The following is a 72,089-nucleotide window of genomic DNA, read 5'->3' as shown; positions in this document are numbered from 1 at the left end:
CCAGGAAAGCAAAAGTGAGTCATGTAAATAGTAAACAGAGAACTAGCATTTTGGAATTTTGGAATGCTAAATATCTTAAAATAAAGATATTGTATTCAATAATTACTAGAGAGGAGGAAATTAGAGAATAGAGTTTAAGTCATTTATACAAGTTCCCCAGCTAACTAATAGCATATCCATGACCCAGTTTATTACCTTTTCCACTCTACTATACTTTCACGGCCTTTATGAACTTAGCAACTTTTCATTTAGTTTTGCACATGCACACCTACACACAGTACTAAGAAGAAAGTAAAGATAGTACTGCTTCTGAATTGCAATGATATTTATTGGGATCCTATATCTTCTATGACTAAACTCTGGATTTTGCATTAGCTTGGATTCAATGAGAACATAGAAGAGTCTGGAAAATAAAAATTGAAATATCATCTGTATGACAGATAATGCTGATTGGGGAATGTGACTTATTTCTGAGAACAAACAAGCTTTCTAAAGTTTTCTCCTCCCCTGACTTAGATCATTAGCCTCACCCATCCAGCAGTGTGGCTTTGGGACAGCCCACATAAGGAAAGATGTGAGTTCTGTAGAGAGGTTCTGAATCATTAAACTTAAACGGTCAAGGGAGGAGAGTGAAGAAAAGAGACTGAATCTTCAGTGCTCACTGCCTTGTAAGAAATTAGCTCTTCCTAACTGAGAAAAGTGTCCACTCACAGTGGGTAGTTATATGTGGAGAAGTAAGATAGAAGTGTGGTGCTAAGCCATGTGTGTTGCTCTTGGGAATTTCCTGCACATGGAAACATTAGTTTGAAGAATACGAATACCATTCCAATGCTAGTTGATAATTATCCCTTCCACTAATTTCTAGCCTTGAAGCACATGTTTGGCTGTCAATGTTGAGAGTACAATAAAAGCCACTTGCTCTCACTTATGTGATTGTAGCACTATGATTCTCAGGCCATTTTGATTAGTAATGGGTATTGATCTCTGGGACTAGGCTGAACCTGGATCGCGTGACGTATGCACAATAGCACGTGTCTGTACTCATTCAGCAGCAAATGGCCCTTGGAAACTCCCTTTAGGTTTATTCTCATCATTTGGGTTCCATTTGATGTTTCCTTTCTTTGCCTGTCTTTTCATCGTTGTAGGCAATGAAACCCCAAGGGAGAATTCTAAAGAGCTTCATAAGGAAAGGAAGGTTTTCTCAGAGTATAGAAATTGGAGCTATACATCAGAAGTTGCGAGTTCTCTGGATTGCCCTGCCAGTAAATGGAGGTATTCCATGTGTCATCAATGTGCATTTCATGCAGATACAGCATTCAAGGGGAAACAGGATCATTTGGCAGAGCCTCATGGATTTGTTTACTGACTTTATGTCTTTATTTTCTCTCTCTCCTACCCCTTCTGGGGAAATCTACTTACAAGCTCTCTTCTTCCAAGCACTAAAATGAGGTCCAAGTGTATAAACTTACAAGTGCTAAAATCTTTTCACTTTTGTTTATTTTTACTCAAATAAGTATACAAACCAAGTAATGGTGGTGTTTGCTATTCTAAGACAGCTATTTCGGTCTACTGGCCAGGGCCAGTTATTTATTTATTTTTCCCAGTGTCAAAGATGATATTGGTCAGCGGGGTAGTTTAGTGTTCAAAAGTCTAATCCGACCCCAGTGAATTTTCTCTTTTCTTCCCAAGAGTGAAATCTAGAGATTTTGTAATTTATTCCTGAATTTTAAGAAGACCAAGGGCTGTGGCTAAAAAAAGGCTTTACTGGCTACAGGAGGAAAACATCTAATTCTAGAGACATCTTGGCAGCTTAGCAGATAAAGTGTTTTTGGTAATATCTGGCAGATCATGAAAAACTCCAAATTTCTTGGCAAGGAATCAGTGCCCTTTATAACTAGGCTTATTCCTTCTTTTCATCCTCACTCATTTTTTTCTCCATCTTTTCTTAGTGGGTATACTTGCCATTCCCCAAACACAGCAGGTCATTTGACTTCCCAGTATATTTATGTATATACTGGTCTATCTCAAAAAAATCTGAATCCCTTCTGTCTCATGTCCACTTGGCAAACTTCAACATAATCTTTAATACCCAGTTCAGTGTTAATTCCTGTTTTCTTCCTGTATAAAATTCCCCATTCTCTCTCATCTTCAGGCAAGCTTGATTTTTACTTTAGTTAGCTTTCCTGGAATTTATCATTTATCTCTATTATCACTTTGCTTGTATTATAGGAATTTGGATATCTCTGATTCTTTCATTAGATTGTGAGCTCTGCAAAGACAGGTAGAGTGTCTTAATCTCTTTTTTCCCCAGCAAAATACAGTTCCTGATGCATAGCATATATTCAGTATAGGTTTGTTGAATTAAATCAAACACAAAACAATGTCGTACAAAAGGGTGCATGGACAGATGAATAATCACTGCTGAGATGCAGAAATTTTTGAGTCACAAGAGGGTCAATCACTTCACAGAGGCTACTCGGCAAAGTACTATATCAATCAGGGACCTATTTTCAGTTGTATGGTGACAGGTTTACTTTCTGGCTGTAAGGATATGAAATATGTTGTATGTATAATTTATTGTGTTGCATAAAAACTGAAGCCCAAATTCCCTGACAACAAAAGATACATTTGCAGAGCATCAAATGAACTAATATGAAGGATGCTTACAATGAAATACTTTAATGCAGATAATGTTATTGGGAAACTTCTGTCAGTTGAAGAATTGCAAAACTAACATAAATGTACTTTTAGATTTGTCCCAACTTTTAGAGAGAAAATGTGTTGCAATTTAGGCTGAGACAGAGAGCTATAATTGTACTGTACACGAAGGAAATAAAACCCAGGTTTTCCTATGGGGCCTGCCAAATATCAAAATTCCCACATTATCCAGAGGGGGAAAACAGTAATTATTTTTGTCTCAAAGGATATAATGGAGGAACTTAGTATATAACTTTATATACATCCTCCATGACTTTCCATCTTCCCAGTGAAACTTCTGTCCCTTGCTCTCAATCCTCCCTCCTCTAAGAGGGAGGGAAAAATACTTACATGCACAACTTGGCCTCAGGATCTGCTTTGGAGGAACCCAGGCTAAGACACCTATGCAACAGTTGATATTTTTGAAAATGAAGTATTTCTTCTCTTAAATTTTTGTTTGTTTGTGTTTATATCTTGTCAGATCCTTCACTTGAATCTATTCTCAACCTGTTCATGGAGATGTTTTCAATTTCTTTTTTTTTAAACCAGAACTTCCACAAAGGTCTTTCATAGGGGTGCACTTGTTCAGGGCTGTGTTCATCACTGAGATAACACTGACAGTTATCTCCTTTCTTCCTGGAGATTGGACCCTATTCATGTTGCCCTACAGTGCTGAGTTAACTCTTGTACTGAGATTAGATTCTACCCCAGGATGAGTTATAGGAAACTTCAATTTGGATTGGAAATTGTTATCCTCATCAAGGTCTTCCTAGTTACCGTGACATCAAAAATATTTTGCACTGGATGATCCTTAGAACAGTTTGTTAGAATCTGTATCTTAGGGATCTTCTAGTTGAAAGAAATACATAAAGCACCTACTGTATTTCCTTTATTCTTGGTGGGACTGTATTAAAGCACTCTAGATAGCTTAAGTTCAAGGTGAAATAGATCTCCAAAGGTGACAGTCTTCACCTTTCTTGTTAAATTGTGCTGAAGGAAACTCATATTTATTTGAAATGTATTTGTATAGAAAAATATAAATATTCAATTTGATGTTAATGTAGCAGCCCTTTGACACTCTTTTATTGTTGATGATGATGCCTGTATTAGGAAAAATTCATCCTAAGGGTGGGGAAATGGCAGGTACTCCCCTCTCCACAGCGAAGACCCATTTCCTTTCCTTCAAAGGGACTGAGATAAGGCATTATGCTTTAAAGACTGAGCTCCTCCTAATCCTAAAAAGAAAGAAAAAAAAATATTCAATCACTAATGATTCAGGTTTTGGTTCAAATGGGAAAATTTTAAGAGAATAGAAAAAAATGGGTCTTTTTTGACAAGGGATAAATTTGTGTAACAGGGAACACTTAAGTGGATTGGAGAAAAATTTTTTCAGCAAGTGACTTTTTAATTGGGAGTGGGAGGTATATTGGACTGAACTAGGTTGACTGGGGCCTTTCAAGGGTGAGGTTACAGAGTGTTACTCCATTTTAAATTCCTAGCAGCAGTGTATGAGATTTTCTATTAGCACACATCCTAGCCAATGCTTGGTATTTGTACTCTTTTTAATTTTAGGCAGTATAATTGACTTGCAATTGTATCTCATGGTTGCAGTTTATATTTCTCTAATGACTACTGATGCTGAATATCTTTTCATGTGCTTATTTGGCGCCCATATATCTTATTTGGTGAAGTAGCTATTCAGATCATTTGCACAGATTTTCATTGGTCGTCGTCTTATTGTCCAGTCTAAGATTTCTTTGTATATAATAGAAATAACTCCTTAGTCAGATATATGTTTTACAATTTTTTCAATTCTTTAACAGTGTTTTTATTATTATATTTGTGAAGAAAAACATGTAAAGTATGGTTAGGAACTGTGAAATGTGATGTTTAAAGCAGGATAATATTAACTCTAAGTAGACTTTAATAAGTTAAAGTTGCATATTGCTAGCCCTGGGGCAATCACAAAAAAATAAGAAAGAAAGGAGTTATAGCTAAAAATCCAATAAAGAAAATAAAATGAAACATTCTAAAATTTTTGATTATCCCCTCAAAATCAGAAAATGAGAAACAGAGAAACAAATAAGAGATGGCACAGAAGAAAAAGAAAATAATAAAATGTATACGTAAACCCAACCATGTCAGTAATTATATTAAATGTTAATGGAAGAAAAATTATAATTTCAAGGTGAAGATTATTGAACTGGGTAGAAGTAAAAAAGCAAGACAAAAAACAGATGTGTCTATAAGAGACCACTTTAGATAGAAAGATACAGACAGGTTGTAAAAATGAAACATATGTACCTGCTATCAGTAAGTACACAGATTTGGCATGAGTATATCAATATCAGACAAGTAGACTTCAGGATAAAAATATTACTAATCATAAGAAGTATTTCATAATGATAAAGAGTAAGAAATCTGCATGATATAAGGTCTTAATCATATTTACATCTAATAACAGATCCTCAAAGTAGTTAAGAGAAAACTGACAGAAACTAAATGGAGAAAATAATTAAAAATCACAATGAGAGATTTTAACCCTTCTCCCTCAATAATTAATAGAATAACTTGAAAAATATCAGTAGTAAATAGAGGAGGTCTGAACAATATTATCAACCAATTTGACCCAATTATTGACATTTACAGAATAATATACCCAACAAATGTAGAATACATAGTTTATTTAAGTGTACCTGGAACATTCACCAAGATAGTCTGTATAATGAATCATAAAACAAACCTCAAAAGTTGAAATAGTACAAGGTATTTTTTCCAACTAATATTATTTTAAGTGCTATGAGTATTGTGTGCCAATCATAAGTCCTATTTCATCCTCAGTCCCCTTTGCTAGGAGTCTGTGAGGATGCAATTTTGACCATCATACCATCCTCTATAAATGTAGTCAAATCAAATGCATTAGGATTTATGTTAGTTTGGGCAAGAAAGACCAGAAAGCTGGATCAAACTAGGTTTAATAAGAGATCCAAAAGAAATGAGGCTCACTGGTAAACTTTTGTATCACAGAATTGCACACCAGCTTATACACACACAATTCCAACGGGCTCCTTTTTCATCTGCGGAGAAGCTGTTGTCTTGTAAACTGCTGGGTTTCAACAGTTGCCTTTTCCTCTACATTTGAGTCAATTTTCATAATGCTTTTGAATCTATATAGGAAAATCTGATCAAGCGCTCAGATTTCTGTGCTGGTCTGTGTTCATAGGTACATTGAAGCTTCCATGAATACTCAGTTTATTCCTGACAGATTTATTCAGTGTCATCAACTAAAATCGAACATATCTTGCCAGGCTTACCCAATTACATCAGTAATGCTCCGCTCCATGCACTGAACAAATCTATTTTCTGATTTTGCAGAAAGGCATATGTCACTTAGAGACAAAAATTCATAAAACACTCAAGTTTCTGAATTCATTTCAGTGTCTCTCAATTGCATTTGGGCAGTCTCATGGGGAATGCTTTAGTGTAAAAACAGACTTTGGAAATAGGCAGGGATTTTTATGAGGACTTTCTATCATATGTTCTGCCTGTAATTATTTTCTTGGATTATTTTTCCATTTCTAGTCACCAAATAAAGTCCCCCAATTTGGAATTCCATGTGAATATGTGTATATAGTTGGTGACTCTCAGAAGTGCAGTCTATAAAAGTAGACCAAGTCATAGATTGTTAACGTTAGATGAGTCCCTGGAGACTAGTTGACCAATCTTTGCCATTTCTGAGTTGAGAAACGAAGGTCTGGAGAATTATGGAGACTCATCTAACCAGTACTGCAAAGATAAAAGCAGAGCTGATATAAAAATCAGAGTAGCACCCTAATAAAGGTAATGATGTTGAAGATCATAATATTTGCCAGGGACTATGTAACCATATTAAGTGTATAATTATGAAGTACTGTAATGTAGTTTTATTATTACTACTGTTATTTCATTGTAAATCTCACAATAATGCTATGAAAAAGATACTGTAAATGTGTGAAGCGTATAGATAGAAAATAAAATCCTGGAACTTAAAAGCATTATGGGATGTGCCGAAACCAATTCGATAGAGTGGTGAAGCAAGCAATGAAGCTGAGGCAGCATTCTTCCAAAGTCTAAGCTCTTAATCACTCTACCTGTTTCCTCCTTCTCTGCTCTAATTTTTCTTCCTTGCGTTTCCCCACCTAAGCCCTCTAAAAATCATTCCTGAGCAGTACCAAGCCAAGACTCATTGCCCTCCCTACTTTGATTCCTTCTCCCACTTTGCTCTCTGCTTGGGTTAAGTGAAGCTTCAAAGTGCAGTACATTTTCTGAATGAACAACATAGTTAGCCAACAGTATACTGTGGGGGTCAGGAATGTCCTGCCTTCCTCTAGTGGCTCACAATGTGCCTTATTTCCTTATGAGCTAATACAGGCTAGGTTCAAGGACCCCCAGAAATCCCTTATAGCTCAGATCATAAAGTCACAAAAAACATTTTGGGATGAACCAAGACAAGGAGCTTGGTACTATCATGGCAGACTTTCCCTCATGCCTGGAAAATAACCAATACTGTGGAAGGAGTTAGTATGAGAATAAATTTGCTTGACTGGAATTGAGCTGAACATTTTATTTCTTATGTTGTTCACGTCCCCATTTTGGATTCATAGTCCCTGTGGACATACAGGGCACCAAGATGCTGAGATGAATGGAACCTGGTTCTATTGTTCCAAAAATTTGTCAGAGTGAGACTTCATCTGATTTACATTTTGAGGTAGTTGGCAGTGTGGAAGGTAGTTAAAGAGAAGCTAGTAGTCATTGAATTTACATATTTTATGAATAAAACCTGAATTGGTTAAATTTCTCATATATTAATTTAAAGAACACGTGTGGAAATAAAAAGACATATCTGTATCTATTTTTCCAAAAGATAAATATCTTTAAAAATTTATGTATAAAATGGGATGATAACTTTATTTTTCAAGATTTTTCTCCTGACTATAGGTAAGAAATATCTTTTTTTCCCCCCTTTCAAATTAGAGGGGATATTCTCTCTGTCAGTGTGAATCATGCAAAAGCTCTGTGCTGTTCTCATAGAAATAATTAATCTTTGACATTCTCTTTTCAAAAGGCACAATATTTCAGATTTATGGTTCCTCATGGGTCTCTACAGTAGGTTAAAGGGGAAAAAAATATCCTATTTTTACGTTTGACACAAAAATTCATCTGCCTAACAAATGTTAACTTCTATATTACTGCGATGTTGCTGATTGTGCTAATTCCTGTTCCTGTGAGACTTTCAACCCCATAATGCTGAATCAAATAGTTCACATTAGCCTCAGATAAAATATTCAAACGTGTGCCAACCTCCCCAAATTCCCAAGTTCTGCCCATCACTAGTTGTAAAGCACCCTTCACTTCTGATGAGTTCATTTAAAGGCTAAATGCATTTGTTATCTTGCATACTTTACCCAGTGAAGTCAGAGGGGAGTTTTACTTCAAATATGCATGAAGGCACTATGTTTTTAATGAACGTTATATGAACTATGAAGGAAATAATATATGTAGGTCCCACAGACACACTGTATTAATATTCCCTGTTTTTTTATTCATGTTAAGTGTTTCCTTGAGGGATTTTAGTTTTCTCTGCCTAATGTAGGAGATCCATCAGCTTCATCGTAAGTCATTTAAAACTACTGTGAAAAACTTTATTTTTATGTCTCTTTAAGTGAGGCTTGATCCAAATGCTAATACTAAAGTCATTTTGATACTTACAAATCTCTTATCGACTAAAAGGCACTGATTTTTCTCAACTTTCATGTGGTTGATCTAGACTGTAAGAGAAATGTGATTCTGTCACTATTGTCCTAATCATGAATCAACCCTTAGGTGTCTATAAGGGTTCTTTTAGTACTTTTAAAAGTAAACAAAATAGTTCTGAAATATAAATTATGGTTACTATAAAATTATTACTTGATATGAAACAGCTCTCCTTTTTCTCTACCTACTAAAAGAGAACATAAAATGAAAAATCATAATTTAAATATGAATCTATAGGGGAGAAAATGGAGATAAACTACCTGAATATGTTGTTTATATCTTTTCTTATAAAAGCCATTCAGAAGCAGCGAGTCTTTGCTCTCCTGATTTTCTAGAGATGCTCAGCCCCTTGTGCATACCCTTTTCAGCCATCATGGTATCACACTGTAATAGTTCATGCACTTGTCTGTCATCCAAATAGTCCTCTTGAGAAACCAGAGTTTATTCAACTCTGGATCTCCAGAGCCCAGTGTAGTATTTGGCAGAGTATAAAATTGGTAAATATTAGAAGGAAGAATTGGGGGGGGGGGGAAGAAACGAGGGGGGAAAAGGGAGGAAGGGAGGGAAAAAAAGGGAAGGGGATAAAGGCAGAGAGAATATCAGTTGGCAATTTATGTAGAAAATGGGAATTCCAATTTTTAAGAAAATAATAAATACTAAAGCACACCACTGTAGTAAACTGATTTGCAAAGGATTATTTAATATATAAGTACATAGTGTCATGATTACAAAATAAAACATTCAGGCTGATTCTAACATTTGCTAGTTCCCAGTGAGTACTGCCAGATTTGCTGACTTTAGTTCCAAACATTAACTTTTAATAGTGAATGAGGTCACTGGGTTCACATAAATTAGCAATAAAAACAAATTTCTTGATTTTGGTTAGTCTCAAATCAAGACAAAAATATTACAAATGTGAACTGACATCAGCATAATATTTTTGCTTAACTTGCTTTTCTTTATTTCACCTTATTCTATATTTAGTTTTAAAATTATACAATATTACATGATCAGTGTAAGAAAACATAGAAAATGTGATGAGAAAATAGAAAAAAAACCCACAAGCTCACCACTGTAACACAACCACTCAATATTTTGCTGAAAGTCCCTCCAGATCTTTGTTTCTATACGTATATAAATGTTTATTTAGAAATTTAAAAAGGCATTATATATGGAACACACTTCTGAAACATGATTTCTTTTGTTAATAATATATTGCCATCAAGAAATAGGTCTGATTTCTGGTAATAGTGGAATAGCTTAATCAGACTAATCATCCCACAGAGAATTATATATTTTAGCAAAAGCATGCACAGCACACTATTTGAAGGCTGAAACTGTAGTGGAGACTACATGTCTTAGTCTGCTCAGGCTGCCATTGCAAAATACCATAGACCAGATGGCTTAAACAGTAGAAATTTAAGGTGGCACGTGCATAGGATGGACATCCCCATTCCAAAAAAAGAGAAATGAGAAAGAAGAGTGACAGATATCAAGAAGTCCAAACATGGCAAGACAAATTCCATTAGATCTTAAGGCTCAAGAATCATCCTCTTTGGTTCATTGCTCTGCCCTGCAGGCCTGCTGGGGTGTCAATGTCACCCCTGTGGCTTGGCATGGCAGACCTATCCCTTTGGCTCCATGGGGCACCACCTTATGGCTCTCTGCTAGAGCTCTACCTAGGCTATACCTAGGGTTCTACCTACCCATGTGACTCTGTCTCCTTTAGTACAACCTGGCAGTGTTTCTGCTGACATAATCCCTTCTCTATTCCTTGCTTCTGTTGTGATGGCTGTTAAGTTCATGTATTATACCTACAGTCTCTTTATCGAGTGATATTCCAGCCACACCTTTGATGTTCTTTTGCAAACATCCTTTCTCACTTTTTTACAATATGGACAGGTTGAGAATTTTCTGAATCTTTAAGTTATGGTTCCTTTTTGCTTAAGAATTTTTTCTATTCATCTCTCTCTTCTTGTGTTTTACCATAAGCAGTCAGGAGGAACCAAGCCTCTCCAACTACTTTGCTCACAATCCTCCTCAGCTAAATGCCCATTTTCATCACTCATAAGTTCTACTTTTAACACACTAGAACACAGTTTAGCCAAGTTCTTTGCCACTTTGTAATAAGGGTTGTATTTTTGCCTGTTTCCAATAACATGTTCCTCGTTTCCGAGATCTCACCAGAATTGCCTTTAATGTCCATATTTCTAGCATTCACCTCAAGACTCTTCTAGACTCTACCCATTACTGGGTTCCAAAGTTGCTTCCACATTTTCAGGTATTTGTTACAAAACATACCGCATCTTGGTACCAACATCTGTCTTAGTCTGCTTGGGGCTCCATAACAAAATACCATTGACTGAGTGGCTAAAACAATAAAAATTTCTCACACTTCTTGAGGCTGGGAAGTCTAAGATCAAGGTGCCAACAAATTAGGTTTCATTCCAAGGCCTCTTTTCTTGGCTTCTAAGTGGCTGCTATCTTGCTGTGTGCTCACATGACCTCTTTTTTGTGTGTGCTCAGAAAGTTCAAGCTCTGGTCTCCCTCATCCTCTTCTTATAGGGACACTAATCTCATCATGAGGTCCCCACCCTCATGATGTCATCTAAACCTTATTAACTCCCAAGGACCCCACCTCTAACTACCATCACATTGAGGGTTAAGTCTTCAACATATGAATTTGGGGGAACATAAATGTTCAGTCCATAATGCTACCCCTGGAAGAAAGGAATTATACACAATGAATAGCCTGTTGGTGCTTTTTGGTTTTTTTTCCTTTGAGGAAATTCTCAAATTGTATATGGCTTGAGGCAGCAGAAAACTACACCTTATTTATTGGCCTGAGATGTCAGAGGACAGAGTTTGGTGCTGGTATGGCAAACTAAGATTTAGGTGGGGAAATCCCAGAAAGAAGGGAGACACAGAAGGAATACATATGAAATCTTCCTAAATCTTACTGCTGAACAACCCAGGCATCAGCATGACCCCAGGAAGTTGAAGAAAATGAATGAAGATTTCCACTGCAGCCCAAGCCCAGGAGACAGAGTATGCAGTTTAAGTCTAGTCATATTAATGCTTGAACAAAAATCACTCTTCAGGGGAATATAACATTATCTAGAATCTCTACAACTATGGTGACTTTGAACATGTCAATTCAGCTAAACCAGCATTACTTTGCCAGAATTCCCTTCTCTATCTGGTTCTGAGTAAGTGTTGGCCACAAGAGAAATTTGCATGAGATTTACAAGGCATAGGTAAAGGCATGAGTGCTGCTGCAACTCGTACTTGTCACTGATCTGCTGGCTCACCTGTAGAGTGAGGCAGTACATGGGCTCACAGCTCCTCCAGTTTCTACAAGACTTCTTCCTTACCTCTTCTGAATCCTGGGACAGCTGTATGCGCAACTTTGTGGGAAAGGTGCAAGTTTATCCTAGAGCTCATCACCATCAGTGAGATTGGGAGAGGTGAGAAACAAGACACAGTCCTCCTAGATCCAGATTTGTCCCCTGGCCTTTCCCACTCCATGTCCATCTCCCCTTCTTGACTGCTAGCCTTGCTGACTTCAGCCCCAGAGAAGACAGACTTATATAGATTGTTCAATCAACTCTCACAATAGAGTTAGGTCTAAACTTTTTATATTCCTTTTCCTCATTGATAAAATAGGGATAATGATGTCTGTGCTGATTCATAAGGTGGTTTTAGAAATTAAATACATCTTTAATCACCCAGACTCCTTTTTCAAGCACATTTCAAATTACACTTCGCTACACACCTTCCAATTGCAGCGGACTACTCATCCCCATTCCCTACATATAGATTGGACTCTGCTTCTTCTATGCCTTTGACATGCCAAGATATGAGATATGGCATTCTGTTGAGGTTGTGAGACTTAAGCAGTGATCTATCCATTGTTTAAGGTCAAGCTCAAATACCAAAACTTTCAGAGACATTTCCTTAAATGCTTCTTGGCCATACTCAATCTTTCTTTTCCTATAACTCCCTCACACTTTTGCAGAAATTAATGATTTCACATAATACTAATCACCATAAGGAGCCTGAATTGTACCTAATTTTGCTATTGGACTGTGTGCTTAATGAAGATAAGAAATTGCTTTAATTCCTACTGTTCAGTACACAGCCTAGACTGTATCTTTACAATCACTGGCATTCCAGAAGTGTTTCTTGATTTGAACTGGGTGTAATAGACCCACATAATTATTTTGAATACATGAAACAAACACCGAAGAGCAAGGATTCTATTTTGATTTCTTTCACCTTATTTTTAGTTTGTCAATTATGCAGGAGTTATTAATGTAGTGATGTTTTAAAAGATTCTCCATGTAATTACTAGTTTAAATAGAAATGGGGGCACCCAAATACCAATTTTTTCACCTCAAGATTGCAAAACATAGATATTTACATTACAATGCAGAAATTCTATGGAAATGTTTAGGCAAAGCACCACCTTTTGAGTTACTTTAATTCTGTTGGACAACTTTCATTGTGGGAACATAAACTATTAAAACTGAATTCTTGACAACCTGATAAACTTCTGTTTATTAAGAAATGAACATGTAGTCTCACCTTGCTCGGGTTTTATTATCACTGCCATCTGTGCGAGCCCCAGAAACAATCATTCTATATTCCATCTCATTCATCGCAGTAGAGTCAGGACTTAAGATGTATGTGTGTGTGTATGTATGTGTGTCTGTGTGTGTATAATAGTAAGCACATACTACCTCAGTCAGTTTCTCTCTTAGGACTGTGATGTTGACAGGACTGTTCTATATTCCTTGGGTATAAAAATAGTACAGTAAAACTCCTATTATTGTCTCCTTCTTGTAAGGAGGTATGTTTCATACTGTAATTTAGAAAACAATGATAGTGGTAAAACTTGAAGTAAAGACCTGGCTCCTCTCACTGTGTTTTGCTCAAGCTATGGTTGTCCGTAATGCACTCAACAAAAATTTGAGGATACGTAAACTTGGGATCACAGCCTCTCCTGAAAGCCTGAACAAGTGCCCCCCCATCCTCTCTCTCTCTCTCTCCCCCTCTCCTTAATATGCCATCCCAGTACTGAAATAATTCATTTATTATACTTTTTAATGTACAATGCACCAACATGAAATGGAAGAAAGACGATTTATCTTCCTGAAAATCTAGAAGCCAATCCTCTTCCACGCCCTTATGCTTTGGAGGAGTATAACTAACTGCAAGTTTAAGATAAGATTTAGCCTTTTTTTCCCCCCATTACTTGCCTAGGCTGAGTTCACTCCACCAGTGAGTTTAAATATTTTCAGTTTCTACTTAGAGTAAATTCACCATGATACCACTGTAACTGGAAATAATTACTTTGCTTTCAGCAAATCTTACAAAAGAGTAGTTAATCCTAGCATGCAAGTACCCTTTTGACACAACCTTAACCGTACCATTAAGAGAGGCATGATAATAACCCTCCCAGGAGAGGATTCTTTTAGTGAGAATGTGCGTAATGGGTAGAGAAATGAGAGATCTGAAAGGAAAAACAAAGTTTTGATTCAAATAGAACTGAGTAAACAATCTGGGGCCATGTATACTAAAAGCAATTTAAAACAAGAGCTTTAACTGATTTTACAAAAGCAAATTGAATAAAGTAGTTAGAAAAATGGATATGGTGTTCAGGAAAAAAACATGTATGTTGGCTCACATAAATCAGGCTTCTCACATGTGGTTTCAATTTTTGATCTCTTGCCTAAAGAGATGAACCACGGCTTTTTCTTTTATCTCCTAGCTCTGCAAGGGAAGCAGGCCAGTGCCTTGATTTTATTTGCCTAAATAGTGTGGTCATTAAAGGAAGCGGGTATCTTTTAAATCCATCTGTATTGTAATATTAGAAGGGGTATAAAATGTTGGAGAAGGATCCTCAGCATATTATATGACCTCAAAATTTTAGTCCAAGTAGAGACTCTAGCCCTCAGTTCCAGCCCAGTCATCAAATCAGTCTTCTTCCCAATCAGCAGTACCAGAGCTGTCACTGCTTGAACTTTAATGATGAGTCAAACCAACAAGAGACTAACTTTGACTAGATGGTTTATCTTTGACTCAGATTGGAATGTGGAATTGGTAGGTTTCCTCACAAGTGGCCAAGAAACTTCATCCATAAAGGATGTGCTCATTTTATGTATGTTTTATTCCTTTTAATTTTCTTCTTCTAGTTTTAGAAATTTACTTGCTTAGGAGTTAGGTATATAATCAGGTCTTCTAAAGCCAGCTACCTCACATGTGTGATTTCGTTTATGAGAGGGAGGGAGGGAGAGAGATTTTTTGAATAATTTTGGAGAGACTTTCTCCTGTTTCACCCAGTAAGTGTATGAGTTGGAGTAGTGGTTATTTAAGTGCTAATGATGCACTTAGCATCCACCTTCGCCTAGGACGTGTTAGAAATCCAATTCTCAAGACCCACCCTACACCCACGGAATCAGACACGCTAGGGGTGGGGCCCAGAAATCTGGCTTTTAACTAGCCCTCCGGATGATACTGATGCACAAAGGGTTTAAGAGCCACTGACTTGGAGTAAGCAGGTGATTGAAGATGTTGGTCTACTGTTGCCTCCGTCTTGGTTGCCTTGTTCTCTCACTGTGTGAGCTGAATGTGAGTTTTCATTTGAAAATCAAGTTTATATTTTCCAGGCAACATGGTTGTTACACATAAGCCAAACTGTTTTGAGTACTATTTAAACAACGTGGCAACAATGTGTTAAAATTTGGGTAAGAAAATAACTGTATACTTCCTGAGAAAAGGTATTACAAAATTAAAATGTTATCCAAGGGAACTTCTGACTATATGCAATTTTTACCTTAGAAACTGACTTTAACACTTACTACCATCATGCACAAAAATGGTAATTTCAAGTAACTCCCTATGTTTTCCTGGATAAAATTCATGACAGGTTAGAAAGAGGGAAAAAAATGGAGATCAGTGAAAATATTTTTGACATTTTCATTCATGTGATGAACTATATAGTAATGACTTCATTTTTAAAGGTTTTTTTTGAGAATCTATTTTTTATTAAGTTTTATTGGAGTACAGTTTCTTTACAATGTTGTGTTAGTTTCTGCTGTATGGCAAAGTGAATCAGTTATACATATACATGTATCCACTCTTTTTTAGATTCCTTTCCCAATTAGGTCACCACAGAGCACTGAGTAGAGTTCCCTGTGCTATACAGTAGGTTCTCATTTCATTTAGTAGAACTCACTTAAGACTCCCAACAAGCATGCAAAGTTGTTACAGAAGAGAAAGCTGAGTTTTCAGAGAGCTTAAATACAGGTTTTAGAGATTTTTTTTTTTTTGGTATTCTTTCATTATTGCTAAAAATCACATATCATAAAATTTACCATCTTAACCATTTTAAATCTACAGTTCAATAGTGTTATGTATATTCACATTGTTGTGAAACAGAACTTTTTCATCTTACAAACCTGAAGCTCTATACTCATTAAACAACAGCTCCCCTCAGCTCCTGATAACAATTAGGTTTCTGAGAATTTGACTATTTTAGAGATGAAGATTTTTAAATTAGCATATGAATCTAAATCTTTCTGGTCCCAAAGTCTGTATTCTTTTTCCTTTATAACATATTACTTGTTAGACCAAGTTAAAACAATATTCTTGATATTTAAATCTTATTAACAATCTGAATATGTACTATATTCAACTCTATCAAGGCTGAGATCTTTTGACAATTTCTCATAAGCACAGGCTACTTTTTTTCCCGTTTATCTCTTGCTGATTTTTAAAATGGACTCAATGTTCCTTTCTATCTATGGAAACTCTAACTTCCATTTAAGTTCCAGTCCTTGCAGTCTCTCCACAGTGGTTTCTCCATTTCTTTGTCCTGAATTCCCTATAGAAATTACTGCTTCACTACACATCTTGTCAGTAAGAATAATGGACTCTCTGTGCTTGTAAGGACCTTAAATTCCAATTAAATCAACAATTCTCATCCAGTGCTTGAGTCCCCTCAGTGTTAATGCATAGGCTTGTTCACCCACAGAAATGTCTGGAGCCCATTCTATTTTTGCACATCTCTGTTAGAAATCTCATCTTCATTTGGAGTTAAACTTTGCACCATTGTAACTTCCACCCATTCTTTTTTTGATTCTCTCCATTAGTGCCATATGGGGTGAACCTAATGCCCTTTCCAAACAACATCTCATAAAATATTAATATTATCGTGAATCTTTTCTTCTCCAATTTAAATATTTTCCACCTTTAATCAATAATTTTCAAAGGTCTTCTTTGCTCTGGCTACAGGCTTAAAAATATGACCAGTTGCTTTTCTCTAACTAAACCAGTTCTGTGTGTTCTACCCAGTAGAGTTGGAAAAAAACAAAAACATTTCCTCATACTTGCATTTTAATAAAAGCTAGGTGGTATTATTATCATTATCATTATCATTATTATTGGCAGCCACTCTTCTCTGATGTTTATAAGCTCACTGTTTCTATAAACTCATCAATGATAGAAACTCTTAACTCTGTTTCAAATATGCCACTAAGACAGATGAGGACAATCCTGATTCTATTCCCTTTTGTACCAGTTTTTCTCCATCTTACATGTGTATGTCTTTCATATGTGTGTTCCCAATGAAATCAGTGTGGTCTTGCCTGATATAGAAGTTATAAACACAACTGTTGTTACTCACACAGGACAACAAGGTTGAGCATATTTAGTAAGCACATGTGGAGGAAAATATACACAAATTTTATTATTCTATTCTTTCTAAGTTGCCTTAAGTACATCACAAAGTTCCCAAGTCTCACAAAATTGACACAAAGCTCCAAAACATTTCATCCAAACATGCTTAACTTTGGAAATTTCCATCTCTGGAACCAGGTGGGTTTTAAAAACTACCCTAATTAACAGTTACAGGAACCACATCATTAAATGTATTTATAAGCAGAAAGCTCTTTCTCATGATGTGAACCAGGATGAGAAGAGATGAAGCCTTGGTGTCTATTTCTGGCTCTGTCACTGACTCACCCTTCATTTCAGTGAAAAGCCGATTAACCTCCAGTTTCCCCATTCGTGATATTAAATAAATAAATAAATAAACAACAACAACAAAAAACTTTAGGTTGAGAAAATGGAGGTTGTGGAAGCTTTCAATATGTGTAAAGCGCTGTATAAATGAAATATCTATTTTTTTAAATGATGGAAGTAGACTCAATTTGAGCAGGAATTATTGATAACCATCTAAGGCACTTTTTAGCAGGCAGCACTTAATACTTGTTTGTACTTCTATTGAACATTTATACTGAAAATCCAAACTTTTTGTATTTACATACTATCATGCTTCTTAACTCTCTTATGAAATGATGAAATAGGTAAAGTTTGTTATTTAGCATGCCCAGTAGATACTTTAACAGCATAATGCTTGAAACCTGGTGAAATTCATTTTGAGGAATGGCAAGTAAAGTATTCCAATCTCCTAAATCCAGAATCTTGGGAGTTCTGACAATGAAATGGCAATTCTAATCTAGCAGCCTAAATGAGGAGAATATTATGACCAAAATGTCATTAGGAGGCATGGATAGAGCTGTTTGTATAGCAGAACTTGGAAAATTTTCAGTCTTTTATTTTGTTCTTACTAAAGAGTCACATTTTCAAGTTGTCTGAACAACCTTGGGCCAACTCATGTAGGTTCTTTGATACCACTCCATTTCATTATTTTAGTTATTTGCATGATCTGTAAGATTTAATATCTAGATTTAACAATATGGAACAACTACTGATCATGGGTCCTCATCAAAATAATTTCACTTCTGAATGTGTCTTCATCCTTTCAAAAATAAGCCAAACAAACTCTTGTATCAGTGTATTCTAGGTTAAAATGATTTTTCATATGAATGTATCTCTTTAAAATACAACTTTAATATACCAAACAGGTAAAATGTTCATTTACCTCTAAGCTGAAAATTTTATGAAATTAAATTCTATGAATAGATAAAATGAAGAATGATAAAACTAGAAGATTCATCCAAGACCATTAAGATGGTATTTTTAAAAAACTTGATTCAGTTCTAGGGTATTTGTATGATATCACATAAGTTCTAATAAATTGACTGTTATAATTAGCCAATGTCTAAAGGGGAACTACTGGAAAATTATGAGAGCTCCCTCTCTTATTGAAAACAAGTTTCTTTAAAAAAACAAACAGATGCAACCAACAGCATATGATTAAATAAATTTATCTTGGGTCAGGACCTCTCCCTCTCCTTCCCCTTCTCTCTCTCTCTCTCCCTCTCCCCGCCACCCCTCTGTCCCTCTTCCCCTCTCTCTCTCTCTCTTTCACACACAAACACACACACACACACACACACACACACACACACACACGGCTCTAAGTGGAAAAGTCTGACAACCCCTGTATGTAAGATCACAGCACACATTAAATCCGAGGCAATAGCTAATTAGAAATACAAACTATTTAATCCTTTGTCCTGATAAACTGAATTAAGAATAGTTCAGGTGTATAGATCCAAATGGTCTAGAAAAGTTTCCAATTCAGGAAACCCTACTTCAGCCTCATCTCTCTGAATGTTTACATGAAAACATACCAATTCCTGAAAAATTTTCTTGATGTGAACATCAAGTAGTTATGGTTTCTGAACACCTACACAATTTTATTTATATATCTTTCAGGAAGAGTATAGAATGTTGCCTTATTTATTATAGAAACTTTATACATGTTTTTTATCATACTGACGTAAACTTCATTTTTAATTTTTGTGGGAGTCATTGGAATCCTACTCTCATCCTAATTAAGCTATGCATAGGTGACTACAGTTAAGTCAGATGTATGTCAGTGAGTATCTTTTGGGGGGCTTTGGGGTGAACAGGAGTGACAAAGATAAGGTGAAAAGGGAGTTGAAAGTAAGAGAACAGTTGGAGTCATCATTAGTCAGGGTCTATTTTGAGTATAGAATTAATTGAAGGTAGGATTGAGATATTGGAATGAAATATTGAGAAAAATGGAAGGTTAAGAGAAGAACGGTCTAAATTAAGGGGGAAAAGGGAGGGATAAGGTTTTGAAGGCTGGGAGAGAGTTAAAGATCCTAATTTTTGGCTGAGCCTGGTATAAACTCAGAACCCTTCTCCAAAGTGTACTCCAGGCAGCCACTGCTGATTGATACAAGCTTGCATTTGAAATGAAAAACTATTTGGTTTCTGTTTTTGGATTTAGATACTTGGGTGGCTAAGTCCTCTGCTTTTGATGGCAATATCTTGAATGAATCATTTCTCAGCAGCGATGTCAAGTAATGGCATTTAAGAACTTGAGTGATTATATCTGCATCAAGTGCCTCATATGAGAGAAAACAATACCACTGTGAGATCAGTGAAATCAAGACTGTGGCATTTAGGGAGAGGCAGGAACATACTGCTTTGTGACGACATTTCACTTCACTGAAAAGAACATGCTGAATTTTGTGTCTTAGGCACTGATACACCATCCTCTCTAGCTTCTTGAAGAAAAAATTCCTTTGGGATGATGATTGAGGGTGACATCTACATTATAGGATCCCACCTCAGTTGTGTCAGCTAATGAGACATGATTTGCTAGAACACAGGGTGGGTCACCATCAACCCCACCAACTACAAAGAATATGCCAACGTTAATTAGAAACAGGCGCTCTTGTCATAGTAGGCAGAGCCTCTTATTTGCATGGGCTGGCAAGCATACTCATTTGGGGCCAACCCTCATAGTGCACCTCCAAAATTATAGTCTTTAGAGTGATAGGATTGCCCGCACGCTCTGGAGCCCGTGTGCTGCAAATAAGACCCGACACAGCCAAAAGTAAATAAATAAATAGAGTGATAGGATAGGTACTGGGGCAATATTTAGATGTATTCCTTCAACAAATATTTCTTATTTACCAAGTGAAAAGCAGAGTTGATAGGTATAGGAGATAAAAATACAAAGCATATAAAGTCCTTGCCTGATAAATTCCAAGTTTATCAAGGAAAATACTTGTATTCATTAATTCTTCTTATCTTAACACAAATGTGATATCTTTGAGATCAGTTTTTTTTTCATGTTATCAATACTTTTGTAAATTTTATTTTTTTTTACATCTTTGTTGGTGTATAATTGCTTTACAATGTTGTGTAAGTTTCTGCTATATAACAAAGTGAATCAGCTATATCTATGCATATATCCCCATATCCCCTCCCTCCTGAGCGTCCCTCCCAGCCTCCCTAGCCCACCCCTCTATGTGGTCACAAAGCACCAAGCTGATCTCACTGTGCTATGCAGCTGCTTCCCATTAGCTATCTATTTTACATTTGGTAGTGTATATATATATATATATATATATATATATATATATATATATATATATGTCAATACTACTCTCTCACTTCATCCCAGCTTCCTCTTCCCCCCCACCCCGTGTCATCAAGTCCATTCTCTATGTCTGCATCTTTATTCCTGTCCAGCCCCTAGGTTCATCAGAACAATTTTTTTTTGTTTTTTTAGATTCCATATATACGTGTTAGCATATGGTATTTGTTTTTCTCTTTCTGACTTCACTCTGTATGACAGACTCTAGGTCCAGCCAGAATGGCCATCATCAAAAAAATCTACAAACAATAAATTCTGGAGAGGGTGTGGAGAAAATGGAACCCTCTTGCACTGTTGGTGGGAATGTAAATTGATACAGCCACTATGGAAAACAATATGGAGGTTCTTGAAACAACTAAAAATAGAACTACTATATGACCCAGCAATCCCACTACTGGGCATATACCCTGAGAAAACCGTAATTCAAAAAGAGACATGTACAATAATGTTCATTGCAGCACTATCTACAATAGCCAGGACATGGAAGCACCCTAAATGTCCATTGACGGATGAATGGATAAAGAAGATGTGGCACATATATACAATGGAATATTACTCAGCCATAAAAAGAAACAAAATTGAGATCAGTTTTTTCATTAGTTATTATGCATTTATTTTTCACAGGACTCTTGACAATTGTAATGTCTTTCTCCCATTGGCTTATGAACTTTAAGTGGCCATACTCTGAGTCAGTTTTGCCACTTGGAAACCTAGTATTGCCTGACACAGCAGGTGCTCAATAAATGATGTTTCAATAAACAGATAAAATCAATATTGAAAGGATAAGCAATAATACGTGTTATGTTGGCACAAATTCAATGTGCTATTGAATATTGGGGGAGAAAGGAGTTGCCTCTGACTAGATAAATCAGGAAAATGTTCATGAAGCATTTCATTCATTTATTTATTTATTTTAAATGTTTATGTTATGTTGTGTATAGTTGATTTACAAAGTTGTTTTGGTTTCAGGTGTACAGCAAAGTGATTTAGTTATACATATACATATATTTATTCTTTTTCAGATCATTTTCCCATATAGGTTATTACAGAGTATGAGTACAATTCCCTGTGCTATACAGTAAGTTCTTTTTGAATATCTATTCTATATATAGTAGAGTGTATATATTGATCCCAACCTCCTAATTTATCCTGCCCACCACCACATTTCTGCTTTGGTAACCATAAGTTTGTTTTCTAAGTCTGTGAGTCTGTTTCTGTTTTGTGAATAACTTCATTTGTATTTTTTTAGATTGCACATATAAGTGATATCATAAGATATTTGTCTTTCTCTGTCTGACTTCACGTAGTATGATAATCTCTAGTGCCATCCATGTTGCTGCAAATGGCATTATTTCATTCTTTTTTATGGCTGAATAATATTCCACTGTATATATGTACCATATCTTCTTTATCCATTCCTCTGTCAATGGACTTTTAGATTGATTCCATGTCTCAGCAATTGTAAATAGCACTGCAATGAACATTGGAGTTCATGTATCTCTTCAAATTATGGCTTTCTCGAGATATATGTCCAGAAGTGGGATGGCTGGGTCATATGGTAGTTCTATTTTTAGTTTTTTAAGGAACATCTATACTGTTCTCCATGGTGGCTGCAACAACTTACATTCCCACTGACAATGTAGGAAGCTTCCTTTTTATCCACACCCTCTCCAGCATTTATTGTTTGTAGACTTTATGATGGCCATTATGACTGGTGTGAGGTGATAGCTCATTGTAGTTTTGATTTGCATTTCTCTAATAATTAGCAATGTTGAGCACCTTTTCATGTGCCTGTTGGACATCTGTATGTCTTCTTGGGAGAAATGTCTATTTAGATCGTCTGCCTATTTTTTTTATTGCATTATTTGTTTTTTTTGACATAGAGATGCATGAGCTGTTGGTATATACTGGAGATTAATCCCTTGTAGGTCACATCATTTGCAAATATTTTCTCCCATTCTGTGAGTTGTCTTTTCATTTTGTTTATGGTTTCCTTTTCTGTGCAAAAGCTTTTAAGTTTAGTTCAATCCCATTTGTTTATTTTTGTTTTATTTTCATTACTCTAGGAGGTGGATCCAAAAAGATATGTCAGAGAGTTCTGGCTATGTATTCCTGTAAGAGTGTTATAGTATCCTGTTTTACATTTAAGTCTTTTATCTATTTTGAGTTTATTTTTGTGTACAGTGTTAGAGAATATTCTAGTTTCATTCTTTTACATGTAGCTGACCAGTTTTCCCAACAGCACTTATTGAAGAGACTGTCTTTTCTCCATTGTATATTCTTGCCTCCAATAGGTGCATGGGTTTATTTCTGGGCTGTCTGTCCTGTTCCATTGAGCTATAAGTCTATCTTTGTGCCAGTACTATACTGTTTAGATTATTGTAACTTCATAGTATAGTCTGAAGTCTTGAAGACTGATTCCTTGAGCTCCGTTTTTCTTTCTCAAGATTGCTTTGACTATTTGGGGTCTTTTGTGTTTTCATACAAAATTAAGATTTTTTTGTTCTAGATCTGCAAAAAATGTCACAGGTAATTTGAGAGGGATTGCATTGAATCTGTAGATTACCTTGGGTAATACAGTCATTTTGACAATATTGATTCTTCCAATCCAAGAACAGTATATCTTTCCATCTGTTTGTGTCATCTTTGATTTCTTTCATCAATGTCTTATAGTTTTCCGAGTGCCAGTCTTTTGCCTCCTTAGGTAGGTTAATTCCTAGGTATTTTATTCTTTTTGATGTGATGGTAAATGGGATTGTTTCCTTAATTTCTCTTTCTGATCTTTCATTGTTAGAGTATAGAAATGCAAAAAGATTTCTGGGTATTAATTTTGTATCCTGCAACTTTACTGAATTCATTGATGAGCTCTAGTAGTTTTCTGATAGCATCTTTAGGATTTTCTATGTATAGTATCATGTCATCTGCAAACAGTGACAGTTTTACTTCTTCTTTTCCAATTTGGGTTCGTTTTATTTATGTTTCTTCTCTTATTGTCATGGATAGGACTTCCAAAACTATGTTGAATAACAGTGGTGGGAGTGGACATCCTTGTCTTGTTCCTGATCTTAGAGGAAATGCTTTCAGCTTTTCACCACTGAATATGATATTAGCTGTGGGTTTGCCATATATGGCCTTTATTATGTTGAGGTATGTTCCCTCTATGTCCACTTTAAGAGAGTTTTTATCATCAATGGGTGTTGAATTTTGTCAAAAAATTTTCTACATCTATTGAGATGATCATATGGTTTTTATTCTTCAATTGGTTAATGTGGTATATCACACTGATTGATTTGTAGATGTTGAAAATTCCTTGCATCTTTGGGATAAATCCCACTTGCTCATGGTGTATGATCCTTTTAATGTACTGTTGGAGTTGGTTTGCTAGTATTTTGTTGAGGATTTTTGAGTCTATGTTCATTAATGATATTGGCCTGTAATTTTCTTTTGTGTGATCTTTGCCTGGTTTTGGTATCAGGGTGATGGTGGCCTCATAGAATGAGTTTGGGAGTGTTCCTTTTTCTGCAATTTTTTGAAATAGTTTCAGAAGGAAAGGTGTTAACTCTTCTCTAAATGTTTGATAGAATTTGCCTGTGAAGCCATCTGGTCCTTGACTTCTTTTTTGTTGGGAGTTTTAAATCACAGTTTCAATTTCAGTGCTTGTGATTGGTCTCTTCATATTTTCTATTTCTTTCTGGATCAGTTTTGGGAGATTGTCCCTTTCTAAGAATTTGTCCATTTCTTCCAGGTTGTCCATTTTATTGGCATAGAGTTGCTTATAATAGTCTCTTATGATTCTTTGTATTTCTCTGGTGTCAGTTTAACTTCTTTTTCATTTCTAATTTAATTGATTTGAGCCTTCTCCCTTTTTTTCCTTGATGAGTCTGGTTAAAAGTTTATCAGTTTTGTTTATCTTTTCAAAGAGCCAGCTTTTAGTTTTATTGATCTTTCTATTGTTTTCTTCGTCTCTATTTCATTTATTTCTGTTCTGATCATAATGATTTCTTTCATTCTGCTAACTTTGGATTTTCTTTTTTTTTTCTCTCTCCAGTTGTTTTAGGTGTAAGTTTAGGTTGCTTTTTTGAGATTTTTCTTGTTTCCTGAGGTAAGATTCTATTGCTATAAACTTCCCTCTTAGAACTGTTTTTGCTGTGTCCCATAGGTTTTGGATTGTCATGTTTTTGTTGTCATTTGTCTCTAGGTATTTTTTTTATCTCCTCTGATTTCTTCAGTGATCCATTGTTTAATAGCATACTGTTTAGGCTCCACATGTTTGTGTCTCTTACAGTTTTTTTCTTGTAGTCGATTTCTAATCACATAGTGTGTGGTCGTAAAAGATGCATGATATGATTTCAATGTTCTTAAATTTACCAAGGCTTGCTTTATGGCCCAGCATGTGAACTATCCTGGAGAATGTTCCATATGCACTTGAAAAGAATGTGTATTCTGCTGCTTTCAGATGGAATGTTCTATAAATATCAGTTAAGTCCATCTGATCTAATGTGTCATTTAAGGCCTGTGTTTACTTACTGATTTTCTGTCTAGATGATTTGTCAAGTGATGTAAGTGGGGTGTTAAAGTCCCCCACTATTGTTGTGTTACTGTCAATTTCTCCTTTGCCTTATATATTGAGGTCCTCCCATGTTGAGGACGTATATATATATATACAACTGTTATAACTTCTTCTTGGATTGATCCCTTGATCATTATGCCATGTCCTTCCTTGTCCCTTTTAATTTTACATACACATTTTTTTGGGTACCTACTTTGTGTTGGGTCAGAAACTAACACAACATTGTAAAGCAATTATACTCCAATAAAATGTTAAAAAAAAAAAAAAAGAATGTGAGCAAAGTATCCAGTTCAAATGCAATAAGACAATAGCATCACATTCCTTGAGCCGGCTACTCTTCCCCTGGCTTGGATTAAAGAGAAAATAGGAAAGGAGAGACTCATTATCCTTGTTATCTGGACCTTGTATATTCAGCAGGTCCTTTGGTAAAAAACTAGATAACTAGATTAGACAATTTTTTTTTTAAACCCACTAGAGAGAGACTCACTGCAAAGACTGAGCTTCTTAAGGGTGCAAGGTGTGTTTCTTACTCATTTTTGCATCCTCAGCACCTAGGATAGTACCATGAGGTTTTGATGTAGCAGTCTACATGTAAAGAAGATTGTTTTAAATTGCTGGTCTCTTAATTTCAAATGCATTTCCAATATCCTGCATTTGTACTCTCCTCATGATTGCTGGTTTTGATATCATATTTGTGTATTGAATGATTTCCTACTTTTACTGTATGTTTGCCTTTATCAGTGAGCTTTCCCATTCATGATTTCCTTGTTTCTAGTTGTGGCCTATTCTTTTCCACCTAGAGAAGTTTCTTTAGCATTTGTTGTAAAGCTGGTTTGGTGGTGCTCAATTCCCTTAGCTTTTGCCTGTCTATAAAGCTTTTGATTTCTTCATCAAATCTGAATGAGAGCTTTGCTGGGTAGAGTACTCTTGGTTGTAGGTTTTCCCCTTTCATCACTTTAAATATATTGTGCCACTCCCTTCTGACCTGCAGAGTTTCTGCTGAAAAATCTGCTGATAACTTCATAGGAATTCCCTTGTATGTTATCTGTTGCTTTTCTCTTGTTGCTTTTAATATTTTCTCTTTATCTTTAATTTTTGTCAGTTTGATTAATATAAGTCTCAGCGTGTTCCTCCTTGGGTTTATCCTGTAATGGACTCTCTGCACTTCCTTGAGTTGGGTAATTGTTTCCTTTCCCATGTTGGGGAAGTTTTCAGCTATTATCTCTTCAAATATTTTCTCAGGTCCTTTCTCTCTTTCTTTTCCATCTGGGACCCTGATCACGTGAATGTTTTGTGTTTAATGTTACCCAGAGGTCTCTTAAACGGTCCTCATTTCTTTTCATTCTTTTTCTTTTTTCTGTTCCACAGCAGTGATTTCCACTCTTCTCTCTTCCAGCTCACTTATTTGTTCTTCTGCCTCATTTATTCTTCTATTGATTCCTTCCAGTGTATTTTTCATTTCAGTTATTGTATTGTTCAACTCTGTTTGTTCTTTATATCTTCTAGCTCTTTGTTGAACAGTTTTTGTATCCTCTCCTTTTTTGCCTTTATTCTTTTTCCAAGATCTTGTATCATCTTTACTATCATTACTATGGATTCTTTTTCAGGTAGATTGTCTATCTCCACTTCAATTAGTTGTTCTTCTGGGGTTTTAGCTTGTTCCTTTATCTCTAACATATTCCTCTGCCATCTCATTTTGTCTAACTTTCTGTGTTTGCAGTACAAAGGCTGCACATCATTTATTGAGGAGACTGTCATTTCTCCATTGAGTATTCTTGGTTCTCTTGTCAAATATTAGTTGACCTTATATTCTTGGGTTTATTTCTGGGCTCTTGATTGTGTTCCATTGGTCTATTTGTCTGTTTTTATGCCAGAATCATACTGTTTGATTAGTATAGCTTTATAATAAAGCTAGAAATCAGGAAGCATGATAACTCTCACTTGGTTGTTCTTTCTCAAATTTCTTTAGCTGTTCAGGGTCTTTTGTGGTTCCATATAAACTTTAGGATTGTTTTTCTATTTCTATAAACATGCCCTTGAAATCTTGATAGGGATTGCATTAAATCCATATATGGCTTTTGGTAGAATGGACATTTTCACAATCTTGATTCTTCCAATCCAAGAACACAGAACACCTTCTTCAATTTCTTTTGGCAGTGTCTTGTATTTTTCACTGTAGAGATCTTTCACCTTAGCTAAATTTATTCCAAAGTATTTTATTGTTTTAGATGTTATAGTAAATGGAATCATTGTCTTTGTTTTCTCAGGCAATTTATTATTAATATATAGGAACACTACAAATTTTTGCATGTTGACTTTGTATCCTGCAACTTTACTGATTTCATTGATTAGATACAACAGTTTTTTTTTTGGTGGGAGACTTTGAGATTTTTTTATATATAAAAATCATGTAATCTACAAATAGAGACATTTTCTCTTTTCTTTTTCAATTTTGATGCAGTTTCTTTCTTTTTCTTGCTTAATTGCTCTAAGATTTCAAGTACTGTGTTGAATAGGCATGATGAGAGTGGGCACCTTTGTCTTGGCCCTGATCTTAGAGGAAAAGCATTATACCCTGGCACCATTGAGTATGATGTTAGCTGTGGGCTTGTCATATATAGCCTTTATAGTGTTGAGGTATGTTCCCTCTATACCTAATTTGTTAAGCGTTTTATTATGAATGGATGTTAAATTTTCTCAAATGATGTTTCTGCATGTATTGAGATGTATTGAGATAATCATACTTTTTTTATGCTATTAATATGATTTATCAATTGATTGATTTGCATATGTTGAACCACCCTCAGTTCCCAGGGGTTAATCTCACTTGGTCATGGTGAATAATATTTTTTATGTGATGCTGAATTCAGTTCACTAGTATTTTATTGAGAATTTTTGCATCTATATTCATCAGGGATATTGGTCTGTAGTCTCGGGGGGAGGGGTTGTTTGTTTTTTTCTGGTAGTGTCCTTTTTTGGCTGTGGTATCAGGGTAATACTGATCTTGTAAAATGAGTTTGAAAGTGTTCCCTCCTCTTCAAGTTTTTTAAAAGAGTTTGAGAAGATTGGCATTATTTCTTTAAATATTTGGCATAATTCACCTGTGAAGCCACCTGGTCATGGGCTTTTCTTTGTTGGCAACTTTTTGATAGTTGGTCTGTTCAGATTTTTTTATTTCTTCCTGATTCAGTCTTGTTACATTGTTTGTTTCCAATAATTTTTCCATTTCTTCTAGTTTGTCCAGTTTGTTGGAATATAGTTATTCATAGTAACCTCTTAAGTTCCTTTGTATTTCTGTGGTATCAGATGTAATGTCTCCTTTTCATTTATAGCTTTGTTAATTTAGGTCCTCTCTCTTTTTTCCTTGATTTGTCTAGGTAAAAATCTCTGAATTTTGTTTATCTTTTCAAAGAACCAACTCTTAGTTTTGTTAATCTTTTAAAAATTGTTTTCCTAGTCTCTATTTCTGCTCTGTTATTTATTATTCCTTTTATTTTGCTAACTTTGTACTCAGTTTGTTCTTTCTCTAGTTCTTTAAGGCATAGAGTTAGGTTGTTTGAGATCTTTCTTGGTAATGTAAGCATTTATTTCTATGAACATTCCTCTTAAAAATGCTTTTGCTGCATCCCATAAATTTTGATATGTTGTGTTTCTATTTTCATTTGTCTCAAGATACAATTTTATTTCACCATTAATTTCTCTGATTAATTGGTCATTGAGGAAAGTATTGTTTCATTTCCATGTATTCATAAATTTTTCTAATTTTCCTTCCGTTGTTGATTTCTACTTTCATACCATTGTGGTCAGAGAAGATACTTGGTAAGATTTCAGTCTTCTTGAATTTGCTAAGACTTGTTTTGTGGCTTAACATGTGGCATATCCTAAAAAATGTTCCATATGCACTAGAGAAGAATGTGTATTCTGCTGTCGTTGAATAGAATATTCTGTATATGTGTCTTAGGTTCATTTTGTCCATAGTGCTTTTCAAATATGCTCTTTTCTTATTGATTTCTGTCTCTGTGATCTACCCATTACTGGGAGTGGGGTATTAAAATCTCCAGCTATTATTATATTTTTGTGTATTTATCCTTTTACCTCTGTTTTTGCTTTGTATATATTGGAGTGTTCTGATATTGGATGCATAAATATTTACAACTGTTTTATATTCTTGAAGGATCGACACCTTTTCTCAATATATAATAAGCTTCTTTTTCTCTTTTTACTATTTTTAGCTGAAAGTCTAATTTGTATGCTCTAAATATAGCTATCCCTGCTTTTTTGGATACCGTTTGATTGAAATACCTTTTTCCCATTCGTTCACTCTATGTGTGTCTTTAAAGTTAAAGTGAATCTTTGGGGGTCACATATTATTGGATCTTGTTTGTTTGTTTGTTTTAATCTATTCAGAAAGCCTATAGCTTTTGATTGGATAATTTAATTACATTAATTATTGACAGCTATGAACTTACTATTACCATTTTGTTTATTTTCTGGATGTTTTTTAGATCCATTGTTTACTATTTCATACACTACTACCTTTTTTTGTGTTTTGATGCCTTTTGGTACCAGAATGCTTTGACTTTATTATGTTCTTTTGTATAGTTACTACAGGTTTTCCCCTTATGGTTACCATGAGGATTACATAAAATATCTTGAAATTATAACACCCCATTTTAAACTGATAATGTCTTCAACAGCATTCCTAAACTTTACAATTTTACTTCTCCTTGCTCTCACATTTCAGGTTATTGATGTTTACATATCATTTATATTATGTTACTAAGAACAAATTATTATTGTTATGGTAAATTTTACTACATTTGTTTCTTTAATTTGTAAACTAGAGTTGTAAATGAATTACATACCACCATTACCATATAATATAATCAAAATTTGACTATATATCGATATTTACTTATCAGTGGGCTTTACACTACCTTTCTGTGTTTTTGTCATGTTAATTAGCATCTTTTTATTTCCAATCAGAGAATTCCCTTTACTTCTTGTAAGGCTGTTGTAGTGGTGTGATCAGCTCCCTCAGCTTTTGTTTGTTTGGGACAGTATTCATCTCTTCTTCATTTCTGTAGGACAGTTTAGCTGGGTATGAAATTCTTGGTTGACAATTTTATCTTTCAGTGTTTTAAATATATCATCCCATTCTTTCCAGCATGAAATGTTTCTGTTGAGAAATCTATTGATAGTCTCATGGCAGCTCCCTTCTATGCAATTTCTCTCTTTTCTCTTTCTGCTTTCAAAATTCCTTCTTTGTCTTGTACTTTTGACTATTTAATTATAAGCGCTTTCAGTATAGCCCTATTTAGGTTCAACCTCTTGGGGTTCCTTTGGGCCCTGTGGATTTGGATGTGCATTTTTTCTCCCATATTTAGGAAGTTTTCAGCCACTATTACTTAAATATACATTTTTCCCTTTTTCTTTCTCTTTTCCTGGAATTCTTGTCATGTCCATATCTTTTCTTTGATTGTGTCCCATATATCCCATAGGTTTTTTTCACTCTTTTATTTTTGCTTCTTTGACTGGATACTTTCAAATGTCCTCCCTTCTGGTTCACTGATTCTTTCTTCTTCATGGTTGATTCTGCTTTTGAAGGTCTCTATTGAATTATCAAGTTGAGTGATCATATTTTTCAGCTCTAGGATTTCTATGTGGCTTTTGTTGTTGTTTGATTTTTTCTTTGTTGAACTTCTTGTTTTGTCCGTGCATTGTTTTCATAATTTCATTTAGGTATCTGTGTGTTCCTGTAGTTCACTAAGCTGCTTTAAGAAGAGAATTATTCTGAATTCTTTGTCTGACAGTTCATTGATCTCTACTTTTTAGAGTTGGTTATTGAAGCTTTATTAGGTTTTTTCTTTTTGTTTTTTTTTTTGTTTTGTTTTGGTGATGTCATGTTTACCAGATTTTTTTGAGACCCTTAATTCCTTATGTTGGTCTCTGCACATTTAAGTAAGTGGTTTCCTCTTCCAGACTTATAGATTTGCTTCAGCAGAGGCACTTCTTCACCAGTCAGCTCAGTTTGGTTTTCTAGACATGTCTGCTGGTAATGCCTTGGGCAGTTAGAGCTTGCTATCAGGGTCTATTTTGGGGTGAAGCCACTACCCAAGCTCAGGAGTTGGAGAAGGCCCTTGGTTGAAAACAGTTGAACAAGACTGCTGGGTTGGTTTCCTGCTCTAGCGAGGGTTCCACAATCACCTGGATTGGATTGTTTAGTCAGTCTTATTAGACAGTCAGGACTATGTACTAAACTCAGCAGTAGGTGGGGTTACGAATTACTTTTTCTGCCCTGACAGGGTAGCAGGAAGTGCCCTGGGGTCTGCACAGCTTGTTTTGAGGAATCCTCACTCCTTGGCCAGTTAGAGCCAACGATTTTGCTTTGCAGACAGGGAGAGTCATGGGCTATTCTCTCTGATCATGTGCCACTGTAAGCAGGGCTGTTGGATGGGCTATGCAGCTTCCTATGTGCTCTGGTTAGTTTCCCTGGTTGGGCAGGCTAAAAGATGTATTCAGCAATGGGCAGGTTTACAAATTACTTTCCCTGTCCAGGGCCAGTAGGAGAACTAGCTCCAAGGCCAGTAAGATTCTTCATTTGTGGTCTAAAGCCAACCCATGCCCTAAGTTCCTTGGTTAAACAGAGCCACTGGCTTTGCTCCACAGACTGTCATCACTGCTGCCAGACTCTCTGTTCAAGTGTTTTGGGGCTACCCAGTTTTCCATGTATTTTGTCCAGGTTTTTTTGGCCCAGCAGGGCTGGTAGCTTCACTCAGCAAAGGCTGGGGTTATAACTCAGCTTACCTGCCTGGGTGGGGACAGACCAGGCTCCAGGACCAGCACATCTCTTTGTTTGAGGACCTCAAGTAGGCAGACTTGTACCCTGCTGAGTTCCCTGGTCTGACTATGCAACCAACCTTGTTCTGCAGATGAGTGAAGCTGTTGGCCAGGATTTATACTTGCTCATTGCAGGTAGGAACTGTCTGCTGAGATTTGAGTGCTGGTTGTTGCAGGTTCCTCTCCCTTTCTCAGTCATAGTGAGGTTCCTAGTAGTAAAGCCTCAGTGATTTCCCTGCAATTGCTGTGGGGTGAGACCAGAGTGAGGGCTCCCAAGAAGTGACACACAATATTGGCAGAGGTACTGTATGTCCACCCTTGGTTCTCTTTCCCACTGGAGGAATCATAAGCTCAGGGGAGATCTGTCAGCATGTTGTTGTGCCAGCCTTGGGAAGGAACAGTGTGGTCAGCATGTAGCAGCTCCTCTTACCCTTCTGATGGAGTCTGTCCTGGTCTCTGTGTTTCAGGGGGGTTCTTTAGCCTCGCCTCCATATTCGAGGATTCTCTCAGTGGTGTCTTGTTCATGAATAGTTGTTAGCTGTTTCTTATTTATTTATTTTTAAATTGAAGTTTAGTTGATTTACAATGTTGTGTTAATTTCTGCTGTACAGCAAAGTGATTCATATACATATATGAATCACAGGATGTTAAATATAGTTCCCTGTGCTATACAGTAGGACCTTGCTATTTATCCATTCTATATATAATATTTTGCATCTGCTAACCCCAAACTCCCAAACCATCACTCCCCCTCCCCCTCAGAAACCACAAGTCTGTTCTCTATGTCTGTGAGTTTATTTCTGTTTCATAGATAGCTTCATTTGTGTCATATTTTAGATTGCACATATAAGTAATAACATATGGTATTTGCCTTTCTCTGTCTGACTTACTTCACTTAATATGATCATCTCTAGGTCCATCCATGTTGCTGAAAATGGCATTATTTCATTCTTTTTTATGGCTGAGTAATATTCCATTACATATAAGTACCACATCTTCTTTATCCATTCATCTGTTGATGGACATTTAGGTTGTTTCCATGTCTTGGCTATTGTGAATAGTGCTGCTATGAACATAGGAGTACATTTATCTTTTTGAATTATAGTTTTTTCTGAATACATGCCCAGGAGTGGGATTGCTGGATCATATGACAACACTATTTTTAGTTTTCTGAGGAATGTCCATACTGTTTTCCATAGTGGCTGCACCAAGTTACATTCCCACCAACAGTGCGGGAGGGTTCCCTCTTCTCCACACCCTTTCCAGCATTTGTTATTTGTAGACCTTTTAATGATGGTCATTCTGACTGGCCTGTGGTGGTACCTCATTGTGGTTTTGGTTTGCATTTCTCTAATAATTAGTGATGTTGAGCATCTTTTCATGTGCCTGTTGGCCATCTGTATGTCTTCTTTGGAGAAATGTCTATTAAGGCCTTCTGCCCATTTTTTAATTGGTTTGTTTTTTGTTATTGAATTGTATGAGCTATTTGTATACTTTGGAAATTAAGCCCTTGTCAGTCGCGTCATTTGCAAATATTTTCTCCCAGTCCGTAGGTTGTCTTTTTGTTTTGTTTATGGTTTCCTTTGCTATACAAAAGCTTGTAAGTTTGATTAGGTTCCATTTGTTTATTTTTGCTTTTATTTCTATTGCCTTGGGAGAGTGACCTAAGAAAATATTGATATGATTTATATCAGAGAATGTTTTATCTATGTTCTCTTCTAGGAGTTTTATGGTGTCATGTCTTATGTTTAAGACTTTAAGCCATTTTGAGTTTTTGTTATGGTGTGAGGGAGTGCTCTAACTTCACTGATTTACATGTGGCTGTCAAACTTTCCCAACACCACTTGCTGAAGAGACTGTCTTTTCTCCATTCTATATTCTTCCCTCCTTTGTCAAAGATTAATTGATCATAGGTGTGTGGGTTTATTTCTGGGCTCTCTATTCTGTTCCATTGATCTGTATGTCTGTTTTTGTTCCAATACCATGCTGTTTTGATTACTGTAGCTTTGTAGTACTGTCTGAAGTCTGGGAGGGTTATGTCTCCTGCTTTGTTCTTTTTCCTCAGGATTGCTTTGATAATTCTGGGTCTTTTATGTTTCCATATAAATTTTAGTATTATTTGTTTAGCTCTTTGAAAAATGTCATGGGTAATTTGATAGGGATTGCATTAAATCTGTAGATTGCTTTGGGTAGTAACAATATTCATTCTTCCAATCTAAGAGCATGGAATATCTTTCCATGTCTTTGAATCAAGTTCAGTTTCATTAATTAATGTTTTATTGTTCTCAGCATATAAGTCTTTCATGTCCTTGGCCAGGTTTATTCCTAAGTATTTTATTTTTGGGATGTGAGTTCAAAAGGGTTTGTTAGTTGTTCTTCTTGTAAAGCAGAGCAAAGTCAGGAATGACTTATGCCATCATCTTCGTGATATCACTCCTAGCTCATGGAGGATGTATAGAAATGCAGTAGGAATAGGAGTGAGCTTTGTAACAGAGATATACCTAGTTTGAGAAGTTCAAGGAGAATTCAAATATAGATATTTCCTGAAAAGTTGGGACAAGAAGGAAGGAGAGATCAGGACTAGTAATATTTCAGATTTGGGCAGAGATTAGATCATAAGGTGGAAAAAAAGCAAAGTATGAGTAGTGTTCAAAGATGAAACCAAAGAGGATTTGGATGAAAAAATATGAGATTTGTAAGGGATATGTTGATTTTCAGGTTCAAAAAAACTATCAGAATGGAGGTACTGGAGGACTGATTTGGAGATTGGAGCTCAAGAGAAAGGTAAGAACCGATGATATAAATTCATTGTTATAGAGACTGTATTATAGAGATATGCATAGACTCATCCAGAAGAAGAGAAGAAAGGGAGGGATAGACTGCAGGAGAGCACTGACATTTGAGAATACAACAAAGAGGAATGTGGAGAGATGAATGCTATGTATTCCAGAAAGTAAGATGATTGATTGATAGAGAAAATATTCATTTTCAAGTGAAAAAATAATTTCAAGAAAAAAATTATCATCAACAGTGTCAAACATCATTAGTTTGGGTAAGTAAGGTTTCTCGAGTTTTCATTGAATTGGGCAGCTCACAGGTCTTTGGTATTCTTAGAAGGCCATTCTTAATAGATTGATGAACTAGGCCCATGCTCTGAGGTTTAAGAGGAAAAAATTATTAAAAAATTTAAAAGGTTAGTGCTTCTTTATTGAATGTAGTCATGAATGAAAAATTGGTGGCCAGAATGGAAAAAAAGAAAAGGTTGTGTTCTTTTAACATTATAGTGATTTTGATATGTTACATTTATTTAGGGAAAATAGAGTAAGTGTTCACATTTTAATGCAGGGGTGAACTAGTCACAACAGAGGGAGAAGTGAAGGTATATGGGAGGAGGGGGAGAGAGATAAAAAGATCTCCAGGAAGTCTCAAGAGTAGTGGTGACAGAATTATTTGGCAAGGCTTTTATTTACATCTGTACTCATCTCTGTTTCCTTCTTCCTTAACTCCGGGAAGAAGAAAAAGAAAACAGATCCCAGAGTTTTTCACCCAAGCTCTCAGTTTTCTTTGTTAGGAGGGGACGATGTCATCTGCTGGGGCAAAAGAGGCTTGAGGAAAAAAAAAAAAGGTTTAGATTAACTTCATCATCTAAAATGTATTATAGTGCAATGGTTCTGAGCATGAACATCTCAATAAGTGAAGATAAAGAGACTCTCTAAACACTGACACTGCTTATTTGTTGGGTAATACTGAGCAGTCTCTTCGGCAAAACAGGGATAATAATGCTGTTATATGATAGATGTGAGAATTTAATAATTGATAACATTCATTGAATTTTTAATGTCTCACATTGTGTGCCAATATGTTAAAATATAGAAAAATAAATGGAAGTACATTTTAACTTCCTAATTTGGTTTTAAGCACTCACAAAGGTAGGCATTGTAACTTATGTTTCTTTGTAGGCTTTACTGTGCTTAGCATGGGGAATTGTGCAGAATGAGAGATTTAAATATATTCGAGTCACAAAAATTTTGGAAACGTAGCTTTCAGTCAGTCTGATCTCTTTACCACTATGTTTTTGGGGAGAACAGTAACACCAAGGAATTTTTGTTAGAAGAGGCCAGTGACTAACAGCATATACTATGAAATACTGTAATTTTAGAGTATATCAAAAACAACTTGTCTGTTGTTATATGTCCAAACAAACAGTTCATAAGCTTAAGACACACCTATACTCTTTTGAAAGCTTAAAGGCATTATTTCTTCTTAATTTTCTACCCATTTGCCCCAAACTTAAGTTCCTCCATTTCTATCCTTCGTGTTCTATCAGTTTTTTCCCTAATTTTACATTCTAATCCTATCCATTCTTTCATATATATATATATATATGAAAATGTATATCAGGTATACCTATAAAGTATATAAATATATATTTAGCTCAAGTATATCTAGCTCAAGTATGTATGTACATATATGTGCATCTATACTTGATATATATATCAGCTGTAGATAGATATCACATGTGTGTAGGTGTGTGTGTGTAGATATCTACCTACTTTCCTCTAGGTATGGAAATTAATTTATATTTCAATCACAATTATAAGAGTTTAAATTGTTTTTCCTCAGAATCTACTCACACATATAAGTTTCTTAAAAAAAAAAAAAAAAGTGGAAAATCATATCCAAATGATGTGTGATACAGTTGTATTGTCTCTCGGGATAATTAGAATAGGGTAAGGCTTTACACTTGATGAGAGATACTTTAGTTTCTCTTCTAATTTATAAAAAATAAGATAATTAAATTATATTTATAGTCTATTAAACATAACATAGATGGAAAAGGTCTACAAGAGCATTTTCCCCAGTGGTTTAAAAAATATTTTTAATAGGATACTTTATCAAATGAAACATTCATGGAATCTCAACGAATAAACCAAAGAAATTCGACTTTCCTCTGTTATAAATGGGGGACCTAGCCCTTCTTTTTCTGTTTTTCCCTTACTCATATTTCCATGGGAAACTCCAGATCTGAATAACATACAGATCTTCCTTGAGTAACATCCTGATACACCACTGTAAGTTGAAAATTTTGTAAGCCAAAAGCACATTTGAAAAAACCTAACCTACTGAACATCATAGCTTAGCCTAACCTACCTTAAACATGCTCAGAACATTTACATGAGCCTACGGTTGGGCAAAATCATTTAACAACACAGAGACTATTTTATAATAAAGTGTTAAATATCTCATGTAACTTATTGAATGCTAAAAGTGAAAAACAGAATGGTTGTATGGGTACAGTAACAACTGTAAGTGTATCAGTTGTTTTCCTTTACAGTCACCTGGCTGACTGGGAGCTGCAGCTTGCTGCCAATGCCCAGCATCACAAGAGAGTATCATACCACATATCACTAGCTTGGGAAAATATATAAATTCACATTTTGAAGTATGGTTTCTACTGGATGTGAAGTGCTTTTACACCATCATAGGTTGGGGACCATCTGTACTTTGAAATCCAATAATCTTTTCTAACCTTTTAAATTTTATAGATGACTTAATAGGCATAATGAGGACTGATTTTAATATGCTACTTATTGAACTAGTTGGGACCGAAATCTAGGTATCTTGATATCTAAACCAGTGTTTATTCTATCACATCACACTGATTCCTTACCTGAATCATCCTCAGTAACTCCTTTTTGCTTAAGAACTGGTCTTATGAATCAATTCAGGATTGTTAGGAAGGAAGAAGTGAGAGACATGGATGGTTATTGGGTAGACAATGAAGAGTGTCTGTAATGAAAAACCCAGAATCTAAAGATAAGTCAGTCTTGTCTTCACTAGTGTAGCTCTCTTACGACTACGAGGCAAAATAGCATCTCTTCAAGCATAGCAGAGTGGAATAAGAGAAGATGGCTTGGGCTTTGACATGAATGACTGACATAGGTAAGTAAATAATTCTATTTACTTTAACTGTGACAATCCAAGTTTTTATTGTTGTTGCTGTTGTTGTTTGGAGCCTAATATATTTCTGACTGACAGTAACATAAATTCTACCGAGGTTTAATTTTTCCAAAGGGAAACTATAACTTGAGAGGATGTTCTTGCATTATCAGTGCCTCCAATACAAGCAAGTTCTGTGTAAGAAAAAAGTCATGTGTGATATATATGCCTCCCTTTGTTTCGAACTGAAACTTGATATATCATATTCATAAACTCATTCAACTTTAACAAATGTTTATATTCAAAGCACTTATATATTCATTATAATATTTTTAAATACTTCCTATGATCCAGAGTTCATCCTATATGCTGGGGATTTATTATTGCAGTCAAGGGGATACAGTGTAGTGGGGAAAAGTGAGGTATACAATGATATTAATAATAAAATGTTTGCATATTAACTATAATATTTGGGGAAAAAACTTTACCAATAATTTTTCAAAAAATAAACTTTATAAATGCCATATATATGCATGTGTGTGTGTATATATATAGTTATTACATCAGTGATTTAATTGGTGAATTAGTATCACCAAGTCTTCTTCACTTCACTGTCTTTGCCCATACATGGGTATTCCTAATTATATCTGCATGGAATATATATTTAAACTTTATACACTCTGTAATACATTTTACTGGTCAGACTTTTTAAAAAAATCTATTACAGATATCTACAGTGGGAGTCAGGAAAATTTTGTGCGTAACTTCTCTTGGCTAAGTCTTCAATATTATAAACCCTTAAAATTTTAACATTTAGGCATATCATTCTTTCATTGTTTTTAGGAAATCTGTCATTAATATATCTTCTCTTAAAAAACATTTCTCACTTAAAAAGCATTCCTCAAGCACATTTTGATTAAGAAAACCTCCAGCACTTACTAAGCCAACTCTATTTCTATCCCACATTAATCCATGATTAATATATAACAAGTAAACCATCTTATTTGTTCAACAACTAATTTTGATGTGGACGGCTCCCCACAATCTATGCACCTTTGCTAGTAGAAGAGAGAGACTCCGAACAAAAATAATTTAGCAATAATGAAGATTAACCGTAAGTAATTGTCCTGAAACTGACTGAAGAAGAAAAATGATTCATTTTTAACTTATTTATCTCATACTGACTTCCTGTTCTAAATAATCATGCACAGGCATATTGTTATGAATATTCAAAAGGTTTTTTAATGGCTTAATAATTTTTCTTCCTTTGTTTCTAGGAACAGAAATAATAACACACACTGAAATAGAAGATCACACTTGTCAGAAGCAGATAAAGTAAAGTAGAGAGATCATCAAATGATATATTATCTTCCACAGTCCCAACAAAGGCCGACCAGCCATCAAAGAAAAACACCACTCCCATCTGGATTTTAATGCAGAAATAACATAGAGCTGGCTTAGCCTGGACTCTTTTGATTAAAGTTAAAATATCCAAAGTAAAAGTCTAACTTACTATTTGGAAATAGATAATATGTTAGCTCCAGATTTCCCTAGCATGATGTTTCTGCTCGCTTCTTTCCCTTCAGTACATAGAAATTGGGAGTTGCCAAAGTCACCTGGAGGAAAGAGGAAGAATCTTTTTTTTTAATTTTACTTTGCTTCACATCGAACAAGGTAATCCTTTTGTTGTTTACACTCCCTTTTCCTCTCACCCTCTGCCCTTCTTTGTCTGGCTTGTGCTCTGGGATACTGACCTCTATGGACTGTGTCACTTGGGCTGCTGCTTTTCTCTCTTTTGGCTGAGTTTGTCAATGAGAGGAACTGTCAGGAATTGGAAGACAGAAGATTGAGATTGGGATGTTTATTTCCTCTACTCGATTGGTAGATGCACTCAGTAATTACAGGTCCTATGGGATGATTTCTCTTTCATGGCTCAACACATTCTAAAGGTTCCAGTTGTATAGCTCCTTCCTTTCCCTCCATCGGGACTAAGGGCGGTAATGGCTTGCCTTTGTTGCTGGTCCCTGGGTGCATCACCATTTTTTTTGTTGTTGTTTAATTAACTTGACCCCTAAAATCTGTAAAAGTTACCTTAACTTTAGAACAAGTATATCAGTAAGTATCCCAGAGGAAACAAATAACAAACTCAAAGGGTTTACCCAAACAGCCCCAAGAAAATATTAAAGCCTCCTGATGCTTGTTTATGTTTAAGGTACCGTGTACAGTTTCTCAAGAAAGGAAGAACACAGAGATTTTGTCACTAAGCTACTACTCTTCCCTCTGCATTCTCAGGAGGCAAAAATACAATTTACAGGCAAGAGGATCGCAACTTTTTTTTTCATTTTATGACACACACCACATAATATTCACATGTTCGATTCAGAACTATGCACAAGGTAAGGCTAATATTTGTATGAGGTAAGAATCTATCCTTTCTTATCCTGCTTAAGAAAGCATATCATAAAGCTTGCATGTGAGAATAAGGTTGTTATAAGTAAACCTTGAAGCTGTGCAATTTTTTAAAGAAAAGTATTTTCAAGCTTTATTAGTAGTAACCTACTAATAATAACTTGCAGCATACCAGATTCTCTTGTGGGTCATCTATGCAGCAGCCAAGAACAGCTTTTAGTGAGACCCAGATGGAAAGATACTTTTCTTTCAGAATCTTCTATCAGGAGGTAAGTGACAAATTGTCCTATTTGTTCCATTGACTAGAGTAGTCCAGCTATTTATAAGTCAAAGTACTACGAATTGAGTAACACTGACACAAAACCAAATGTGATAGATGTTTTAAAACTCTTTGAACTATGTTGAGATGATTTAGTTATCTGGAATTAAACTAAACTTCAGAAACTATGCATGTTATTAGATATTTAAGAAGATTTTAAGAAGTGAGAAAAGATATATCTTTTTGACTAGTCACCCCTAGATTCCTGTCTTTAGACATCGATAGCTGTTATAACATTTTTTAACTGCATAATTTTCCTTGAGCATCACCAAAGCCTACTTCAGTGTGATGAGCAACAAGAACTAATACCCACACAGAAAGAGACTGACAGCAAGTAATCCAAAGAGTAGTCTCAAAATCTATTAGCATTATCTTTGTTAGTGAATCAACGCATAAATACTTTGTAAGTTTCATATTTCAACCCTATATTTCTTGAAATCACAACACCCTGACATATTCACAAATAGAATGGTGCTTACATATTTATATCCTTAAAAGGTTCAGATGTAGCTCCAGGTACCTATACAGATTTACACACATTGTTCCCCTACAAATTTAAATTTCACCATCTGTTAACCATTATATTATATGTGTTAACCAAATCATTGCGTACTACATCTTCAACAACAGAAGACACTATAGAGCTATTTTATAGGACTGGCTGTTTAAGTTATTCTTTATTGTAATTGGGAGTACCTTTATTAATTAACAGCTTTGCAAAGTACTCCTCATAATTTTAGAATTTCTCTTACTTGCTTCTACTTAGAGAAAAACCAAAGATTTTAGGGAAAAATAAATGTTCAATCTATGTTTTCCTCACTAGAGCACATACAAGACCCATTTTTTGGGTCTCAAAAAAGTCCCAACATCAGTAATGCCATGAAACAAAAGTGAAAGGTACTCTTACTAACCCCATTTTTCAGATGAGCGGCTGAGATTTGGAAACTCTCAGTATCTGGCTTGTGCACTTACTGAGCTGATAAATAATAGTCAGGACTTGCAAGACGAGGTTCAATTCCAAACTTACTTCTAATGTACCAGAATTATCCTGGTCAACATTATACAAGCAAAGGAATGGCAGAACTGAGAGCACTGGAGGATCCTAAAAGGACTTAATAGTTAGTTAGCATCATCTTATGTTCAGAATAAAAGGAGCTAAAGTGTGAATTTTCATTTGTTCCAGATAACTGCTTTGCCAATGCCAATCAGTAAAATAATTATGATAGAAGAATGCAGGTTAAAATGCAAATTCCTTCATCCTACCCCCTCCCTGAGAGTCTGGTTCAATGGGTCTAGGATACAGTCCAGAAATCTGGGTTTTTGGCAGTCACTCTAGATGATATGATGCATGGTTCAAGGGCAATACTTTGAGAAACATTGTCATAGAGAAAAAAGGTATAATTTCAGATTGCCTATTGGTCATCTTAAAAAAAATGTTTCTAATGTCAAAATAATTAGATGGGTTCAAGTGCTTGGCACTGATACTTATTAAATCTGATTCTAAAATTATTCAATTAAAAAGTCATTATATTTAGGAGAGATTGGGCATTACTAAGAGATTTAAGGATTTAATAATCTGGTTCTTGCAAGTAAATATCATCGGATAGCAACAGTTCTAATATTACTGGTGACTATAGTCAGTGTGATAAGGTAGCACCAAGGTCTAGCAGAGTACTCCAGAATCAGTGAAAGAAAATTTTGTATCCAACAAATTACACATATACTCAAATTAATCTCTCATTTGAGGAAAAGTAGATAAAGGAACCCCAAAGAAGTTGAAAAAGGTCCTTTGGGGTCTCTTTTATCCTTTATGTTACAGTTAAAAATTTCAATCAGTACTGTTCCTAACCTTAGTGGCATCTCCAAAGAGAGAACAGCAATGACATTTCAAATACCCCCCAACACACACACACCTTGGAGCCGTCCCTATGTTACCTTCTTAAGGGCAAAGTTCCTCCAGACAGTCACTAATTGGCATTGGCTATTAGCCAATTTCATATATGTCACCTTTCACCTAGTAGTCTCCTGCAAATACTAAACAGATCACTAACACACAATAATTTCAGGTAGTTTGTTCTCTTGGTTTTAAGTACAGGTTATCATAGGATGTAGAGGATAAAGAATGGAACTAAATGATTTATAAAAAGGAAAGCTCTATAATAGAGATATATAGTCTGTGTATATATATATATATGTATGTATCACGTTTGTGAGAGCAGCCAATGCATACAAATAAAACCCAAGTCATTGGAAGGTCATCTATGAGTAGGTTTGGCCTGAACAATATTTATGAGCTTTGTGGGGACTGAAAGCAAGATTAATAAAGCAAAACCACAGGTTCCAGAAATGGTAGCAGAATGAAGCTTTAAAATCGTACAGTTACTCAGAGACCTTTGTGTCTGGATTCAAATTGAATTTAACACTCATTCAGATGTTGCTGGAAGAGTATATTTACAATTGCATTTTCTCTTCTACTTAAAAGAAGTTTCCGGGATTTATTATATAATGATCAGATCATCTAGAAACTTTTAATGTATGCAGTTTGATACCTTGTTTTCTTTTTGCATAAGGATTCTTTTTAATGAAAGCAAAAACAATGAGAAAGGAACAAATAAGGGACCTTGAGATGTTAGTACTTTCTATTCACTCTAAGCAAAGACTGAGCAGCCCCCTATTGTGTGATTGTTTCATCAAAACCACAGTAATAAAATTTAGGGCTGTTCTTCTTCAAAAGGGGATCAAGCATAGGCTGTTCATTTCCCCTCAATAAAGGAATTAAAAGCCCCTCACTTCATCAGCTCCTTCTTTCTGGCAATGTTATTTAGACTCAGGTGTTAAAATAAAAACCTTACCTTAGTGATCAGTCCTTTCATGATGCACATTTGTCTATAGTTAATACTTTAACTTACTGCTCAAAAATAAAACCCCACATGGAGGGCTGGACCCAAAGGTAAGGTGAAGATGCTAATCCTTATTTTGCAGTTATGTGGAGAAAGTGAAATGGCTTTACTACCTCTACCCTGTCATAGTACCATAAAATCCTGGTTTCTTAAACTTAAGACATTTTCTTCAGTTACAGGACACAAATGCAGACATGAAAAATAACTTATGCCAGGAGCACCCAATAATCCCTCCTGTGAGTAATCTCAATTAGACTCGGATCCAGCAAAGGTAAATTCTGATCGACAGAATATCAGGAGGAAGATTAATGGAAACACTAATGGTCAGAGGAGGGCAGGCGTGAATGGTACCCCAGAGCAATATTCTTTGTTGCAGGACAAACAATACAAGGCACTGATGATGAGACCAGTGTTGTATGGAGAAAGGCTCCAAGAAAAAAAGAGATGGAACCAACATTGAATATAAGTAAGTATAATGAAGAACTTTTTAAAAATTTATTTTTGTCTGCATTGGGTCTGCGTTGCTGAGTGCGGGCTTTCCCTAGTTGCCGTGAGCAGGGGTAGCTCTTTGTTGTGGAGCATGGGCTTAGTTGCTCCATGGCATGTGGGATCTTCCCGGACCAGGGCTTGAATCCATGTCCCCTGCATTGGTAGGCATATTCTTAACCACTGTGCCACCAGGGAAGCCCTGAAGAATTTTATAGGCAGCAAAATTATATCTAATAATGTAGGCTTGTAATAAAGTGCAAAAAGCTGATACAAATGAAAATACACAATCTGATCTCATATTTGTACAAAAGAATTGTGAAGCAAACTATCAGGAGACCTTTGACCTATTAGAATAATAAAAATTTAATTAGATAAATATATGCCTTTCTCTATTGCATCTGAACTAGAAACTTAAGTATTCAGTTTTTCTGAATGAATATCTTTTTGGTTTTGATTCCACTATTTAGAAATTTACAACAATGGAAAGTCCCTACTTGTAGAGACTTATTGACACTGAAGAATTTTCTGTATTACTGTATGGGCCAGATCATTTGTGATCAGGGTTCTTAACTTTACATAACCCTTAAATTCCTCTTCACCTCTCCTCCCAATTTTTAATATTTCCTGAGTGAATCTCTCTCTCTATTCCATTATTCCATACATCACAAAAATTTTACATAGCTGTTGAGTCAATTACTAAGTCTCTCTCTAGAGATACATATAGATGATGCAGATAGACAGACATACATATGATGTAGACATCTATCTATATATATGATAGATGGAGAGGCATATAAGATGTCAGATAAATAATACCAAGTGTTGATAAGGATATGATGCAATAAGAACTAGTATAAGGAGAAATGCAAATTGGTACAAAGACTTTGGAAAATAATTCGGCATTATTTTGTAAGGTTGAAAAATGCACATATCTTACCAATTATTTCCACATTCAGGCATTTACCCTTTGGAGAAACTCTAGAATCAGTGTACCAAAGGACATGATAAACAAACGTTTGTAACAGCATTGCTTATAACAGCAAAATTTGGAAACAAACCAAATGTTCAGTGAAAGGGGAATGTATAATAAATTGGGATATATTCGGATTCAGTTTTGGGAATGAATGAACTATTGCTACCCTGCATCAATGAGAATAAACTGTGTCAACAATGTTGCCTGATAAAATGAAGTCATAATAGAATACACAGAGTCAAACAGCATTTATGTTAAGTTTAAAAACAATAAAAACTAAAGATTCTTTTATATGGGGATACTGTCTCATTTTATAACTAACTATGTCTTTAAGGAAGAGAATGATACATACATGCTTAAAGTAGCGGTTGTCCCTGTGGGGCAGGGAGGAAGGATGTGATCGGGAAGGGACACAGCGCTTCAACAGTGTTCTGTTTTTTAATCTGTACAGTGAGTACACATGTGGCTATTTGATTATCTTTTATAAATATGTTTCTATATATTTTAAACACTTCAAAATAAACAGGTTTAGGATATTAGAGTCAAAAAATTTTTAAGTTGTATCAGAAATATCTCTGTGCCTTAAACTGAAAAAAAAAAAAACAAAAACTACATACTATGAATAATAACGCACATGATATTTGACTAGGAGAAGAATGGTATTAACAGAGAAAATACTGAATATTACTTATATCTTCTGAGATTAAAGTTATCATTATAATTTTGTCATGTAGTAAACACTTACTATATATTAACCAGTATCCTCTTCCTTTCCATCATCACAAAATAAGCATTTGGCTTTTTAGTAATAATCATGGGGCACTAGAGCATAGTGATTAAGAGTCTGCGTATATGTGTTACTTAGAGAGTCTGGGTTTGAATCTCAGCTCTGGATCACTAGCTATGTGACTTGTCAACTTTCTACTCCATGCCTCAGTTCTTTATTTTTAAAATTGAGATAATGATAATACTGATTAGTGTTATTGTGAGGAGTAAATGAGATAAAATCAGGAAAATATCTAATTTCCATGCATCAGGTACAGTGCTGAGTCCTTTGTATAAATTAATACAAATAACAAAATTGCAGCAGTATTAGTTTTCTGGATGATTCTACTCATACTTCAATCTATCTATTGTTAGTTAACTTAAGAGCTAACTATAGGAAAGCTCGAAGTTGGTAATATCTATAATCATCTGGTTTGAATGTCTGTTTTCTCATTTATAGCCTAGAATTGCTTTCTTTTTATTGAGGTAAAAAATTGAATCACTGTTCTAGTGGTTAAAAAAGAGAAAAAAGCAAAGAAGATCTTGAAGAAAGAACAGTCATAAAGATCATATGCATATTCCTGAAATTACACAATCTGATTAAATGCCAGGCCAAATTTGACTTTGTTGTAATATTGTAGCACAAGGAAGATTGTTGTGAGGCTAGCTTAAGGTCTAAATATTCACTGCATCAGAAAATAGGAATCTTCATTTCAGACAGGATTCATATGTTTCTTTATAACACAGAGCATAGCAAACAGACCTAATGTCAAGTTCAAAATAGGATTAGACATGCATAAAAATCCCCACTCAGTGTGATTTGTTTCCTCAAATGAGTACACTACCAAGTCCCTTCTTTACTTAAATGGACCTTGACAAACATTTCAACATGACTTTCTGGATGCTTCAAATTAAGTAAACTATACTGGAATTGTAATTTCATTAAAGTTTTCTAAATTTCTCAGTTCAAATACAGTACGTCTTGCCACAAAGAATAAAGGGAAAAGAACAAAGTTGGAGGGCTGACTCTACCTGACTTCTACAGTAATCAGCACAGTATGGTATCGGTGAAAGAACAGACAAATAGATCAATGGAGCAGAATATAGAGTCCAGAAATATACCCTTATAAATATAATTAACTGACCTTTGACAAAGAAACAAAAGTATTAAGATGTAGCAAATACAGTCTCTTAAATGATGCTGAAACAACCTGGATATCCACGTGCAAAAAAAAAAGAATTTAGACACAGACCTTACACCCATCACAAAAGTTAACTCAAAATGAATCATAGGGACTTCCCTGGTGGTGTAGGGGTCACGGGTTCGAGCCCTGGTCCAGGAAGTTCCCACATGCTGCAGAGCAACTAAGCCCGTGTGCCACAACTACTGAGCCTGCTCTAGGGCCCACATGCCACAACTACTGAGAGCCCATGTGCCTAGAGCCCATGCTCTGCAACAAGAGAAGCCACTGCAATGAGAAGCCCACACACGGCAATGAAGAGTAGGCCCCGCTTGCTGCAGCTAGAGAAAGCCTGCATGCAGCAATGAAGGCCCAAACACAGCCAATAAATAAAGAGTAGTAATTTAAAAACAAATGAATCATAGATGTAAATGTAAACTGTAAAATTCCTAGAAGATAACATAGGAGAAAACCTAGATGCCTTGGAAATTGTGATGCTTTTTAGATACGACAAAGACACAATCCATGAAAGAAATAATTGGTAAGACGGACTTCATTAAAATTTTCTCCTCTGTAAAAGACTCAAGAGGATTAGAAGACAAGCCATCAAGTGGATTAGAAGACATCAAATAAGCATATAAAAAGATGTCCCATACCATATGTCATCAGAAAAATATAAATTAAAACATAAATGAGATACCACTACACATCTATTAGAATGGCCAAAATCTGAAACACTGACAACACCAAAAACTGGCAAGAATGCAAAACAATAGGAACACTCATACATTGGTGGTGGAAATGCAAAATGATAGTCACTTTGAAAGACAGTTTGGCAGTTTTAACAAAACAAAATGCACTCTTACCATATGATCCAGCAATTGTTCTTTGATATTTACTTAAAGGAGTTGAAAACCAGCAAGCTGACCTATATTCACATTGCAGAGGGTCACAGAAGGAGAAGAGAGAAAGGGGCAGAAAGCTTATTCAAGGAAATAATGGCCGATAAATTCCCTAAAGTGGAGAAAGAAACAGACATCCAGATGTAGGAATCCCAAAAGGCACCAAATAAGGTAAAATCAAAGAGACCCACACTGAGACATTACAATAAAATTGTCACATTAAAGACAAGGATATCTTGTCAAAAAGAGAAGAGAGAACAAGGGAAGATATAGAGAAAAGTGAAATCCTGTTTACTGTTGTTGAGAATGTAAACTGGTACAATTACTATGGAAAAATAGTACGGAAGTTCCTAAAGAAATTAAAATACAACTACCATAAATCGAGCAATGCTACTTCTGCATATATATCCCAAGGAAACAAAATTATTATTTCAAAGAGATATCTCTACTCTGATGTTTATTGCAGCATTATTGCAGCATTATTCACAATTGCCAAGGTTTGAAGACAACCTAAGCATCCACTGATGAATGAAAGGATGAAGAGAATGTGCTACATATACACAATAAAGTATTATTAAGCTTTAAGAAATAAGGAAAGCTTGTCATTTGCAACATCGTGGGTGAACCTCAGGGGCATCACGCTAAGTAAAATAAATCAGACAGACGAAGATGGTATTGCATGGTTTCATTTATATATGGAATATAAAAAACAAAAAGTCAAGAGGGAGGTCAAGATGGCAGAGTAGGAAGATGCTGAGCTCACCTCCCCCCACCCCCCCATGAACACATCAAAAATACATCTACGTGTGGGGCAACTCTCACTGAAAACAATATGAAGACTGGCAGAAAGGCTCTTCTACAACCAAAGCTATATAGAAAGACCCACAAAAAATTGGGTAGGAAGAATAAAAAGCAATTGGGTCAGGACCTATAGCCCTAGCAGGGGACACAGAAGAGGAGGAGAATATTATGGGCTCCTGGATCCTCCCTGGGTAGTAAGGGGTTAAAGCCATAGGTTACGTGCCCCAGACCTGGGGTCTCACACCAGAAAGATGAGTTTCCTTAGCTGGTTGTGAAAAACAGTGGGACTCACTGGAGGGCTGTATGAAACTGGGACTCCACTCATGAAGAGCATACAGACATGCTTGCTCACTCCTGCAACAGCATGGAGGGAGCAGATTGAAAACTGCCTTGGATTCTGGCTGGTTTCTCACAACTGCATACCCCAGTGCCTACCCCAGCTCACACCAAGCAACTTTGCTAGCACCTCTTGCTCTGGCACTTCTCTCCAGTACGGCAGAGGTGACATTGCTAAGGAGAGTGCACACACTTAAAGGGAATGAAGCCAACCTGGACCCAATCCTGCCTCTGATAGGGCTGTGATAGCCACTGAGCATGGAAGAAACTTGAGCTCACACCTAGCTCTGGCCCTACCTCCCCTCCATCTTCAGCCTTACCTCCCACTAACAGGGTGGCTGCCAGCACACTCAGAGAAAAGATATGACTCGTGCTTAGGTTAGATTCAGCTCCCCTGCCAAAGCCATTAGGCAGACACAGACTGCATAAGGATTCTCCCACACAAGGACACACCTTCAAGACCAGGATAGGCAACTGGTTCACCTAGTTTCAGAGAGATAAAGTTAAACAGAATGAGAAGACAGAGGCATATGTTTAAAAAAAAAGAATAAGAAAAAAAAAATTGAAAAACCCTAATTAAACAAATAATTTACCAGGTAAAGAGTACAAGGCAATAGTACTAAGAAGGCTAACTGAACTAGGGAAGAGAGATGAATACAGTGAGACTTTTAACAAGAAATTAGAAAATATAAGAAAAAAACAGAGCTGAAGAATACAAAAACTGAAATGAAAAGTATATTAGAAGGAATACATAGTAGACTCAGTGATATAGAAGAATACATAGCGTTCTGGGAGATAGAATAATGTAAATCACCCAATCAGAATAGAAAAAGGAAAACAAATTTTTTAAAAATGAGGATTGTCTAAAGAAGCTTTGAGACAACAGCAAGCATACTAACACTAGCAATATAGAGGTCCAGGAAGGAGAAGTGTGAGAGAAAATGGCAGATATTGCATTTGATGAAACTGTGGCTGAAAACCACTGAAGGTGAAGAAGGAAACAGATATCCTGATACAGGAAGTACAGAGAGTCCCAAACAAGATGAGCCTAAACAGAGCCACACACCAAAACATTTCATACTTAAAATGACAAAATTAAAGGTAAAGACAGAATTTTAAAGGCACCATGAATAAAACAAAGAGTAACATATAAGGGAATGCCTATAAAGCAATCAGCTGATTTTTATGCAAAAACTTTGCAGGGCAGAAAGGAGTGACGTGATATATTTAAAGTGATGAAAGGAAAAAGCCCTACAACCTAGGATACTCTACACAGCAAGGTTATCGTTCAGAACTGAAGGAGAGAGAAAACTTCTCAGACACGCAAAACGTAAAAGAGTTCATCAGTACTAAACTGACCTTATGGAAAGTGTTAAAGGGTCTTCTTTAAGTGTAAAAGAAAAGGCTACAGCAATAAAAAATTTTATAGGAAAGAAAAACTCTCACTAGGGAAGGCAAAAGTAGTAAATAGTAAAGGCTATGAATCACTTAAGCTAGTACAAAGATTAAAAGAGAAAAATTATAAGATATAACAACTACAAACAGTAAAGAGATAGAAATGAAGATGTAAAATAGATCATCAAAAACACAAAGTGTGTGAGAAGGGAGTAAAAAATACAGATATTTTAGAATGTTTGTTTGCACTTAAATGAATACCAGTTTAAAACCAGTATGTACAGTTATAGGCTCAACATATATGAACCAGATGGTAACCACAAATCAAATCTATAACAGATACACAAAAAAATAGAGAAAGGAACACAAGAATACCACCAAAGAAAATCATCAAATCACAAGGGAAGAGACTAAAGAAGAAGAAAAGAAGAGAGAAGAAGTACAAAAACAACCAGAAAGCAAGTAACAAAATAGCAATAAGTATCCACCTATCAATAATCACGTTCAATGTCAATGGACTAAATGCTCCAATCAAAAGACATAGGGTAGCCAATTCGATAAAAAATAAGACTCATCTGTATGCTGCCTACAAGAGATTCACTTGAGAGCCAAAGAGACACACACACCGAAAGTGTGGGAATGGAAAAATATATACCATGCAAATGGAAATAAAAAGAAAACAAAGGTAACAATACTCACATCAGACAAAGTAGATTTTAAAACAATGTAACAAAACACAAAAGAGGGCATTATATAATGATAAAGGGATCAATTCAAGAAGAGGATATTGCCCTTGTTAACATATATGCATCCAATATAGGAGAACCTAAATTTATAAAGTAAATATTAATGGATTTAATGGGAGAAATTGACAATAATACAATAATAGTAGAGGACTGTAACATCCCACTTACATCATTGGACAAATCATCCAGAGAGAAAAAAATCAATAAGGAAACAATGATCTTAAATGACACATTAGATCCACTGGATTTAGTCTACAGTACATGCCATTCATAAACAGAAGAGTACACATTATTTTCAAGTGCAAACAGAACAGTCTCCAGAATAGATCACATGCTAGGCCACAAAACAAGTCTCAAGAAATTTAATAGGATAGAAATTATATTAAGCATTTTTCTGACCACAACAGTATGAAACTAGAAATCAACTACAGAAAGAAAAGTGGAAAAAAAAAAACGGGTCAATGAAGAAATCAAAGAGGAAATCAGACAATACCTTGAGGCAAATGAAAAGAAAAACACAGCTTTCCAAAATCTATTGACATAGCAAAAGCAGTTTTAGAGGGAAGTTTATAGTTACCTCAAGAAACAAGAACAATCTCAAATAAACAACCTAAACTCCCATCTATAGGAATAAGGAAAAGAAAAACAAAAATCCAAAGTCAGCATAAGGACGTAAATAACAAAGACAAGAGAGGAAAAAATAGAATCAAAAAAAATAGAAAAGATCAATAAAACCAAGAGCTGTTTTTTGGAAAAGATAAACAGGATTGAGAAACTTTTAGCCAGGCTCATTAAGAAAAAAAGAGAGGAACCACATAAACAAAATAAGAAATGAAAGAGGTGAAATTACAACTAACATCACAGAGATACAAAAAGTCCTGAGAATACTCTGAATAGTTATATGCCAACAAAATGGACAACCTAGAAGAAATAGATAAATTCCTAGAAACATACAAACTTACAAAATTGAATCAGGAAGGAATAGATAATCTGAACAGACTGATCCTTAGTAGTGAAATTGAATCAGTAATCAAAAAACTCCCAGCAGGGCTTCCCTGGTGGCGCAGTGGTTGAGAATCTCCCTGCTAATGCAGGGGACACGGGTTCGAGCCCTGGTCCGGGAAGATCCCACATGCCGCAGAGCAACTGGGCCCGTGGGCCACAACTGCTGAGCCTGCGCATCTGGAGCCTGTGCTCCGCAACAGGGGAGGCCGCGATAGTGAGAGGCCCGCGCACCGCGATGAAGAGTGGCCCCCACTTGCCACAACTGGAGAAAGCCCTCGCACAGAAACGAAGACCCAACACAGCCAAATAAATAAAATAAATAAATAAATAATAATTAAAGGTGCTAATAATTAAAAAAAAAAAAAAAAACTCCCAGCAAAAAAAAGTCCAGGACAGATGGCTTCACATGGGATTTCTATGAAACATATAAAGAAGAACTGATAACTATTCTTCTCAAACTGTTACAAAAAATTGAAGAGAGGAGGGAGCGCTCCAAAATTTATTCTATGAGGCTGCAATTACCCTGATACCAAAATGAGACAAAGACACTACCTAGAAAAGAAAATTACAGGCCGCTATCTCTGATGAATACAGATGCAAAAATCCTCAACAAAATATTAGCAAAACAAATACAACAATATATTAAAAAGATTATACACCATGATGATGTGGGAATTATTCCAGGGGTACAAGGATGGTTCAATATCCACAAATCAATCAGTTTGATACACCACATTAACAAAGTGACAAATAAAATGCACATTATAATCTCAATAGAATGAGAAAAGTCATTTGACAAAATTCAAAAACCATTCATGATAAAAAATTCTCATCAAGGTTGATATAGAGGGACTATATCTCAACATAATAAAGACCATTTTTGACAAAACCACAGCTAATATCATATTCAATGATGAAAAGCTAAAAGCTTTTTCTCTAAAATAAGGAAGGCAAGGATGCCCGCTCTCGCCACTTGTATTTAACATAAAATTGGAAGTCCTAGACCCAGCAATCAGACAAGAAAAAGAAATAAAAGATATCTATTTGAAGGGAAGAAGTAAATCAGTCACTATTTGTGGTAGACATGATACTTTATATACTAAATCCTAAAGTCTCCACCAAAAAAGCTGTTAGAACTAATAAATGAATTAAGTTGCAGGATACAAGATTCATATACAGAAATCTGTTGCTTTTCTATACACAAATAATGAATTATCAGAAAAGAAGTCAAGAAAACAATTCCATTTACAATCACATCAAAAAGAATAAAATACCTAGGAATAAACTTGTGCTGAAAGTCCTGTATGCTGAAAACTATAAAATGCTGATGAAGGATGTTGAAAATGATACAAAGAAATGGAAAGATATCCCATGTTCATGGATTGGAAAATTAATATTTTGTTTTACATATACATGTATCTATTCTTTTTCAAATTCTTTTCCCATTTAGGTTATTACAAAATGTTGAGCAGAGTTCCCTGTGATATACAGTAGGACCTTGTTGGTAATCTGTTTTAAATATATTAGTAGTAGTCTTAGCAATATTTTTTTAATCTGTCTCCTAAAGCAAAGGAAACAAAAGCAGAAATAAACAAATGGTACCTACTTAAACGTAAAAGCTTTTGTACAGCAAAGGAAACCATTGATAAAATGAAAACACCTGAAGAGAGAAAGTATTTGAAGTGATTTGTCTCATAAGGCATTTGTATCCAACATATATAAACAGTTCATACAAAACAATATCAAAGAAAAAAACCCCGAAATTTAAAAACGGGCAGAAAACCTGAATAGATAGTTTTCCAAAGAAGACATAGAGATGGCCAACAGGCATATGAGAAAATGCTGAACATTGCAAATCATCAGGCAGATGCAATTCAAAACCACAATGAAACTTGACCTCTCACCTAACAAAATGGCTGTTGTCAAAACAACTGCAAGTAACCAAATGTTGGCAAGGATATGGATAAAACAGAGTCCTAGTACACTGGTGGTGGGGATGTAAATTTGTGCAGCCACTGTGGAAAACAGTATAGGGATTCCTCGTAAAACTAAAGATAGAACTACCATATGATCCAGCAATTTTGCTCCTGGATAAATATCCAAAGAAAACAAAAACACTAATTTGAAAAGATATATGCACACCAATGTTCATAGTAGCATTATTTATAATAGCCAAGATATGAAAGCAACCTGTGTCCATCAACATACGTATGCATAAAGAGAGTATATATATACACTCACACACACACACAATAATGGGTAATGGAATATTAGTCATCCATAAAAAGGAATAAAATTTTGCCTTTTGCAAAAACATGGATGGGCCTGTACGGTATTGTGCTTAGTGAAATAAGTCAGAGAAAGACAAATACTGTATTTTATCACTTATATGTAGAATCTAAAAAAGAAAAAGAATGAATATAACCAAGCAGAAACATAACAAACTAGTGGTTACCAGTAGGGGGATGGGGGAGGGATGAAGGGAGGGGCCATATAGAGGTAGCAGATTAAAAGGTACAAAAATGTCTATGTATAAAATAAACAAGCTACAGGATAGACTGTACAGTACAGGCAATATAGTTAATATTTTAAAATCTATATAAACATTGAATTACTATGTTGTACATCTGAAACTAATATAATGTACATCAACTATAATTTAATGAAAATAAATAAAATAAAATAACTAATAAATATATAAATAAATCGAACTCATAAAGTCACAGAAGAGTAGTTGTTTAGGGATAGGAGAAACAGGGAGAGGTTGGTAAAAGGGTATACGCTTTCAGGTATAAGATAAATAAGTCTGAGGGTCTAATGTATAACATGGTGAGTACATTTCATAACACTGTACTGTATAATATAAATTTGCTAATAGAGTGGAACTTAAATATTCTCACTAAACAAACAAACAATATTGTAGGTAAGTATGTGAGGTGTTTAACTTGATGGGGTAATTCTTTCACTGTGTTTGTGTGTGTGTGTGTGTGTATATATATTCTCATGTTGTACACTTTAAATCTTATCATTTTAATTGTCAATTATGCCTGAATGATATCAAGAGTCTGGTATAATTAAAAATAGAAATATCAGTGATTGGGGGTCAGAGAGTGAGAAAGATAAATTGTCAGAGTGTGCAGGATTTTTAGAGGGATGATAATACTTTGTGTGATATTATAATGATAGATATATGTCACAACACATTTGTCCAAACCCATAGAATATAAAACACCAAGAGTGAACCCTAAGATAAACTATGAACTTTGAGAGATTGACTTCTCAATGTAGGTTCACTCTTGGAAAAAGTTATACCATTTTGGTGAGTTATTTTGATAATAAGGGAGTATATTCATGTGTGGGGTCAGGGGGTATGTGGGAAATCACTGTACCTTTCTCTCAATTTTGTTGTAAACTGAAAACTGCTCTAAAAAGTCTTTAAAGAAAAACAAGGGGGGGACAATAAAAACCCTACTAATCATCAACTTGAAAATGCTTCTACTCTTCAATAAGTTATATCTTATGACTGTGACCTTGACTAGGACATGGCCTGAATAAGAAGATAGAGTGTATTTCTTTAAAGAAAGTGTATATCTTTAAAAAGAACTTTTCACAAAAGTTTTGTTTAAATAAAGCATAGCTTGAGTGACCAAGGATGTCTCAAATAGTCTTGATATAGATCCACTTATAAAGGGTGTCATTTTAGATATTTCCTTGTGTGAATAGCCATAAAGACCCAGAAAAAAGCTCAATACATAGTAATAAAACACCACCAGTCTTACTCTGTTTTAACTCTTTTGCATGTGCTCCTTGAAAGAAGAATATAACATATCTGATTATGAATTAAATATAACTCATGGTCTGTGAATGACATATATGCATTGTGTGTACTGACTGTATCAATGCAACAGACCTCAGTAGAAGCATTCTATTTGCATCTATCTCTATGTTTACCTGGTATGACTTGACTCCTAGACCCTACCTGGACATTAAGGAGCCCCAGTCACCACTGTCATGTAACCTAACACTTCCAGCTGGCTTGGAACCTTGAATTGAGAGTCCACTCTGGCATGGTTTTCATCATGTGCATTGTGGTATAAGCCAAAGCACCTTTAGTAATGAAGCTTGAATGAACAATACTCACAGAGGCTACAGTTCTGCCCAATTCTAGATTAAGAAAAACACCATGCCATTAAATGAGATCTAGTTTACATAACACATATCCAGAGAGGCCTGATGACACACCTGGAAAGGCAAGAAATTAAAGCCCTGTGGTGACTGTAGTTAACAATACTGTATTGTATACAGTTGACCCTTGAACATGGGTTTGAACTATGTGAGTCCACTTGTACATGGGTTTTCTTTTCAACAAATAAGTACTACACTCCTACATGATCTGCAGTTGGTTGAATCTGTGGATGCAGAACTGTGAGTAAGGATGGCCAATTGTTAAATTATACACAGATTTTTCAACTGCATGGGAGATCTACCCTCCTAACACCTGAGTTACTCAAGGGTCAACTGTACTTTAAAGTTGCTGAATCAGCCTTAAATGTTCTCATCACAAAACAACAACAAAAATGGTAATTATGTGAGGTTATGAATGTGCTAACTAACCATATTGTGGTAATCATGTCACAATATACACTTGTATTGAATTATCATGTTGCACATCTTAAACTTACACAATGTTATATGTCAATTATATCTCAATTTCAATAAAGCTTGAAAAAGAATCTTAAAAGTAGTCAGACAAATACAACACATCACATACATGATAACAGTAAAAACTGACTGACTTTTCATTAGAAACTCTGAAGACTTCAGGAAAATGAAATAAGATCTTTAAAGCATAGAAAGAAAATTTTCAATCAGTAACATAGAATACTGTATCTTTCAAAAATAAGAACAAACTCAAAACATTTGAAAGCAGAGATTCAGATACTTGTATGCCAGTGTTAACTGGAGCATATTCACAATATCCAAAGGTGGAAATAACACAAATGTCAATCAATGAATGAATGAACATGGATAAACAAATGTAGTATATCTATACAATATAATATCATTCCGCCTTAAAAAGGAATGAAATACTGATAACCTGCTACAACACAGAGGAACTTTGAAAACATATGCTAGGTCAAATAAAGCAGACACAAAAGAACAGATATTGTATGATTCCACTTATGTGAGGAATCTACAATAGGCAAATTCATAGAGACAGAAAGTAGATTAGAGGGGCTAGAAGGAGGGAGGAAGAGGGATAAATGAGGGAGTTATTGCTTAATGGTTACAAAGTTTCTGTTCAAGGTTATGAAAAGTTTTGGAAATAGTAGAAATTGTCACACAATACTGTGAATGTAGTTAATGCCACTAAATAGTACACTCAAAATGATTAAAATAAAATTATGTTATAAACATTTTACCACAATTAAAAATCAATAAGGTAACATACCAAAAAATAATTAAATTGTACACTTTAAATGGGTGAATTGTATGGTATGTGAATTACATCTCAATAAAACTGTTAACAAATGAAAATTTTTTTCAAAAAAAGATAAGCTCTGTGGGCAAATGGCAAATGTTGATGAGAGAAGAGGTAGGAGAGAGCCAGAAAAAAATCCTTCTACCTCTCCTCAACAGATTCCTCAACAAGTGGATGCTAGTTTTATATAGTCTGCCCCAAGTTATCCCATGTGACTTAGAAGTCACTGTGTTTAGTAAAACTGAGGTCATGTTCAGTTCTTTATTCCTAGGTACTAGGATTATATGACCCTACCCATCCCCTCCCTCCTCCTACCGTATTGTTAATATGTAAATTTTATTTCCAGCTATATTTTCAAGAGGACCTTGGTTAAGACAGATTCTGAATCCTGTACATAGCATATTAGTTTGTTTTCTGCACATTTTTGGTTTCAGCCCCAACTGTGATAGAGTTTCACACAGATTGAAAGACTCCCGTTTATCTCTCTTTTTCACTATCAGGGCACTTCCTAAAAGGGAGGTGTTGGCTTCGTTCACATATTTTTGCAAAGCTCTGAAGTGCATTAGTGTTAATACCCCCCAAAAGCAACTCTCAACTCGTGGAAGGTGCCATGCTTGTTGGACATTTAACACAGAGAAGCATTCTGTTCTCACAAGGACCCTGTTGCCCTCAGCAACAACTTAAATCTCACCCTTAATTTAAATTTTTCTTCTTTATTTTCTCTTACCTATTCTATCACTCTTATTTCATGGAATAACCTTTCAAGTAAACTGCCTTCACAAATTCCCTTCTATCAAGCTCTATAACTGGGAAGGCCTAAATAGTTGTTTTCCAGAAATGGTCCTAGAAAATATATTTTTAGGATGGGATTCTGGAACTGGATCTCTCATTGCTCAGATATCAGTTATTGCTGACAGTAAACAGGGTGATGATAACCTCTGATATACGATGCAATATCACACTCACCAATAATATCACCTGTGATGTTTTGAAATGAGATACAATTAGGAGAGGAAGCATTAACTTATGCAGTAGTTCTGGCACTTGAATGGTATGGGGCAATGCTAATGATAAAGACTGGGAGGTGACTGTCTATTGTTACATTTCTGAAAAGATTTGAGGAAAGAGATGACAGGCTCAGGTCTGCCAACTAGCAGAGCATGGCATAAAAACTTGAAGATCTTCCTGACATAATTTTTAAAAATCCCTTCAATGAAGCCAGTGCCATGCTAAAAATTAGGCTGAGAGTTTGTTAGCAGAGCAGCAAAGAATAGCATGAACAACCTTGACAGATAGCCCAGGGTAAAGTCAGGGACCTTATATGAGACCCTAATATTTGTGATTAGAGTGGAAATGCCTGAGTAGATTTCTGGGAACCCTCCAAATTGGCTGAAGCACACCTCAACCCCACCCCTGGTTTAGCGGTGACTATCCTCTGCAGGCCAAGATTGGCATTAGGAGATGCTACTATGGAACTGAGCTCCCTAGTGTCAATGGAAATAGAAGAGGCCAGGTGGTGAAACTTAACCATCTGATGCAAGATGGACTTTTCTTTTCTAATATAAAATAAGGACAGAGCAGCAACCAGGCTGCCTTTTTGTCTAGTGATCTGTGGCAATAATTTTTTCTTGATAAGACAGTAAGGCAGCTGATAAGAGTACTGCTTGACTTGTATAAACAGAAAAGTGAAAGATCTTGTAAGAAGGCTGGTGTCAGAAATCTTAAAAGTATTTTCCTCCCTAGTTTTCAGACACAGTTCCTGAGAATTGAATGGGAGGCTACTTCCTATGTGGATTGGAACCCTGAAATGTCACTGAAAGTTAATACAATAAACATCCTGTCAATACTTACCCAAAGAGACCTTGAGCCAATTATCATATGACTATATACTGGAAAGAACTTATAAGGTGTACTTACTACATAGTCTAAGCATTTTGACCTCTGATTTTATTGGAGGCTCATGGAGGACAGGTAACAGGTAATGCCAACTTCCATCTCACAGTGGAAGAAATGAGTGCTCAGATACACCCTATGGTTATTTCTCCCATACTTGACTTCAAAATTAGATTTGAATGCAACATCATTTTATGATTAAAAACTCTCAAAAAAGTAGGTATAGAGGGAATGTGTTTCAACATAATAAAGGCCATATTTTATAGCCCACAGCTAATATAATATGGTGAAAAGCTGAAATCTTTTCCTCTAAGATCAGGAACAAGACAAGGATACCCATTCCCCTACTTTTATCCAACACAGTATTAGAAGTCCTAACCACAGCTATTAAGCAACTAAAATAAAAATAATGCATCCAAATTGGGGAGAAAGAAGTAAAGCTGTCACTATTTACAGATGACATGGTATTATATACAGAAAACCCTAAAGACTCCATCAAAAAAAAAAAAAAAAGCAACTCTGTAGGACTAGTAAATTCAGTAAAGCTGCAGAATACAAGCTCGATGTACAAAAAACAATTATGTTTCTATACTCTAATGATAAACTATCAGAAAAAAAAATTAAGAAAAACTTTCCATGTACAATTGCATCAAGAACAATTAAATACCTAGGATTAAATTTAACCAAGGATGCAAAAGACCTGTACACTGAAAATTGTAAGACACTGATGAAGGAAATTGAAGAAGACAAAAAAAAAAAAAAAAAAAAAGGAAAGATATATTCCATGCTCATGAATAGGCAGAATTAATATTGTTAAAATGTCCATCCTACCCAAAACAATCAATTGATTCAAAACAATAGATTTAATATTATCTCAATCAAAATTCCAATAGCATATTTTTCACAGAAATAGCACAATTTAAAAATTTACATGGAACCATGAAAGGTTCCAAACAGCCAAAGCAATGGTTAGAAAGAAGAATAAAGCTGAAACCATCATGCTCCCTGATTTCAAATTATATTGCAAAGCTATAGTAATCAAAATGGTATGGTATTGCCATAAAAACAGATACACTGATCAATGGAACAGAAATACAAAGCCCTGAAATAAACCCACACATAAACGCATAAATGAATTTACAACAAAAGAGCCAAAATTATACAATGGGGAAAGGACAGTCTTCAATATTATTGTGAAAACTGGACAGCCACATGCAAAAGAATTAAAGTGTGCCTCTGTTTTGTGCCATATACAAATAACTCAATATAGATTAAAGCTTTGCATATCTTTATGATATGAAACCATATCATAAAGAAACCTGAAACCATATCAGACCTGAAACCATAAAACTTCTAGAAGAAAACATAAGCAGTAAGCTCTTTGACATTGGACTTATCAGTGACTTTTTGAATTTGACACCAAAAGTAAAGTCAACAAAAGCAAAAATAAAATAGTGAGACTACATCAAACTAAAAAGCTTCAGCACAGCAAAGAAAACCATTAGCAAAATGAAAAGGAAATCTTCTGAATGGGAGAACATATTTGCACATCAGATATCCAATAAGGAGTCAGTATCCAAAATATATGAAGAATTTATATGACTCAGTAGCAAAAAAACAAAAATGGCAGAATATCTGAATAGACATTTTTCCAAAGAAGACATACAGATGGCCAACAGGTACACAAAAAGGTCTTCAGCATCACTAATTATCAGGAAAATGCAAATCAAGCCACAATGAGATATCACCTCACACCTGTTAGAATGGCTATTACCCAAAAGGCAAATAACAATTGTTGGCGACAATGAGGAAAAAGCAACCCTAGTGCACTACTGTTGGGAATGTAAACTGGTACAGCTATTATGGAAAGCAGTATGGAGTTTCCTCAAGAAATTAAAAATAGAAGTACCATATAATCTATCAATCCCTCTTCTGCATATATATCCAAAGTAAACTAAATCATTATTTCAAAGAGATATCTGTACTCCATGTTTACTGCAGCATTATTTACAATAGTCAAGATACAGAAACAACCTAAGTATCCATCAATGAATGAATGGATGGATAAGGGGGAAAAATGTGGTATATATACACAATGGAATATTATTTAGCCATAAAAAGGAAAATCTTGTCATTTACAGCAACTTGGATGGACCTTGAGGGTACTATGCTAAGTAAAATAAGTCAGAGAAAGACAAATACTGTATGATCTCACTTATTTGTGGAATCTAACAACAACAACAAAAAACAAGCTCATAGACACAGAGAACACACTGGTGGTTGCCAGAGGCAGAGAGTAAAGGGTAGGGGGTGGACAAAATGGGTGAAAGGGATAAAAAGGTAAAAACTTCCAGTTATACAATAAATCATGGGGATATACTGTACTGCATGGCGACTATAGTTAATAATAACATTTGAAAGTTGCTAAGAGAGTAGATCTTAAAAGTTCTTATCACAAGAAAAAAAATCTATAACTTTGGCGACTGGTGTAAACTAGACTTATTTTGGTGATCATTTCACAATACATACAAGTATTGATCATTATGTTGCATGCTTGAAACTAATACTATATGTCAATTATATAAAATAACCACAACAAACCATGCCCAGATCTGGCACAGACATTTGAATTAGCAAACAAAAACATGAAAATGGTTATTGTAACTGCAATATATGTTCAAAAAATTAATAATAGACATGGAAGATACAAAAAAGAACCAAATCTAACTTCCAGCAATGTCAACTACAATTACTGAGAAAAACAGCTGGATAAGACTAAAGCAGATTATACATTACAAAGGAAAAGATTGGTGAACCTGATGACGCAGCAATAAGAACTATCCAAAATGAATTAGAAACAAGATTACAAAAATTAACAGAGTGCCTATGAAAATGTGAGATGACTTTAACTGGCTTAATGTACATGTAATTGGAGAAATAATATCCAAAAATTGCCAAATTTCATGAAAACTATAAATCCACAGATCCTGGAAGATTGATGGCCCCCAAACATAAGAAGCATGAAGAAAACTACACCAAGACATATCATAATCAAATTTCTTAAAACCAGTGATAAAGAGAAAATCTTAAAAATGGCCAGAGAAAAAGACATACTACATATAAAGAACAAAGATAAGGATGACAGCATGTCTGATCATAAACAATGCAGGCCAAAGATCGTGGAGCAACATCTTTTAAACTGGGATGAGCAAAGGGAGGGACTATAAAGGAGCATGAGGAAAGTTCTGAAAGTGATGAATATGTTCATTATCTTGATCGTGGCAGTGGTGGCACTGGCACATACAGATGTCCAAACTTATCAAATTTTGTAAGTTAAATATATATAGTTTATTCTAGGTCAGTTATAAGTCAATAAAGTTATTAAAGAATAAATGTATGAAAACAAGTTCACCTTGAAGTCAGAGAAAGACAAATATCATATGATATCACTTATAAGTGCAATCTAAAATATGATACAAATAGACTTATTTACACTTGTGGTTACTAAAGGGGAAAGGGTGGTTGGAGAATTAAATTAGGAGTTTGGGATTAGCAGATACAAACTACTATATATAAAAGATAAACAGGGCTTCCCTGGTGGCGCAGTGGTTGAGAATCTGCCTGCTAATGCAGGAGACACGGGTTCGAGCCCTGGTCTGGGAGGATCCCACATGCCGCGGAGCAGCTGGGCCCGTGAGCCACAGCTGCTGGGCCTGCGCGTCTGGAGCCTGTGCCCCGCAACGGGAGGGGCCGCGATAGTGAAAGGCCCGCGCACCGCGATGAAGAGCGGTCCCCGCACCGCGATGAAGAGTGGCCCCCACTTGCCGCAACTAGAGAAAGCCCTCGCACGAACCGAAGACCCAGCACAGCCAAAAATAAATAAATAAATAAATAAATAAATAAATAAATAAATAATAAATAAAATTTAAAAAAAAAAAAAAAAAGATAAACAATGAGGTCCTACTGTATATAGCACAGGGAACTATATTCGATATCTGTAATAACCTATAATGAAAAAGAATATGAAAAAGAATATATATTTTCAGTTATATTTTATATATATATAAATATATATTTATATATTTATATATATATATATATATATATATATATAAAACTGAATCACTTTGCTGTACACCAGAAACTAACACAAGTTCACCTTCACCAATAATCAAATAAATATTAATCAAAAATAACAATGAGGTTCTTTCCTGTTTCATGTGTATGAATATATAATTTTGCTCTTAATGGTTAATGATGTTGATAGTCTAGTAAAAAAAAAAAAAAAAAAAAAAAGGCACTCAAAAACCCCAATGGGATTATGTTGGAAACAACCCTTTGGAATGTCTTAGAACTTTGAACCATTCATTCCCCTTCTTATCATCTATCTCAAGAAAATAATACCAAATATAGAAAATATTTAAAACACAATATTTTCAATGTGGTGTTATATTTAATAGTCCAAAGAAATGTACCCAAGCCAAATACCCCATACATCAGTCCAGATAAGTAGCACAAAAGCCAATGTGCTATTTACTTTCACAGTTTAGCCTAGAGTTAACTCTAGGCTAAACTGTGAAAGTAAATAGCACATTGGCTTTTGTACACAGAAGTTTACTTCTCCCCACATAAAGATGCAGGTCAAGGGGTCCTACTTCATCCATTGATCAGAAATCCAGACTCACTTCATTTTGTGATTCTGCTATCTCAAATGTAGCATGGTGGCAGGCAAAGATCAGATGAGAAACTTATACCTTAGTTGCCTCTGACCAGAAGTGAACCACATGATTTTACTCACAGGCTGAATTATTCACATGTCCCTTGAGCTGAATAAAAGGAGGGTGGTACATGTGGAATAGCACTACGAACTGCCTGTTGGAGGAGGTCACTGAGAGGACAATACCATCAGTTGATCCAGGAGCTGGACTTGGCAATCAGAGGCTCCCCCAACCCTATCCCATCCTTGGAATGTACATCTTGCCCACTATCCCCATACTAACAGCTGCTTCAAGGATGTAGCCTCGAGAAAGTAAGGTGTCAAGGAGACCACCTAGATGGTACACCTGACTGAACCCAGTTAAGGCCTCTACATAAACTTTAAGATTATGGTGGACAAGTAGAGAGATCCACTCATCTTGTGGCCACCCAGGATAAGCCTCCTAAGTTCCCTTGCTTGCTAAGTCTGCAAGCAATCCGGAGAGGTCTGCCTCTTTCTTCAGTCTCTCCTTGCCCTCCATGTATGGGGGCCATTTTGTGAACCAATATACTATAACCCACAGAGAGGAATTACTTTTTAAAATATTGTTTTTTTATACCTTTATTGGAGTATAATTGCTTTACAATATTGTGTTAGTTTCTGCTGTACAACAAAGTGAATTAGCTATATGCATACATATATCCCCTCCCTCTTGAAGCTCCCACCCACACCCCCATCCCACCCATCTAGGTCATCACAGAGCACCGAGCTAAGCTCCCTGTGCTAGACAGCAGGTTCTCACTATCTATTTTACACATGGTAGTGTATTTATGTCACACCTTATCTCCCAATTCATCCCACCCTTCCCTTCCTCCCCTGTGTCCACACATCAATTCTCTACGTCTATGTCACTATTCCTGCCCTGGAACTAGGTTCATCTGTACCTCTTTTCTAGATTCCACATACATGCGTTAATAAACAATATTTGTTTTTCTCTTTCTGGCTTACTTCACTCTGTATGACAGACTCTAGGTCCATCCACATCTCTACAAATGAACCAGTTATGTTCCTTTTTATGGCTGAGTAATATTCCATTGTATATATGTACCACATCTTCTTTATCCATTCATCTGCCGATCGATGGACACTTAGGCTGTATCTGGCATAGATTGTACCTTGTATATTAAAAAAATATTATGTAGAAATTAAAAATAATGTTTAAAAAGAACAGACAATAACGTGAAAAAATGCTTTTGCTATGATGTTTGAAAAAGTCATAAACTTGCATATGCCATTTATTAGTTTTGTAGCCTTGAGTAAATCACTTAGTTTCTGTAAACCTTATTTTATTCATGTGTAAAATACAGATAGAGATATCTCCTTCATCAGATTGCTGTGAGAAAAAGACAGCTATGCATGTTGAACCCTTAGCTCAATGCCCAAATCTACGAGATGGTCAATAAATAGTAGGAATTTTAAAATTTTATTTCTCTGTATCACTCATCATCTGCATGTTATATATTCATTTTTTAAGATTATTCTCTCTCTCTTATCAATGGGGCTGGAATTTGGCTTGCTCAGCAATGTACTCCTAATGCCCAGAAAAAAAATTATAATTGAATAAGTATCTTATTAGTTTAGTGCACCTTGGTATTGTTTTTTTAGTGGATATCCTAGTCACGAATACTTGTCTTATTACTGTCTAACTTAAGTTAGTATATTCACATCTAGAATAATACAAGAAACTTTAAAAAGTTTAACCCTATGTAATCTCTCCTGTGTGTGTTTTTGCCTCACAAAGTTCCCTTCTACATGTTATATAAAATAGTGGTTGTTTTACACAGCTAGTATTCTTTCATATTTACCCCCTTCTTTATCCTTTCTATAATCCTTTATCCTTTCATGTCGTTCAAAGCTTCCACCTGAAATTACTTTTCTTCAGCCTAAAAAATGTCCTTTAGGATTCATGCAGTATGACTCTTCTGGTAATAAATTCTCTCAGCTTTTGTTTGTCTGAAAAAGTCTTCATTTTGCATTCATTGTTGATGTACGTTTTCATTAGGTATAGAGTTCAAGACTGAAATTCTTTTTTTTTTTTTCAGTGCTTTAAAAAAATGCCATTTTATTGTTTTCTGGATTCATAGTTTCTGTTGTAACATCAGACATCAGTTTTAGTGTTGCTTCTTTGAAGATAATGCACCTATTTTCTCTGGCTGCTTTAAGATATTTTTCTTTAACTTTGATTTCAGCAATTTGACTATAAGGTGTCTATGTGTGATCTCCTTTGTATTTCTCTTGTTTAGGTTTCACTGATCTTCCAAAATATGTGGGTTGAGATCTTTTATCAGTCTGGGGGAATTCTCAATCATTATCTTTTCAAAGGTTGCTTCTTCCTCGTTCCCTCTCTCCTCTCTTTTTGGGACTCCAATTACACACACCTTAGAAGATTTGACTATGTCTCACATGTCTTTTATACACTGTTCCCTTCTTTCCATTTTCTTCCTCTCTGTGCTTCTGTTGAAATTCTATTGACCTGTCATTCAATTCACTAATTCTGGCTTCTACTGAGTCCAGGTTCTTTTCATATTCATTCATTGTGTTTTTAATTTTGTATATTGCATTTTAAATTATAAAATAAAAAATAGCTCTTTTGTAAGTACTAATTCTGTATTGGAATACAACATTTCCTTCCATTTTGACCACCTTTTCCTCTATTTTAGCACTTTAATGGTTATTTTAAAATCCTGTCTCTCACAGACATAGAGTACAGACTTGTGGTTGCCAAGGGGGAGGGGGCTGGGGGAGGGAGGTATTGGGACTTTGGGACTGGCAGAAGCAAACTGTTATGTATGGGATAGATAAACAACAAGGTCCTACTGTATAGCACAGGGAACTATATTCAATTTCCTGTGATAAACCATAACGGAAAAAAATATGAAAAAGAATATATATATGTATAACTGAGTCACTTTGCTGTACAGCAGAAATTAACACAACATTGGAAATCAACTATAATTCAATAAAATTTTTAAAAATTAAAATCCCATCTTAATTCTAATATCTGAACAACTTGTGTAAGTTACTTTTATCTGTTGTTTTTCTTAGCTCATTATAAACTCATCCTTTTAAAAATATAATCATGTTTCAGAAGTTTTGATTGGATGTGAGTCATGTAAGTTTGTAGAGTCCCTGAAGGATGATTTACTTTTTCTTTTTTTGCAAATAGAGTACCAACAGATCAACTTAATATTAGAGACAGTGGTGTTTTTTTGTTTTTTTGTTTTTAATCCTTTGTAAGACCTGATTGATTTTAGTTTTGCCCTTACTCCTAGGGTGTATCCTTTGGGGAGCCTTAACAAAAAACCTAAATTGTTTACAAGCCCCTCTAACTTGGCAGGACTTGAATTAAACTTTGTTTCCTTAGCTCCAAGACATCTAATTAAATCTCTACACAGTTTCATACCCTATCAATTGCTGCTTACACTGGGTTTCTTGAAGCCTTGACTTACACATGTGCAATTTAGTAGTCAGCTGACAATTTAAGAGGAAATTTCATGCATATTTTGAATTCCCCTTCCGTATTGATTTCCTCTTCTTTAGGATTCCTGCCACTCCCAGTTTCCAGCTCCACCTCCCCGTCCACTAAGACTGTTACTTTTTTGTTGGGACTTTATTCTCCATGCTGGTGAACTAAGGAGTGCCCTCAGAGGGAAAGTCAAGTAAATGGAATTTACCTAGTACACTTCTCTTTTTGCAAGAATCACATTCTTCAGATTTATTCCTGCTTTGATTAATCTCCAGTGCCTTCAAACAATGTTTAAATATGTTGTCCAACATTGGTGGGACTATAATTAGAATTAGTTTCCTTAGCAGCTGGTAGGCTCCTCATATTGATTCCATGATCCATATATTAATAACCACTATGGTAGGTAGGGTCAAGTGTAAGCCCCTAAAACTATCCCCATCCTGACAAAAAGAGAAACCTGAAGCACTATATCAACCCCATAAGCCATTATAGAGATTAATGCCACCATCAAAAATTTAAAGAATGTTTGACTCCTGCAAAAATCAAAGTACATTTGACCCTTGAACTACGTGGAGGTTAGGGAAGCTGACTCCCCTTACAGTTGAAAATCTGCATATAATTTTACAGTTGACCCTACTTATCCTTGGTACTGCATCCATGGATTCAACCAACTGCAGATCGTGTAGTACCATAGCATGTATTTATTGAAAAAAAAATCCTCACATAAGTGGACCCAGGCAGTTCAAACCCGTGTTGTTCAAGGGTCAACTGTATTGTTTTGGGTGACTAATGATTACTATCAACCTAACTGATATCCACAATCATAACTGTTCTGATAGATAATGACTATTTCCTAGAAGAGGTCAACACAGCCTCTCAAACTTGGTATGCAGCTATTTATAAGACAAATGTGTTCTTTTCAAACCCCATCAATAATAAGGATACAATTCAGTTTGCTTTTATATGTGAAATATGGCAATACACATTCACTGTCTCAGCCCAGGGCTCAGTTAAGTCTCCTGATTTCTGTCATAATATAGCCACAGGAATGTTAAATCTTTATATTCAGCAGAACACCATGCTTGAACTCTTTATTGATGACATCATGCTGGTCAGCAGCAATCTGTGATATTATGGAAATGATACATTCAGAATCGTGCCCTAACAGGTCCAGAGAGTACAACTCAGTTTCATGAACACCTGGACCAGATACCCATGCTCCTTACCTATGTTGCACCAATGGTCATGGCTGTGGCCCTGTGTGGTATTCCCTAAAACCAGATGAATGAAAAGAAAAAACTCAGGCCTCTGTGCAGATGCCTTGTCCAGTTATGTCAGTGCAAGATGAAAATGTTATTCTGCCACTCTACAGCTTGTCTCAGGAGCAGCCTTAAAAGACAGTGGTGAGGGGAACTTCTAGAAATACACTCATTTGTCTCCTTTTTCGAAAAGATAAATGGTCTGAAGTAAGGATCTATGTGGGCTCATGAAAAATTGCAAATATCTTGACTGACTGGTCAGGGGACTAGAAAAAATTGGAAAAGCAAATCTAAGAAGCTTTAGGGTAGATGCACATGCATGAACCTATGTTGGTGGGTACTAACTATGTGGATATTTGTGTATCATATTGGTGAACATCAGAGAGGACCCACAGCAAAGGAGGCTTTCAATAACATGTGAACAGAATGACTTATGTAATATTCTATATTCTGTCACTCCTCTACTTGTACAATAGGCTTACAAATGGTATATCCACGTTGGATGGAGTCTGTGCATGGTTCCAACAGCAACCCCTTTTGAATAAAGCTGATATAGAAACTACCCAACACCAGGCATATCATCAACACAATTCAACTCTGTGACATCAAAACGGTAATTAGCTTGCACCTTCTGTCGAGTTGAAGACATTGGGTCCCTTCCACCCTGTAGGGGGCAGCTATGGATCCTTATTAGATTTGAAACCTACTCTAGATATAAGTTTCCCTTCTCAAAGTGCCTATTATAGAAACATTAGAGTACTTTTGGAATGTCTGATATACTAGGATAGACTATGGTTTACATCACCTCAGACCAACTGGCCAAATTTGCAGTAACAATTGTTGCATGACCACATAACTCATTCTTATTTTACTATTTGGTGCATCACATGGAATTAGTCCACTAGAATGTTAGAGTGGCCCATTAAGAGCTGCACTGAGGTTCAAGAATAACATTCTGCAGGTTTTAGTTTCTGTCTTCCAGAATGCACTATATGCAAGAAACCAATAGCCAATATATGATGCTGAGTTTCAAATAGCCAGAATGCACTGGTCTGGAAGCCAAGTTGTGGGAGGAGGATTAATGTCTCTCACTATCACTCCTAATGAGCCACTTGCAAAATTTGTGTTTCTCATACGCTTTTAGATTAGAGACCTTGGTTCGCCGTTGTGGGGAGGAGTGCTTCCACTAGGGGACATAGTAAAATTTCCCCTAAACCTAAAATTACAGCTGCACCTGGATCACTTTGGACTATTCATGCTGCTGTTGTAGTATGTTAATTATCATAAGAGCTAAGGTTACTGCTACCCTAAAGGGAGTAGTAGAGACTATCTCTAGAAATCAAGAGATTCATTGGGGACTTTTGCTGGTACTCTTGTGTGGACAACTACAGCCTAATAAGGGCAAGAGAACCCAGTGCTCAGATCCCTCAGGAAAGAGGGCTGAGTAACCTTAGAAGACAAGAAATAGAGACTAGCCAAAGGTCTAGCAAAAGGTATAGGAATATAGAATCAGTGGTGGAAGATGAAAATGGTGACTTTACATGGTTTCAGCACTATTTGCAGCAGTAGGACTGGTAGTACATTCTATTAACTCTTCTTTATTTAAGCTTTTGATAGAGATTTTACCTGGCCCCTATCTTCAGGGATCAGTGAGAGATGGACATAAGATTGGGCAAAATTGGAACTGAATCATACAAGGGAGGGACTATACCAGATGCTTTTCCTATTCTTTATCCTTCTTGCTTGGACCAACTCTGATTTCTGATTCAGCAGTGGTAGATATTCCCATGCTGACAGCGCCCCAACTAAAACACATGCTGTGTGTCTTTGTCTGCTTTTCTGCTTCCAGGTGTTCCCCCACACCATGGGATCCCAGTCAGCCCAAGTAAAAATGTAATGCAGACACATGAGAGAGTTAATGTTCTCAGAAGCCACCCTCAACCAGTGGGGAATAGAGCCAGGACACAATTCTGGGAGGCTTTTGCCATGCTGCTCAGAGATCCTAGAAGCTTCGAATCCTTACTGTTGAGAGCAGCAACCACAATAACATACTTTTATATTGTTTTTTTCCCTCCTTCTCTGTCTTAATTTCCTTTCTCCCTCACTCTGGCTTTCTGGGATAACATCTCAAACTGCCTTGAAACGTCTTGTTTCAGACTTCTCCTTTCATGGGAAACCAGTCTAACAAAAATGCATCATTTGAGAACTGAGCCCACTAAATTCAAAGTCAGCTGTCCAAAATCTCAGGTATGTAATAACCATTTTATTGGGCTCTACAGAAACAAAATTATTTCAGTCTCAAGCCTCCATCTACTAGGATTAAAGAAAAGAGGGAAATTTCCCCATTTCAGGAAAATTGAACCATAGTATCTCAGAATTTTTTTCGAGTTATGTCAAGTTACTGGGAAGGCTACATTGTGCTAAGGCATTGGCAAATGGGAAATGTATTTTTCTAGTCATTGGTCAGCACGGATCGGTAGTATCTTCATTGGCAATACTTGTCTTCGTGGCACCTTAAGGTCTACCAGCTCTGATATTTCCCTATCAATGTTGGATTAATGGGGTTATCTCTACTGCAATTGTGTCAGCAGGGACCTAGGACTCTCTGGAAGGCTTTCTGTGGTCCTGCCTACTTTATATCACTGGACAAATTTTTCAGGGACTTTGTGTGAGAAAAGGAAAGGGTTCATTTTTCTTCAGTACATCAATATATTTCCTTTCCTTACTTCCCTCTATCTACTTCATAGGCTAAGGGAACCTATTTTCTGGCCAAGATGGCAAGAT

This window comes from Balaenoptera acutorostrata, chromosome 16 (assembly GCF_949987535.1).
Source record: "Balaenoptera acutorostrata chromosome 16, mBalAcu1.1, whole genome shotgun sequence".
NCBI classification, from domain to species: domain Eukaryota; kingdom Metazoa; phylum Chordata; class Mammalia; order Artiodactyla; family Balaenopteridae; genus Balaenoptera; species Balaenoptera acutorostrata.
The sequence above is the reverse complement of the archived record's forward strand: the minus strand, read 5'-3'. Positions refer to the sequence as shown.